Raw genomic sequence first — 72,089 nt, 5'->3', positions numbered from 1 at the left:
ATAATTACACATTTGTAAAAGTATGCAATTTTGGGCGGTACCTCCCAATCCGTCCCCGGAGGAATATTAGAAATTAAAATATGCACATATATTGCAAATTAATGTATTTACATAAATGGTTATCTAAATGTATTTACATATAAAGGAAATAAATATATGTAAATATTTCCAATAAAAATATTTACATGTGTTTAATATAAAAATGTAGTTAAAATTTTAAATATTAAAAAGGGGCCAAAATCAAATATTTAAATATATCATATATTTTATTTTAAGACATTAAAATATATGAAAATCTATTTATTATTAATATATTTCAATTTATGTGACTTCTGTTTGGGGAGAATTTATATTCTAAGTTTTGTCTGCAAATGTCAATAACGCTGGAATTGGTCTCCTGCAGATGGCTAAAAGTCGGTTCTTTCGTTTGTTTTTAATTTGCCCTTCTTTGATTGAATTATGGGAATTTAATGATTTTAGAACCAAGTGAATGAAGACAAGCAGCATCCGTTTAAAAAAACGAATAATTTCGCAAATAAAGACGGAATTTCACAGACTATGAATTTCATGCAAAAAAATGTGTAAAGAATTTCATAAAGGAAACATTAATATGCACGTGAGAAATCACACAGACAAAGAACATCTATTCTATTTAATTAGTTATAATTAATAATAACTAAACAATATTGCTTACTCCTAACATTTCAAGATCGGCTAGATATTGGCATGCCTTTGAATGAGCAACTTTTACTTTCACTTTACCGCGACGCATTGCCTGTTATCTCACTGGAGTTCCGCCTTTAGAGGGCGCTCGTGTAACCGAAGCAATGACACACATCCGAGTCCAGGAGAAGAAAAGAAGTGAGCGAGGGAAGGGAAAGGGAACATAAACATGTGAAGTGGAACACAGCCGTTCATTCTGCTCTAAATCTGATGTGTTTTTCAGACTGTGAGTACATTTATTTTTATTATTTATTGGGAGGAATCTAAATCCAAACGATTAAACGAGTCAGTTCATTTAGTGAATCACACTGACTGATGTTGTACATTACGTTCGTGAAACGTAAGCTCGTTAATGGCTGGTTTTTCACATTACAATTTGTGAAGATTATGAGTTGTTGATTATAAGTTGTGTTTTCATTTTATGTGTTTTCATTAAAACAGTTTTTAATAATAAATCATATCTAATGTAACATTCCCCTTGTTGATAAAATGACAAAACTGCATGCCCTCTTTAAAACCACAACCTCCCTTACCATCAACATTAGATTAACAATATATAACAATTATATATATATATATATATATATATATATATATATATATATATATATATATATATATATATATATTGTTTTCCTGTATATTTCTACTGCTGTACATATAATATAAGAAAGAAAAATGTTAATAATGCTTTATTTATATTTTTGTTTCTTATATTATTGTTATATTTCATTTCTATTGTGCAATTCCTATGTATGTCTGCACTATCATGTATGTCTGCATCATGTCTGTACTTTCTTCTGCACTGGAAGCTCGTATCACCAAGACAAATTTCTTGTGTGTGTGTAAACAACATACTTGGCAAATAAAGCTCATTCTGAGCTTTCTTCTATCCTTTTGACGATTCTTCTATCCTTTTGACGATTGCATCTCAAATCTATGTGAGGTCTAAATGAGATTGACATTAAAGACAAAATGCTTGTCCATTAAAGATCGGACAGTACGCACTTTATTTGGGACCAATTAATTATTGATGTATATATTTTCTACCAGGTGTTCAAAATACGTAGTTTTGTGTTTTATATTGTGGAGGCTCGCGGAATGGAGGGATTTAAAGAGACTGAATATTTGGATGAGTCGTTTGAGAATCATGCAAAAATTAGGTGATGATCTGCAATGTATATTATGAGAAAATTAAAGTGTTTTTTGACTTTTTATGCATGAAAACCTGTTTTAGAACAAAATTAGGAACCTTTAAAATAGCATAATAAGGGCACTTTAAAATTCTCTACATATGATAATTAACGAACTATAAATGACAGTAGTGCTGGGCGGTATGACGGTATATATCGTTACCGCGGTAGAAAATGTCAATTTTTTTTTACTATTATAAATATTTTTATTTTATTTTATTTTTTTATTGTATTTACATGTTCAAAATAAAGATATCAAATCAAATCAAAATCAAACATTATTTAAAGGGTTACTTCACCTCTGGGAAGATGAATGTGTATTTAAAATAGGTCATTTAAGTAGAAGAAATGTGAAGAAATTTTTGAATTTGGAGCTTTCTAGACTGAGAAAAGCCAGAAAATATATTTTTGGCTTATGTGGATGAAAGACAACAACTCCCAGAATGCACTTGCTTCGCTGCCTTAGGAGGCCACGCCTACCGGTAAGAGTTGAAAACAACAAGGCTAACTTAGGCTATGTGATGAGTTTGCCAGGGATTTGCCAGGGATCTCTAGAGATCGCCCAAAATGTCCGGGATTCGGCTTTTGCGTTCTACAGTCGCCATTCATTCATTATGTTTACTGTGGCGAGCAGGACGAGGCTGACGGCCGCGGGAGAACGGCGCGAGGCCGGTGGCGTCATTACTGAGACGCACCGGTCTCCCATCTCTCACGGAGGAGCGGGAATTTTCTTAGCAATGGTAAAACGCACATCAACCGATCACTTGTTGTTTAGCGTTCATGTAAACACTACATTCAGATTCACCAATCGGAATTAATTCAGTTAGATTAAAACAAAAGGTGTGCATGTAAACAATGAATGGCGACCGCAGAACGCAAAAGCTGAATCCCGGACATTTTGAACGTTCTCGCCCGCCGGACAAGTCCGGAAAAAGGAAGATGGTAACCCCTACTTACTCAGCTTTCTCCAACTATTCAGCTTTGTCCACAGACCACAGAACAATAGCCTGCTAGCTTAGCTTCCAAAGAAAGACGGCTGACACTGTGTACATTCTGTGACTGTGAGTGAGATCCCTCTATGGGCGGGCTGAAAACATGCGGAACTGCTCCTCCTACTGGCTGTAGTCTTTAGCCTCTGGCCAGAAAATCCTCCGATGACGCAAAATGACGATTTTTGCGTCATCGGAGGATTTTTTTCCAGACAAAAAATACATAATTCTCTTGTCTCAGGGGGATATGAGGGTGGAAAGCATGGTAATTCGAAAATACTACAGGTTTTCTACTAATACAAAGCTTAATGCTAAATCCTGAAGTAACCCTTTAAGGTTATTTCTATTCGTTACGATATTGATATATGAACATCGCATTTTACTGATGCAAAAGACGCGCGCGTGCACATGCACTGAGAGGGAGCGCGGTGTGTCTGTGTTCACCGAGCTATGTAAAATAATGGCGCAGTTACAAGGTGTGTATAATTTACACTACTTAGTCAACACTAACAGTAGCTGCTGTTCGGTTTTCATACTGCTGTTCTCCTAAACACTTATGAACTTGATGAACTTGACACTTCTGAACCTCTCTTGATTAAAGCTTTAGGTGACAGGTTGCCAGATATCACAAAAAGAGCAAAACAAGTCCTTTAAAAGCAGATATGGCAAAAAATGTACCGGGAAAACATTTAAACATAACTAGCATCTACTAATATCCTACCAAATTAAAGGGAAGTAGGCTAACTAATTTATTATAAATAGAATAGTTCAATATAAAATATTCAGATATTACAAACTGACTGATGAAGTAAAGCTTAAAATGATTCACCAACACTTTATTTAAAGTTGAATTGCACCTATGAGTTGTATTTAATATCAATCAGTTGGGGGCAGTTCATCTAAAAGTTGATGAGAGTGTTTTGTTTTCTATATTAAGCTATTAAAAATAGTTTACCAAAGAAATAATTTACCAAAGAAAAAGAAAAGAAAATTCAAACAAAGTGAAGTACTTTTCATCTCTAAAGTATTTGGGTTTATTTATTATACAAAGTCGATTTTTAGAGAATAACTATAGATATAAATAACTATATCGTGAAATATATAGTTACCGTGAAATAAAATTAGTCATACCATAAAACAGAATTTTGGTCATACCGCCCACCCCTAAATGACAGCAATTGTCCAATCAGAACTCAATATTGCTGCAGTTCAAAATGGCCAGGAAAATGGTTCAAGTGCATCTTTTGACATTCTTTAAAAAGAAGAGAACAGAAGATATGATATTTTTTTATTAGTGTTTAAGGACATTCCCCTGACATAACATTAGAAAGAATAACGAACAGCTAAAGTGCATTGATTCAGTAAGGGATCGTTGTTAAAGTTGTTTTGAATTATTGAAAGTGAATGCAATCACTGAGGTGATAATGCACATTTTAGCTAAATGTGCGTTTATTTTTTTAATTAATTTAAATCTGCACAGAAACCGTTCAAGCCACAGCTAACAAAGACTGTACTGCTAATAGCTTGACATAAGCAGCCTGCCGCTAATAGCTCGAAAGCTGCACTTTTGACTGACTTTCTGGCTGCTTCTATCCAGTTATTTAGAATAAAAGTTTACATACTGTATCCAGTGTAATGTGACAGTGAGGGATTAGAAATTATTCTGAGAGAGAGATAGATAGAGAGAGAGAGAGAGGGGCATGCAGGCAGAAATGCTTCAATGCATTACAGGTTCATCAAAACGCATAACGGAATATAGCTTTTGGTCAAACTACACCACTACTTGCTGGAAAACTTTAGCTACAGGAAAAGCTACACTGTCAAACTACTGAAAAATTTAGTTACGTTAGTAGTGTTGCTACTTGCAGTTAGCTACTCCCCAACACTGGATAATGATTAGACTATAAACACTTAAGTGCCCTCTGAAGGCAACATTTAGTTAGTGTGGCATGCAGGAATTGTGTGTGTGTGTGTGTGTGTGTGTGTGTGTGTCTTTCTCCTCGAGATTTCTTGTCGAGTGAAAAGCTGTCTCGTGATATCACCATGACAGAGTGTGAGGGTAAAATTAGCATTGAATATTCCACCACTACATTCACATTACATGCCTCCACTGTCGTTTTGCTGTTTTTATTAAACCATTGTAAACGTCTACTCTGCTCATCCGAGTTGCAGTCGCACATTGCAGCAGGAATCACATTTCACTGATCGCGTGACAATGGCGGAGGATTCATTGCGCAACAGAGGCTAAGCGTCTGATAAATGCCTTATCTTGTAGAATGCACGCTCATCACCGCCGCTCTCTTTACACGGAGTACACACTATCGCGAATTTGAAAGTGAAATTAAAACACGTGCTGCCTGATGCGCGCAAATTAGGCTGCATTCAATAGCCTGTCTCCCAATATCAAACCTATCTCTGGACTGTGTAGTTGTGGCTCTGGTCTCTGTTTTGGTCTCTGTTTGCACTTTGAATACTGAGAGAGTACTTTGATTATGGTTGAACTTGCACTTATTGTTTGCACTTTAATAAGACTAAAGGCCATTGCACACTGAGTCCGATGCGTATTTATTAAACCTTTGCGGAAAAAAACGCAAAAAATACTAAATGGATTCGTCAAGCAGTGAGGATGAATTTGTTGCTCTCTTTCTTCTTAAAAAGAGAAAGAAAAAAAGAAAGAGGAAATATTGGGTCCATCCAATCCTGAGATTGCGCTGAGAGGAAGGAGAGTTTCACCTCCTTATCAAGGAGTTGCGAAATTATCCCAAACGATTCAAAATTTACCTCAGAATGTCAGTGGAACAGTTTGATGCTTTGCTAGCGATACTGGAGCCACATATTAAAAAGAAGACCACCAATTTCCGTGAACCAATCGATCCTGAACAGAGACTGACAGTATGTCTATGGACGGACACACACACACACACACACACACTGGCGGAAGCGCTGGGCAGACAGAACAGCTGTATACAGGTTATATTTTATTCAGTGTCTTTGTAATCCGCATTTTGTTTTTCATACAGTACTTGACGAATAGTGTATCAACTTGTCAGACGTCATTCTGGATTTTGTCGTTCGCTTGTACGGTGGCTCTGAATTTTCAAAAAACCTCTCAAAACACTGGCTGTGGATGCGAAAAACGCAGAAAATCGAACCCAATCCGAATTTTTTTTTTACGGACGAAAGTTTCGTAGACAGTGTGCAAGCGTGATTGACATAACGTGAGGTCGAATTTTTTTTTTTTACGTGCGAAAATTTCGGATGCGAATTTCGGACTCAGTGTGCAATGGCCTTAAGACTAGGCCTTTTTTTTTTTTTTTTTTTTTTTTTTTGTTAATTATACTATTTTTATTTCTATGTTGAATTTGTGGAAAGGAGTTGAATTAGGAGGTCCCTTCGTCATGAGGGTTGACAGGAGGTTTTGGTGGTTAACTGTCAAAAGCAGAATACAGATCCAGCTAAATGAGTAATGAAGATTTGGAATATAATACTACATACAAATTATTTAATGAATACTAGACTTCACAAATCTAGATTTTTATTCTACTTTTTAATCCGACAAAAATTGCACCCCCTCCCCTCCCCTGAAATAGTTTTTCAATTCTACCTCTGAATGTAAGAGCCACATAAAAATTAGCTACATTAGTTAAATGGTTTCTAAATGACTAGCCTATATGAGCAAACATTTGAGCCTGAATAATTGAGAGTGATTGTAAGTGTGATTATTATCTGCTAAATGAGCAACAGCGACCATAGTTTACACCTTCAGTCAGTGAAGCCGCTCCCACAGCCGTTCATGAAAGTTTAAATGCTGAGGAATATTTCCATCTTCCCACAGGAGAAGAAGCAGCAAGCAGGAGAAATTACTCTTGGAGAAACTACTGACATATTATTGTAACGATGGAGGAAGAACCCTGCAGAATAAAAGATGAAGATACAGAGGAACAAACAGGTTGGTGTTTTCCTTCATTCTCTTTAATGATTGATGAAGAACATTAAGATGAAAACTGGTATTCAATACATCTAATTCTAGATACTAGTAGACTCAGTAGTAAACTGGATTTGTGCTAAATAAGAATGAACTTTATTTCTTTGTGTTTCTCATTTGTCCTTTTTAAATTTTATTTAATATGTTGATTTTAGACATGGAAGTGAATGAAGACAAACACCATCATTTCATAAATGAAGATGGAAAACTGAAATATCAAAATGAAGACAAATATTATCTGTTTCAAGAACCTCATTTCAAAAATGAAGATGGAAATGCTGTCGTTTTAAAGACTGAAAAGAATGTCACACAAAAACAAGATGGAAAATCTGGAGTCAAAGGATCCTTCACCTGCTCAGAGTGTGGAATGTTCTACATGCATAAATCAGACCTTAAGAGACACATGAGAATTCACACTGGAGAAAATCTGTTCACATGCACTCAGTGTGGAAAGAGTTTCAGTCGCAAAGGAAACCTTAATGAGCACATGAGAATTCACTCTGGAGAAAATCTGGTCACATGCACTCAGTGTGGAAAGAGTTTCAGTCGCAAAGGAAACCTTAATGAGCACATGAGAATTCACTCTGGAGAAAAACCATTCACATGCACTCAGTGTGGAAAGAGTTTCACATCCAAAAGCTTTCTCAACAATCATCTGCGCTCTCACTCTGGAGTGAGATCATTCAGCTGTAATCAGTGTGATAAAACATTCGTTTTGGCATCAAGCTTAAAAACACACCTTAAAATTCATACTGGTGTAAAGCCTAACTTTTGTTCTTTTTGTGGAAAATGTTTTACACGACTTCACAATTTAAAAGAACATGAGCGTATTCATACTGGTGTGAGACCTCATGTTTGCTCTGACTGTGGGAAAAGCTTCACTACATCAGGCGCAATAAAACAACACCAGAGAATTCATACTGGAGAGAAATCGTACAAGTGCTCACACTGTGGAAAGAGTTTCAGTCGGTCAGAATCCTTGAAAATTCATGAGAGAGTTCATACTGGAGAGAAACCGTATGAGTGCTCACACTGTGGAAAGAGTTTCGCTCAGTCAGGAAACCTGAAAGATCATGAGAGAGTTCATACTGGAGAGAAGCCATACCAGTGCTCTTCATGTAGGAAGAGTTTCACCAATTTATCTAATATGCAGACTCATATGAAAAAGCATTGCCTGAAGTTGTCTAATGAGCAAATGTTTATGATCCGATCCATTACTTACAAATAATACACTTACAAGTAAATAATTTGACATTCAGATTAATCAAAAGCTGGATAATTTGCTAAAATTAGTAGTTAAGTTTGATTGTTTGACAAGGGGAACCTTTGGGGAAGGTCAAAATAATAGTTTAGAAAACTAGTGTGTTGCCATAAAATAATTTGGGAAGGGATATGATTTTGGAAGGGATGTGTTTTGTTTCTTTGTGGAGCTCAGTTATTTTCATTAATTAAGCATACGAGGCATTTGTGTACAAGTGGCAACAATAGTCTATTAAATCATAATCCATATTTCAAACAACTTGTTTTAGCTGTTTGGATGTGATGCATTAAGATATTGAAGACTTTTTTTGGATTGAAATCACTCTGCACAATGTGAATATTAGGGCTGTCAATGTTAACGCATTAACATATGCGATTAATAAGAAATTCTTATCGCGCTAAACTAATTTAAACGCAAATAAATGACTGAAACACACAAAGGTGCGTCATTAACGTAATTTGCGTCACGCAGTTGATGATATTGGTGGTCGGGAGTTTAATCACTCTTAGCATCTATAATGGCGCAAGCACCAGTAACTCTGATAGGCGGAAATTTCTCTTTTAAAAGAAAATTGGATGGCCCTCTGGATAAACGCAAAGTTGTGTGCATACACTGTGACGAAGAACTGGCCTACCATCGAAGCTCATCGAGTTTAAAATATAATTTAAAAGCAAAACACATCACAGGTTCTACTAGCAAACTAATGAGTCGTGTGCAACAACCCACACTGGATCAGTGTATACGGCGTGTGAGTAGACAAACGTCAGACAGGCTTACTACTTCCATAGCAAAGTGGATTGCCAAGGACTGCCGTCCAGTCAACATCGTTGCTGACCAGGGCCTGAAAGAAGTGATCAGGATTGCCACTTCCGACCCATTGTTCGAGCTACCGTCAAGATCAACAATCATGCCCAGGATTCACGAACTGTACATTAACGTAAAGAAATGCAAAGTAGAGCTGCTATCATAAACAAAGAGTGTTGCTTTGACTGGGGACCACTGGACATAGGTAAGCCAACATAATTACTTGGCTACAACTGCGCATCTCATCGATAAAGACTAGCACATGCATTCATTTGCATTAACTGTGCTTAAAAGCGAAGAGAGGCATTTTGCTGAGGCCTGCGCCAAACAGTTTATACAAGTAGCGAAGGAGTGGGAGACAGAGCAAAATCACTACTGCTGGTACAGACAGCGCAAGAAACATGATCGCTGCATCTAGATTGCTTTCTTTCAAACATATGCCTTGTATAGCACACATTATACAGAGGGCAAACGTCATGGCTCTTTGTGAAGGCAGCTTTGATGGCGTTTTAGTGAAATGTCATAAATTAGTCAGACATTTCAAACATAGCCCGTCTAATATGATAGACCTGAAAGCTCTACAAAATGCTCATGGCCTGGGCGAAGAGTCTCTAGTGCAAGATGTTCTCACAAGGTGGCATTCCACCCTCGAGATGGTCAGCCGGATACTACTCAACAAAGACCCCCTGATGGCAAGTTACACTGGCTCATCAAAACCACAAGCTATCCCTTCTAACATCTGCAGAGTTTTTATCATAATAAACCTATAACCCTTTGACTGCTATCAAAACAAGTCCTGTATATTTAAAATAGCTCATGTCAAAGTGTATGAGAGAAACCAAATAAGTAGCCTATAGCAGGAGAGAGAATAACACTTTACAAAAGGGCTGCACGATTATGGCCAAAATGATAATCATGATTATTTTGATCAATATTGAGATCACGATTAATTATCACGATTATTTGTTGATTTTAACCAAAACAAATTTTATTGTCACATAGGCTAATTATAACTGCTTTCACATCCATATTGTGCTACATTCCTGCTAATGTACAAATATGTGCATCAAAAAAATAAATAAAAAATAGATCCTCTTATTCACCAAAATTCAGTGCATCTCCTTAAAGAATAAATAAAAATAAATAAAACAATAAAGAAAATGTAGCAAAACTTCAACAGGGCACTATTTTCCATTTTATATTGTGTAAATATATTTTAGGAAGCAAAATTTGAATATCGTGCAAAAGTTAATTTATTTCAGTAATTCAACTTAAAAGGTGAAACTAATATATAGGCTCATTTTATGCAAAGTGAGATATTTCAAGCCTTTATTTGTTATAATTTTGATGATTATGGCTTACAGCTTATGAAAACCCCAAATTCAAAATCTCAGAAAATTAGAATATTACATGAAACCAATAAAAAAAAAAGGATTTTAAATACAGAAATGTCAATCATGCATATGTACTCAGTACTTGGTTTGGGGCCCTCTTGCATGAATTACTGCCTCAATGCTGAGTGGCATGGATGCTATCAGCCTGTGGCACTGCTGAGGTGTTATGGAAGACCAGGATGCTTCAATAGTTGCCTTCAGCTCTTCTGCATTGTTCTGTCTCATGTCTCTCATCTTTCTCTTGGCAATGCCCCATAGATTCTCTATGGGGTTATGGTCAGGCGAGTTTGCTGGCCAATCAAGCACAGTAATCCCATGGTCATTGAACCAGGTTTTGGTTCTTTTGGCAGTGTGGGGCAGATGCCAAGTCCTGCTGGAAAATGAAGTCAGTATCTCCATAAAGCTTGTCTGCTGAAGGAAGTATGCAGTGCTCTAAAATGTCCTGGTAGACGGCTGTGTTGACTCTGGACTTAATAAAGCACAGTGGACCAAAGTCCTCTTTTCTGATGAGAGCAAATTTTCATTCTCATTTGGAAACCAAGGTCCCAGAGTCTGGAGGAAGAATGGAGAGGCACACAATCCAAGATGCTTTAAGTCCAGTGTGAAGTTTCCACAGTCTGTGTTGGTTTGGGGAGCCATGTCATCTGCTGGTGTTGGTCCACTGTGCTTTAAGTCCAGAGTCAACACAGCCATCTACCAGGACATTTTAGAGCACTGCATGGCACTTCCATAACACCTCAGCAGTGGCACAGGCTGATAGCATCCATGCCACGCCACAATGAGGCAGTAATTCATGCAAAAGGGGCCCAAACCAAATACTGAGTACATATGCATGATTATACTTTTCAGAGGGCTGACATTTCTGTATGTAAAATCCTTTTTTTTTTTTTTATTGGTTTCATGTAATATTCTAATTTTCTGAGATTTTGAATTTGGGGTTTTCATAAGCTGTAAACCATAATCATCAAAATTATAACAAATAAAGGCTTGAAATATCTCACTTTGCATGTAATGAGTCTATATAATATTAGTTTCACCTTTTAAGATTAATTACTGAAATAAATGAGCTTTTGCACGATATTCAAATTTTCCGAGTTTCACCTGTATAAACTTGCGTTGTAAAATATACAATCAATAAAAAACAAATATTCCATAACAGAATGTAACCAAATGAGAACATTTCAAGACAGAACTATGCAGAAAAAAATAGTTTACAGGTTTTTGGAAAGAAACACTAGCCTCAGCCTGTCAACATTTTCTGGCTTGAGGGATGAGCGAAGGCAGGTCACCACATTCCCCCCTGTGCTGAACACCCTCTCAGAGGGAGAACTTGTAGCCGGGAGGCATGAGTAGTACTTCGCCAGTTTTGAGAGACGTGGGAAGAGTCTCTGATGTTCCCTCCACCAGTCAAGCGGGTCCTACCTCACTGTCTAGGTTACCTGATTGTAGGTACGACTGTAGCTCAGAAGATATAGCTTGTTGTTCTTGGAGAGGACTGAGTCTTTGTGTGGCTCCCTCAGCAGGTTTGAAGAAACTCCCCAAGGTCTTTTTCTTTTTTGTAGTGGGTGCATCCTCAGCAGTCTCACCATGGGGATTAGTTGGGCCCATCTCCTTGAAGAGTGTAGTAAATAAGATATGAATAATGAATAGCCCTAATAATTTAAACCTATTCAACACTCATTTCCAGAGAGTACATTACAACACTGGATTTCATATAATTTTAATCCACTTAAGATCATTAATTTATCATACATTCTGTGTATCTAACATCAATATAATTACTTACAGCCATGGCTGCAGGTGCAGTCCTCACCATTTCACAAGTCAGTCTGGCATGAATTGGTGCAACATTGTCCTCACTGACGTAGCTGTGGATCAAGCATAGAAGCCATATCAAGTAGTTCTTGTGTCAGAGGGTCATTGTATTTTTCATCCAGATAGCTCAGGATTTTTGTCTTGATGGTGCAGGTTAGGTCTGTCTCATCATCTTTCACTTTCAAGATGGAGGATCTGAAAAGGTGGAGGACTGGCTTCACAAAGGAAACGCTGACATACTTCTCAATGGAAAGCGGCTGAGGGATTTGTTGATGGACCTCGAGGGACTTTTTGTCCTGCCAGGTGGGGATGAGGTGTCAGGCTTTTCTGTCATCGGACAAGACCTGAGAAATCGCCCTCTGCTGCTCCAGGACTCGTGCAATCATTGCCCGCCTTGATCCCCACCTTGTGGGACACTCGGTCTTCATTGTATGCTCTGGAAGCTTCAGTTCTCTTTGTGCCTTTGTTAGCTGCTTTTTACGTCGCCAGCTGTAAGAGAAACTGCTTACCAGCTTTTTGCAGAGACCCACTGCTCGGTCAATCCGAGGATCTCTCATTGCATACTCTAAGAAAAAACATGAACAAATCATATGTAAAATTAAACCACAGATTTGATAAACAAACAATATTATTCAACAGACAACATGAGTACAACTGTTTGGTTCTGGTTTCTCAACACTATCAGAAATAATTTAAGTTATATTAGGCTACTATTGTTATTATCAGTAACATATTCACACACATTGGCACAATAAGTACTGATCAACTACAATTAATTATCACAAATAGCATAATAGTTCAATTAATTATATATATATATATATATATATATATTTTTTTTTTTTTATTAATATACAATTCTTTTAATTCATTTTTTTAATATAACTTTTACTCACCTATTGCTAGATGGAGTCTGTGGCCAAAGCACTGGAGCCTAGTCCAATTATTTAGAGAAGCTGCCTTCACCACATTAGCTCTGTTGTAATGCAGACAAGCCTCTCCTCCTGCAAGCTCCAAGAGGCCATCACCTCCCTCAGGCCCTGGGCAATTGACTCTCCCGTGTGATCTTGTGGGAAAAAAAGACGTTTGCATCGACTCTGCATCTGCATCGACTCTGCATTGCAAAATCCTCATCGGTATAATGAACTGTCAAACTCATGTACGGATCCATTGTCCTGCTTGACCACAGATCTGTTGTAGTTGCAAAGTACTTTACATTGGCAAGATCACTCTCTATTTCCCCTCTGCGTTTTCTGTACAACGCGGGTAGTGCCACCTTGGAAAAATAATTGCGCGAGGGGATCACGTATCGTTTATCCAGAGTGTTGATCAAGAATTTGAAGCCTTCGTTTGTCATCGTGTTTATTGGGCACATGTCATTGGGCACATGTCTTTGGCCAAATGAAATGTTACTGCATTCGTTATTTCACTGTGTCTTTCGGAGGTGGATGGGTATGGTGATAAAGAGCTAAAGAGGCTCGCTTCGAAGGATGCCTGAGTTGATGTTGTGGGATGATTAGTCTTTGCAACGCATTTCTTGGCCCTCATACGTTCATCGAATTGAACTTTATGGTGTTAAGATAGTTTATAGCCTCATGACCGACTGCTATCTGTTGTGAAATTTTCCTCACATTACTCTGTCCTCTGTGACTGTCTACATCTAAAAACTAAGCTGCGCGGTGCAGGGAACATCTCTGATTGGCTCATGGAGGCATGTGATCAGACAGTGGTTTATGGAGCGCTAGATTGGCTTTGCAAACAAAAAAAACTTTGATACGGAGCGTTCTATGAACGGAATGACGCTCGATATCGTGAATTTGATCGTGGGAAGCCAAAATTGTGATCGTGATTACAATTCGATTAATTGTGCAGCCCTACTTTACAATAAGGCTATATTCATTAATGTTATTGTGGGTAATGTTAACTAAGTAACTACAGTAATCAAATACTAGCAAACTACTGTTTAGTGTTTATTAATCTTTGTTTATAGTTTGAAAAAATAACTAATACTAGTAACATTAAAAAAAATATTAGTAAAGGCTGACATTAAAATGAACTAAGAATACCTAATGATAGGTCATTGTTAGCAAATGCAATCTATTAATTGGATGTGTGTTTATTATTCAGATTTGTCTTGGAACTTCTTCGGGGTGAAAAATATGTTTCCTGTTCTGTTGTGTTACCTGCACTTTGCCACTTGGCCCTGAAAATGGCTGTCACAGAAGACGACCCTGCTTATGTTGTGCGCTTTAAGGATGCATTCAAAGAGGATTTGACAAAGCGCAAAGAAAACACAAACATTGCTTGGCTCAAAATCGCAACTGTTCTTGATCCCAGATTCAAAAACCTGAAATGCATTCCTAAAGCAGAAAGAGCTGAAGTTTGGGAAACATTAGACAAGATGCTAAAAGAGGAGGAACTGGCTCCACATTCCTCAGATGCGGGATCAGAGCAAAAAAAGAAGAAAATTGGTCTCCTCTTGATGGGCTCTGATACGGAGTCAAATGATGAAACATCACTGGAATCCAGCTCTCTTGCTAGATACAGAGCAGAGCCTAGCATAGCCTTGAACGATGCCCTCTACAGTGGTGGTCTGCACACAGCAGAAGTCATGACAAGCTGGCAACCATTGCACGGAAACATCTACCAACTCCTGCTTCAACTGTACCATGTGAGAGACTATTTTCACTTGCATGGCACATAGTGCACAAGAAGAGGACTGCTCTGGCACCTGAGAATGTTAAAAAACTTGTATGCCTTTGCAGCTGGTTAAATGCTGACTAGAAAAATAAGCACCACTTTGGGACCAAATGGAATAATGAGAGGAAAAGAAAAAAGAGGGAAACTGGTGAGAGATTTTCTGGAATATGGGTTAAACAGAGAGAAAGTGAGATATTTGAGAGAAAGCCATGCACACAGATAAGAACAGAAAAAAATAACTGGCTAGATGCATTAAAAACATCTATATCCATGAAATAAACACAATAAAACTTTACCAAAGGCACAACAAAAATAACAACCGCCACATTCTCATTTCTTCAAAACAGAGAGACATAATATTGCAAATGTTCAAAAGTAGGAATATAATTTGCTCAAAGGTTTCTCTGTCATTGCTCAGGAATAGTTATGTATTAACTTTGCCCTAGATGCTTCTGAAAGTAAGACATACAAATTGTTGTCCTACAGAGATATGAATATGAATTTTGCTCTTCAGATAATTTGACTTTAGAATAATTTGATGAGATTTGTCTTTTTCTGTCAAGTTAATTTCTGTCTAGAATCAACTGAGATCTGTAAAATCTCAGTGTGTTTTCTATCCAAATGCATGTTCAAGTCATTTGATTTTGAATTTGATTATAAATGTTCATATTAAAGTGACTTTTGATTTGGTGGCTTGCAATATTAAAAGTCTTCCGAAAACTTCTGAAATTGAAATTGAATCGAGATTGAAACTGTTCTGATAGTTCTCTTTGCTGGATATAGCAATTTTGTGAAATTGTGACAAAAATAAACATGTTGTATGCCTTAGTAGGTGGTTAAATGCTGACTAGAAAAATAAGCTTTTGTTTGTTCTGTTTTAGTTTGGTAAGCAGGAAATTGAAATTGAATTGAGATTGAAACTGTTCTGATGGTTCTCTTTGCTAGATATAGCAATTTTGTGAAATGATGACAAAAATAAACATGTTAAACAAAATAAATAGTGTATGTTTAATTTCACGATAAGTGTGTGATTAATCACAGTTAATCACACAAAAATGTAATCTATTGACAGCCCTATTTTATATATATATATACATACACACACACTATATTGCCAAAAGTTGTGGGACGCCTGCCTTTACATGCACATGAACTTTAATGACATCCCATTCTTAATCTGTAGGGTTTGATATGGACTTGGCCCACCTTTTGCAGCTAAAACAGCTTCAACTCTTCTGGGAGTGTGTTTTTGTGAATAGTTGACCAGTTCCTTTCACTGAAACTAAGGGGCCAAGCCCAACCCCTGAAAAACAAATCCACACCATAATTTGTTTGGGTTCAAATTGGGTTCCCCCCTCCACCAAACTTTACACTTGGCACAATGCAGTCAGGCAAGTACCGTTCTCCTGGCAACCGCCAAACCCAGAGTCGTCCATCAGATTGCCAGACAGAGAAGTGTGATTCGTCACTCCAGAGAACACGTCTCCACTGCTCTAGAGTCCAGTGGCAGCATGCTTTACACTACTGCATCCAACGCTTTGCAATTTACTTGATGTAAGGCAGCTGCTCGGACATTGGAAACCCATTCCATGAAGCTCTCTACGCACTGTTCTTGAGCTAATCTGAAGGCCACACAAAGTTTGAAGGTCTGTAGGTACGAGCTCTCTAAAGCCGGGGACACACTTAAGGACTGTAAGGCCGATTATAAATGTAATTTGAATGACAATTGCATATCGCCCAACACTTAACATTTTATTCGACATTGCTAATGATTCAGTAGTACTTAACAACTCATTCTTTTGACTAAAAAGGCGCTGGATGTTTTACTATATATATTTAAATAGGCTTTCCTAGGATAGGATTCTTCTCATAATAAGGACAGACACATAAATGAGAGAAGAGGAAAAGTGAATGTGTCTGTGGCAATTCAGCAGTTGTTTTACAGCTGCTACATCACAGTTATGAAATAAGGTTTAATATTATTTAAGTTCTTACACTGTGGTTATACCTTGTATTTTGACAAACAGCTTGGTTAAAAAAATTAAATGGAACTCATGTTTTAAGTTGATTTTGTGTCATCTCCATCCTCTGAATAACTTGAGCTTTTCTATATATAGTTATGGCAATAGATTGGCAGCACCAGAGATGTTCCTCTAGATGGCACCATTTGGTTTAGTTTCAACCATGTGAACTTGTTGAATCTATCGTGATTCATAAACTTACAAAATTTACAAATATTTATACAATGAGTGAGTACATTATGAATTCATCTTCCAAACCATGTTTTTTGTCTTATCTTGAATCACTACGGTACGCCGCCTATAAGTGTTTATATTCAGACTATTATAGACAGAGCTGGATGACAACCGCCACGGAGTAACCGATTACCTACGTGATTCGTCATAGTAATAAAAAGAGAGAAGTAGCCCTGGCTACATTGTTCTTTCGCAAGACGCATTAAGTTTTGTTTAAGCGTCAAAAATTATATAAGGCATTTCTCAATATCAAGTATGCAAAGTTCAGACTTGCGTCCTTGGTAGTTCAGACTTGGTAGTCTGGTAAGGCCTCGATCAGACAGAGCACGTTTTTCAGGTTTGAAAACGTGAGGCGCAACGCACTGCCTTTTTTTGCTTGCCTTTTTTTAATTTAGAAAAGAGCAGTGCAGTGTGCTGCATTTTTTTTTTTTTAGCAGTGCAGTGCTCTTTGTTTTTTTTATGCTGCTAGGCAACTACTGAATCAGCTGTCCTGTCAGTCTAATCAAGGATTATAGCGAGAGCGCTATAGAATCTTTGGTTTGCTGTTAAGTAAACTGTTAAAGCTGCCGTCGGCAACATTTTTTTTGATCATATCAGTGAAATCGACACTATAATCCGACAGAACAACATAAATAAGGTGGTTTTAGAAAAAAACCCGAGCTTCTAACTCCACCTGGAGCGTGTTATTTGTTTTGCAAAAATCCACCGCTCCCGGTTCATCGGGTCCAATCAGCGCATGGGGGTGTGAGATCTGACTGTCAATCACAGGTCGTGCACACGCCGCCACAGATCCCCCCTCCCTCGCTCAAGTTACAATATCACATGCACACGCCTGAAGTTCGCCTGAAGATTGTACGAAGCGTGATGGCGGAGAGAAAATCTACTAACAAGCTTCTAATTCCTTGGTTATTGCTATCTATGGATAGATTAGCCAGGGCAGCCTACCTCCAAGTCCATGGTGTTGATCGATGCTGAAGGGACAGACGCGTTCACAGAAAATCTGGTGCACACGCACTGACGAGCACGACCTCGATGGGAGGGTGCTCGCTGGTAGTGGGGGAGGGGCATGAGAGTTGTAAACATTCAAAATTTTGGGTAAGTCGACCCAATCTGCCAGACTTGCCGACTGCAGCTTTAAATTTACAGAAACTAATATCCAAGCAGAGGGTGCTTGCTCTGACAATGATCGAGGGTGAGAGGTGGACAAACACATCAACTGTAAACAGGGTTGCCAACTCTCACGCATCTGGCGTGACACTCATGCTTTCAGCATCAATCTCACGCTCTCATGCACACGCAAGAAATGTCACGCCAAAATCCATGTTTCTCCCCTCTCAATCCGTTAATTTTCTGTTGATGACTATACTAGACCACAGCATATTAATGACACGTTTCCGTTCTATTAGTTTTTTTCTTCTTCTTTTTTTCCCATAAATCAGGGTTTGTACTAAGTAAACAAGGACTGACGTTTTTAAAATTAGAGTTAGGGTTGGCAAAAAAATTCTCCGTGCGCGCACACTGAACTCCAGCCAAAGTCCCAAAGTTGGCAACCCTGCACTTAACAGTTCGGCCAGAAGCTAGAATTTTACTTAAATGGTTACGTAACATTATTATAAATATTAATATTTTTCTTACACAAACACTTAGCTTCAGAAGGCCTTTATTAACCCCCCGTGTGCCGTGTGGAGTTTGTTTATGATTGATAGATGCACTTTTATATGACAGAAACAGCAATTCACTGCCATTATAAAGGTTGGAAGAGCCAGGACATTTTAATACAACTCCGATTGTATTCGTCTGAAAGAAGAATGTCATATACACCTAGGATGACTTGAGGGTGAGTAAATTATGGGCTAATTTTCATTTTTGGGTGAACTATCCCTTTAAGAGTTTTAAATAAACTGTAAGGCCCTCAGTTAAAGCTGCCGTCGGCAACATTTTTTTGATCAAATTCAGTGAAATTGACACTATAATCCGACAGAACAACATAACTAAGTTGGTTTTAGAAAAAAACCCGAGCTTCTAACTCCACCTGGAGCGTGTTATTTGTTTTGCAAAAATCCACCGCTCCCGTCTCATCGGGTCCAATCAGCGCAGGGGGGTGTGAGATCTGACTGTCAATCACAGTTCGTGCACACGCCACAGATCCCCCCTCCCTCGCGCAGACGCGCACATTACAATATCACATGCACACGACACGCCTGAAGTTCGCCTGAAGATTGTACGAAGCGTGATGGCGGAGAGAAAATCTACTAACAAGCTTCCAATTCCTCGGTTATTGCTATCTATGGATAGATTAGCCAGGGCAGCCTACCTCCGAGTCCATGGTGTTGATCGATGCTGAAGAGACGGACACATTCACAGAAAATCAGGTACACACGCACTGACGATGGGCGGGTGCTCGTTGGTAGTGGCGGAGGGGGAAGTCCACTCAATCTGCCAGACTTGCCGACTGCAGCTTTAAAATGGGGTTTACTAAACCAGGTTTACTATTTGTAGTAAAAATAGTAGTTGCCAGTATCATCTTGGGGCACAAATGTCAAATTAGTGGCACATTCCGGAGTAGACAGCAACACTGGATAGCGTTTATGCCTAAATAATTGCTCTGATCATCCAGTTTTACAGCAGGAGGTCGATTTCTCCTCTCCATGTACCCATAGTTAAATGACTGCAATCTGCCATCTAACTCTTTTGCTGTCAAAAAAACTCTTGTACATGACTGTGCAACTGTGCAACTCCAAACATCATGCATTATGCCTACAGAAAGGTTGTCAGAAACACTGCAGTGTTTAACAAACATGTGCGTTTCACACCACAAACATGAGTTAGTGTTGGGTCTGATTGTATAGCTTCACAGAGTTGCAAGTGTGTCTCTTTAGTGCACAAAGTTACATTCGGCTCATCTTCACAGAACACAGTTTGCTAATTTTTCTTTCATTTAGACAAAACCTACAGCTATTCCGAGCTCTAAAACATTCAACAAATCCAAAAAGGCAATGCAAACCAAGATTGTCTCTGTTACTTGGACAGTGCTGCCATGCACACAACCACCAAGACCTTCTACTCTAAAAGTCTTAAGGACATGTTATTGATAATAGGTTCCAATATTGCATCAAATCCATATGTTTTGATGTCCTGCGCATGGAAAAGTGCACATAAATGTATGTTTGCTAAAGATGAATTAAATTGTGGTGGGGAATTTCTCAAAGTAAAATATATACCACCCAATTTGTGAATTCCCTTCTTTGACCCCAGTGGATTGGCAGTCTCAAAATCATCATAAAACAGTTTATTTGAAGTGTATTTTATTCAGTGGAAAACAGGGGATGCCTCTTTATGTACTGGCTGTCTTCAATATCAGAGTAAATGCCATCTTTATTTGGTATGCCCGACTTGAACCTGTACGAGGTGTTAGGATGCATTAAAATGCTCTTAAAGGTTTGCAGAATTGGAACATACGCACATTTGTCAGTCACTGCAACTTGCTCATATATTCCAGTAGTCTGGTTTTTCCTGTTGTCAAATCTGACCCCAAATACTTTCACCACAGACTGAACAATTCCCCTTTTTTAAAAACAATTTTTTAAAGTAAAATATGAGTTTAGTTTAATGGAATTAAGGTGAAAGGGTTTTCAATTTCCTGAAATGACTGCTCTATTGTACTTTTAATGTCCGTGTCCTGTGAAGATAAGCAATTTAGAGCAGTCTCTTTTACTTGATCCTGGATGTCTTGAACAACTTTCGTAGACATAACAAAAGCATTAACAGCATTCTGACCAACACCTGCAGCTTGCAATTGTACTATTGCTGATTTCTTTGCTAGAAACTGGCAAAGAACCGTCATTTGAACATGTAGCCACATCAATACTACTTGGTAGCTCAACAACTGCATTCTAAACTGCACTGTCTTCAACATGTAGAAGAACTTCTTTTCTTCTTTCATGAACTATTCAAATGTTTGTGGAATCCTTAAAATGTACCAAATTCTACACAGCAACCTGCTTGAACACATTTAAAATGAAGTGATATGCCAGGTAACAGTCCATGGATTAATTTAAGATGTCGAACAAGCACATTTGTGTTCTCAAGCCAGCAAGAACAAACAAAGCAGATGTTTTTTGGGGTTTTTTTTTACTGACAATCAGCTCTGATGCATGAATCTAGCTCTGAGCTCAGCAAGTCTTGGACTCTCTGAGCTTGCAACGTCAATCTGAAAAACAGTTGTCTGTACAACATGTACACATGGTACTTGTTGTGTAGCACTTTGCTGTAAGATGTGCCTAACACTTTGGACTTCGAACTGTTCAAAGGAACCCAGACAATTATGTGTTAAATCCACACTCATATTGTGGAAATTAACACTTTTTCTGTGTTTATATTGTTCCACACTAAATCGAGTTAGACTTACAATTTAAGTAGTGTTATCGTTTTACACTTGATACAGTTTAAAAAAAGCACTGTTAGTGTACATCATTAACTACACTAGATGTGTCAATAACTTAACGCCAAGGGAGTTATTTTCAACACTATTATAGTGTCCTTACAAACCCTGATTGGGGTAATTAAATGGAATCTGTATTCTGTTTGACTAAAAATACATGTGTCCATTCAGTTAAATAAGTCAACGCGTTGTATCAGTTAGAACTTTTATTTTCAACAACACATAGATGTAACAATTAAACCAACGTAAATGAAGGTACAATATATTCACCATCATCTGACCCATATAAACACTGCAGATCACTGAAGGCCTATAGAACTTCAAACTGTTGGCCGTTCACCCAACTTACATAATCTCTGTACTCTGAACATCATCTCATACATGGAATGCATGATGATGTTTGGGAAAATATTCTGTGAAAAATTTGTCAACAATAAAATACACATTGCTGTCAATAAAAAGTATTTTCCCAATCTTACTGAAAACATAAATGTAGTCCTCAACAATACAATCAGGTCTAGTCTATATTATGTCCCATCTGTTTTGACCCTGTTCATGGAATGCATCCATGTCTGTATGGGATTCTGTAGCATTCCTGCCAACTTTTCACCATTGTCATCATCATTCCAACAGAATGTTTTCATTGGTCCACACTCAACTTGACTCAAATGGTGTGGTTTCCCAAAGATAGCCAATTGACATCTGATAACTTTTTGCCACAGAGATTTGGTGATGTTTTTGAAATTCTGAAAGGTGTATTCTTAAAAACTTTATGCTTAGCCTCGAACCTCATGCTCCACATGTGCACTAATGGTCAAATTTTGCGAATACAGGCTGGATAATGCACCATAAAATAGTATTTGGGCAGCAAGTTTTTGTGTGGATACAACTCTTTAAATCAGGGTTCACCAATCTCGGTCCTTGAGGGCCGCAGTCCTGCAGAGTTTAGCTCCAACCAGCTCCAACACACCTGTTTGAAAGTTTCTAGTATGCCTAGTGAGACCTTGCTTAGCTGGTTCAGGTGTGTTTAATTGGGGTTGGAACTAAACTCTGCAGGACAGCGACCCTCCAGGACCGAGATTGGTGAACCCTGCTTCAAATAATTCATGGTGCTCAATTATTAAATACTTAAGGAGGACAGTCATGTCTTCAGAAATACGGGAAAAACACCAGGTTTAGAAATTGAAGTAAGAGCAGGAGCAAATGCCAATTTTTATCACCTAAGGGTACAATATCACCAAACAGTAATGGAATGTTTTTGATAAGACAGAGTGCCTGGATAGAGTTGAGCCCTATGCCATTTCCACTGTGCTCTAGATTCACCTTTGTAGGATGATTTTTTCTCTGCAAATATCCATAATCATATGAATATATTCTGGAGAGCAATTCACTCTGTGAAAAAAATTGTGACAGATACTCAAACAGTAGTTTCATTTCAAATTGCACAACTCTTTCCAGGAGGTAATGCATCACATCTAAAGAGTAGTTGTGGGATACATGAAAATACTGCAGACTATTGAGTGTTGAGTTTCTTTTGAGGCCATGTGTTGACTTGAGTCGAGGGTCAGATTTCAACTCACTGCAGTGCTGTTCAAAAATTGTATGATCACACAAAATAACCCTAAAATCATCCTCATTGTAAACAAACTGGACATCAGCTTTTTCAGTCAAACATAGACGACAGGAGTAGTAGCCACTAAACGATTCTGTGAACCCAAGGATTGAGTGCACCGCCAAGTTGTCTCCAATTACTTGACATTGTGCTATAAACTCTGCTTGTGGATATAGGTAGTTCAATACCATCTATCTCTAGATTCTTTATGTCACAAATCAATGATTCCAAGATGGGGTCAAATCCATATTTTTTCACATCTTGCACATGAAATAGAGCTATCAAATGGATATTCATCAGTCTTGAATACAATTCTGGTGGTAGATTTCTCAGCACAAAATAAAGAGCACCAGGCTTTTGTACCCCACGTTTAGGGCCAAGAGGGCTTGGGGTTTAAAATTCATCGTAGTATACCTGAATTTGTAAAGCACTGGGATGTTTTGAGAATAATGGATGATTTTGGAATTACTTCCATCACAGAAGTCCTCAAAATGTGATTTGTGCCTTCCTGTAAATTCTGTCAGCAGTGTACAAACATCTACATTTCGACACATACATTGTAATGTTTCCAAAATTGGGACATACACATGTATCTTTGTCAGGTTTGCACAAACAAAGCAGACAAGATGGTAAGTTTGATTTTTTAATAGCAGAATGGATCGGATACAGCGTGAAAGGTGAGTAAACAGGAAATAGATATGTATGATTGTATGAGGCTTAACTGAATGATAACCAAGTCTCTCTCTCTCTCTTGCAGATGCAGATGCAGATGATGACGATCCTCAGAAGATGGATGGAAGACAGGCTGAAGAGGATTGGGAACGGTAGGTATGCAGGTAGGTGATGTAGAGAGTCTGTGTGTCATGGTATGACAAGATCAGACAATAACTGAATGGTGAATGCAGGTAGATATAGGTGAGTGATGATGAGATCCAGGTGACGGTGATTAGTAATCCGGTGATAATGAACGGGTGAATGACTGAGTAGGCGGAGAGAGGGAACGAGTGGGAGGAGCTGGTGATGTAATCCTGACAATCTTTTACTGGGACCTGATCATAACATCTGTTTTTTTTTTTTTTCTCCTAATGTCGTATCTCATGCCAAGCACAATTTCAACAGGCTCAACTACGCCCCATTTGTCAAGAAAATAATAAGTTATTTTAGTTTTGGTGTTAAACATGGAAAAGGGACTCAAAATGCCCTAAACTATCTTCGACTGCTGATCTGAGAGGGTTATTTAGAGGAATGATGGATTACATCTTGGCGTGCTTGGTTATGCAGTTCCATGGTGAGTTCCTCAAGCTTCCTCAATGCTCTTTGATAGCAATCTTTCATTTGAAAGTCACGTTTCTAGTATCTGTAAAACCGCATTTTTCCATCTTAAAAACATATCTAAATTACGTCATATGCTCTCAATGACAAATGCGGAATAATTAGTTAATGCGTTCGTGACACCAAGGCTAGATTATTGTAATGCTATTATGGGTGGTTGCCCTGCACACATAATAAACAAACTACAGCTGTTCCAAAACGCAGCAGCTCGAGTTCTTACCAGAACCAGGAAGTATGACCATATTAGCCCGGTTCTGTCAGCACTGCATTGGCTCCCTATTAAACATTGTAAGTAATCAGCAATATTTTAAAATGTATACAAAGCACTAAATTGTTTAGCTCCCCAATACTTGAGCGAGCTCTTAACGCATTCCCATAAATATTGATGTACTTGTTACATCATAAGAAGAATGCCGTCTACGCTAATATTAGTCTCTGTTTATCCCCAGGTTTACCACAGTCCCTGGATCCAAGCCCTATCCAGATCTGATAAAGGACCTGCGCCTGGACACGACGACAACGCAGTCCTGAAGTGTCAACTAGTCTCTCCCCGTAAAGGCCTCTTCCTCTTTACCTCTGTATAGATAAAATGTTGTCAAAATAATTCCAGTTCACATGGCTACATGGAAGTGATAAGTAATGCTGTAATATACAGAGGCCAGACAATAATTTGTTGAGGTCAATTTGTAAAGAAAGACTACACGCCTGCGCACATATATTCAAACGCACATACCTATAAACTTAACACGTATGCCATCAGCGTTTTCACAGGTTTGCGTTTTTGAAGTTTGCGCAGAGATAACTTTTTTTTAAAAACATTTTTCAAGGCTGGGACCTTGGAATCTATTTCAAGGTTTGCGTTCTAGAGCCATCAGGCACTGTTGTTGTGCAAATGAGCAGGTCGGAGCGCGTTAAGGGTTTTCTTCATTTAAGGAAGGAAAAAATAATTAGAGCTCACAAGAACAAGACACCAGAGCAAACATGAAATTGACATCCTCACAAATAATGCCAACCATTTTCAGATCATTGTCCACCTGCATTGAGAAGACACTGAATTTCTGCTTTTGAAGTAAGTGACTTGGCCTTGTTGGTAATCTTTTGGTAGAATGCCATCTACCACCTCTCAAGAAACTTGTTGGATGTTTCGGCATTGAACAGCAGAGCAAAGTCCTGATTTATCTAATGACAAAGCATATTAGAAGATTGCAAAGTGGTTACTTAGTCTATCAAACAACATGCACACGCTATCCAATTTGGAGGCAAAGGATGAAAAAAGTCCTAAGAAATCATGAATGTGTAAATGAGTCAAACAGAGTATTTATTTGAACTCTTTTAAAACGAATTACTACATCTGAAAGGTATGTATTAGAGAGAGTGAAATCTATGGATTTGTCAAAGAGTAGGTACTTAAATTACCAGCAGGCATATCTAAAACAGACTTAAAACAATCTTTGAAAAGGACTTTTTTTTTAAATATATTTACCAATCCTTTTATATCCAAAAAGCTTGGAAAGATATCAAGGACATCAGCTGATCTTTCAGGATTATGTACCAGTTCTTGTCTATGCTTAAAAGTTTCCTTCATCTTTGGCATAACTTCATCAGCTGTGTGGACAAGGAAGGAAATTGCCTCCCTGCATGAATCTCCTTCAAGTTGTTGCCCATCATCTATCCTTCTTCGCCGACTTGGTCCTCTTCTTTCAGGCATCTCCAAGCGAACACGTTTTGGGTTCTTCCTCGATAAAGTTTTAAGGCGCCAGGAGATGGACCCTATTCCCTTTTCCGGATCGTGGAAATGTTCCTGTCAGAAAGACAAGAAAACACATTTTTGTAAAATCCAAACAGTCATTACATTATGTTACATTTAATAGATAAACTTACATAGCCCTTTGTTGAAAATGGGTCTCTCTGGCTAGGAAAAAGAGAAATAATGCCCAAGGCACAAGTTTCCCGCTGTTTGAGGGTGGGGATCCTCCTACAACGTAAAAAAAAATATGGTTATGCTAAACTTTACCTTGTTATCTACACAAATTGACAGAGCTTTACCCATGAATCTCTGTCATGTGACAACAATATAAACAAGCTGACGTCTGGTGCTGTGCTTTAAAGTTTTGGTTGTCTGATATTTTTAAAGCACATACTCACCACCAGATTTTTTTCCAGGGCATCTTGGACTATCTGATTCAACATGACCACAATACAGATGAAATCTTGACAACTACTAAAATGGTAAAATATCATTATAAAAGGACAAATTAACCATTATGGAAAAAAATGCATATATACCCGTTTTGCCTTTTCAACGTCTACGCTAAAACTGTTGCTGGCCCTTGCTGCTTGAGCTTGTACTGCTCTCTCGGTCTCTTCATGGTATGTTGAAGATAGTGAAAGAGTATCAGTGCATGTGCTGGGGGCTGAGGATCTTGTGGGTGAAAACTCTTGAGAAAAAAAATATATACATTTTTTTTAATAAAGGCATTAAATCAAACAGGGCTTTGTCTAAATTAGTTATGAAGGCAAGAATTTTCAATTAAAAATCTAATTAAAACAACAATAAAAATATTAAAACTAAAGATGCACCCTTGTCAGTTCTCATTCTGCTAGATCTAGCTGAAGTAGACACTGTGAACCACCTGATCCTTTTGTCCACCTTTTCATCACTGGATGTCTCAGGAACTCCAATTCCTTGTTTTAGATATTAACCCAAACAAATCTGTGACAATATTCAATAATCGGCTAAAGTCATTTTCATGAGCACATCCTGTTAACGTTGAAAAAAAAAAAAGCTCCCTGTTTTAGCCTGTACTCTTTTAGACAATGTTTGCATTATTAGCACTTCTCATGTTATTGCCTCCTCTCATGATGAATCAACTGTTGTATTCCTAATTTAATGGAGCCCTTGAAAAATGTCTGAAGTGTTATTATATACTTACCCTCAGACATACCAGCAGAAATATTGGTAACACTTTACAATACGGGTGCACTAATCTGCATTAATTCATGCTTAACTAATGCACAGATAATCATGTGTTAATGTATGACTCATGAAGAACTAAACCATTAATTAATGATTACTGCATCAGCAACTAATAAAGATTCTAAATGATTAACACATGATTATCTGTGCATTAGTTTAAACATGAATTAATGCTTATTAGTGCACTCGTATTGTAAAGTGTTACCGAAATATTTTCTTCCGGACATCTTAAATGTGGACTGCCTTCAATTCATGGAAGATGTCCTCTTCCACATTTGTGTCTGTGTCAAAGACATAATAGTATGATTATGACTATGATGTATGATTATGATCCAGGCAGACCTAATCTATGCAGCCTAACGTACTCGGTTACTAACGTAACCTCGGTTCTCTCTAGAAGAGGGAACGAGTACTGCGTAAGATATCTTACGCTAGGGGAAAATCCTTTTTCCGCGAGATATTGAAGCCAAAAATTATCCTTAATTTTGTAATAATGCAAAACGCGTTGCGGCAGCATACCGACATAGGCGAGGCAGCTCGCGCACCTATTGGCTGTTCTGCGGCAACTGCAGCAGCCTATCGAGCGAGGCCTGGCGTGACGCCAGACCCAATGAGGGTGCTTCGCGCCCGCTGCGTCACATCCCGCCGAAACGGGCGTGGTCTAGGCCTATAAATACCGCTCGCAGGCAGCTATTATCTGGTTTTTCATCATCGAAGCAACCAGAGCGTGCGCATGCACGGCAAGATACGCAGTACTCGTTCCCTCTTCTAGAGAGAACCGAGGTTACGTTAGTAACCGAGTACGTTCTCTTACGAGAGGTCTCTCGTACTGCGTAAGATATCTTACGCTAGGGGACCCAATGCAAAACGCCGTGCATGCTGAGATCTGACACCAAAGACCCAAGGGCGAAAGCCCGGGGTTCATGTAGTGCACAATCACCCAGGGAACTCACAGGGAGTCCGGGAAGAGGGAGGGGCAAAGCCGCACTCTTCCATATATGGCAGCGTCGCTTAGACGCGAATGTCATCATACAGACAGGGCGGGGTACGGCCTGAACTGATGGAGAAATGTGGGTCTTACACAGTTTGCCCAGGCACATCTTGTGCTACTGCTTTTTACTGTCAATCATCGAGCTGTGCTCAGTAGACGCAGCATTCTGAGCTGATAGCATCAGGTCAGATAACACTGGTTAACTAGACCGACAGCAGCCTGGCCTGCAGGGCGGGAACCTCTAGGTTGTAAAACCTTATAAACGTAGACGCGGAGGCCCAGCCTGCCGCCGTACAAATATCTTGCAAGGCAATCCCACTCGACCAGGCCCACGAAGAGGCCATGCCTCTCGTGGAGTGCGCTCTGACACCCAACGGGCACTGCATGCCCTTGGAGGCGTATGCTAGCGCTATAGCATCAACTATCCATCTGGATAGGCTCTGTTTCGACGCGGCTAGTCCCTTAGAACGTCCACTGAACGAAACAAAGAGCTGCTCTGTCTGTCTGAAAACAGACGAGCGAGACACATAAGCTCGTAATGCCCTGACCGGGCAAAGGAGGCCCGCGTCTCTTTCCTCATCAGGGACCGGTAGGGCTGACAGGGAGATGACCTGCGCCCTAAACGGTGTGTTGAGGGATTTTGGAACATAACCGTGCTTAGGTTTGAGTATAACTTTTGAGTCATTAGGCCCAAATTCCATGCACGTCGCGCTCACAGAGAGCGCATGTAAATCCCCTATGCGCTTCACTGAAGCGAGAGCCAGCAGAAACACAGTCTTGAAAGACAGATGTTTCAGATCAATCATCTGTAAGGGCTCGAATGGTCCACCTTTCATGGCTTCCAGTACCGTAGAAAGGTCCCATACGGGGACTGAGGGAGGTCTGGGAGGATTCAGTCTCTTAGCCCCTCTAAGGAAGCGGATGACTAAATCGTTCCTTCCTATTGACTGACCAAGCGTTGTTATTGAGAACGCTGCTATAGCCGCCACATAAACTTTGAGCGTGGAAGGGGTCCTGCCCTTATCCAACAGCTCTTGTAGGAAGGAAAGCACCTCCGTCACTCCACAGTCTGTGGGTGACACGCCACGGGCTGTGCACCAGCCCGAAAACACTGACCATTTCGAGGAGTAGAGCCATCTCGTAGACGGAGCTCTAGCCTGCGTGATCGTGTTTAATACTCCCTTAGGGAGTTCGACATGTACCCGTTGATGGCCCAGACATGAAGGGACCACAATTCCGGGTGAGGATGCCAGATCGAGCCGTGGGCCTGAGAGAGGAGGTCTCTCCTCACTGGCACTGGCCACGGGGCAGTGCTCGCTAGCTGCATCACAACTGGGAACCAAGGTTGGTTTTCCCAGAACGGTGCTACAAGCAGTACTGAGCATCCTTCTTCCCTGATCCGCTCTATCACCTGAGGCAGGAGAGAGACGGGGGGAAAAGCATAGGCGGGGCCATACATGAGCCAGCGCGTCCCTGCTCTTGGAGAAAAATTCCGGACAGTGAGCGTTTTCTTGAGACGCGAACAGGTCTACTTCCGCTCTGCCGAATTTCTTCCACAGCAGTTGGACTGTCTGTGGGTGTAGAGACCATTCGCCTGCCGGAACATTGTTCCTGGACAGTCTGTCTGGTCCTATGTTTAGGAGCCCTGGCACGTGCGCTGCTCTCAGCGAGCGCAGGTTGCGCTGAGCCCATACCAGGAGGCGTTCTGTTAGCCTGTACAGGTTCCTGGACCTGAGGCCGCCCTGGCGATTTATGTAGGACACCACAGACATGTTGTCCGAGCGGACCAGGACGTGGTGTCCTTTTATTTGGGGACAAAAACGCGTCAGCGCGTTGTCCACTGCCAGCATTTCGAGGCAGTTTATGTGCAGGAGCTTCTCCCGTTCTGACCACTGGCCGAAGAACGGTCTGCCCCTCGAGCAGCGCTCCCCATCCCGAGGTGGATGCGTCCGTGGACACCACTCTCACCCTCGGGGAAGTCCCCAGGCTTACACCTGATTGGTACCAGTCGCCCACTTTCCAAGGTTTCAGAGCTGTGACGCACTTCTGATTGACCTTGAGGCGAAGCAGACCGGATGCCCACGCTTGGCGTGGGACTCGCGCTTTCAGCCAAAACTGCAGCGGGCGCATGCGGAGCAGGCCCAACTGGAGCACTGATGATGCTGAGGCCATGAGACCCAGCATCTTCTGAAATTTCTTGAGCGGGACAGACGCGCTATCATGGACAGCGAGTCCAACTCTGTGCCCAGGAAAGATATTGTCTGACTGGGGGACAGAGAGCTCTTCGCCCAATTGACACTGAGACCCAAATTCTCGAGGTGATCGAGTAAAATGGTCGTGTGCTCTATGAGCACTGAGCGAGATTGCGCTAGGATCAGCCAATCGTCCAAATAGTTCAGTACTCGCACACCCTTCATTCTGAGGGGTGCGAGCGCCGCATCCATGCACTTCGTAAATGTACGGGGTGCCAGGGATAAACCGAACGGCAGGACTGTGTACTGATATGCCTGGCCCTCGAAGGCGAATCTCAAATATCGCCTGTGACGTGACGCTATCTGTATTTGAAAATACGCGTCTTTCAGATCTATTGACACGAACCAATCTCCTTGGCGAATCTGCGCGAGGATTTTTCTGGTCGTGAGCATCCTGAACTGTCGCTTCACAAGCACTCTGTTCATTTGCCTTAGATCTAGTATGGGTCTGAGACCCCCGTCTTTTTTCGGTACCAGGAAGTATCTGTTGTATAGCCCTCCTTCGCTCTGAACTTGAGAGAGAGGCTCTATGGCCCCTTTGTTCAATAGTTTCGCCACTTCGGCTCGAAGTAAATGTGCTACTTCTGCTTTTACCGTGGTCTCGACGCGCGCCGTATAGCGGCGAGGGCGTCGGCGAAACTGTAGCGAATAGCCTCTTTTTATAATGTCCAACACCCACTTCAAAACCCCAGGCAGCTTTGCCCATGCGTCTGCATGAATAGCTAGGGGTTGAATACGAAGCGCGCTCCGTTCGCTCAGCGATGGAGAGGCTTCGGTGTGCTGTAACACAAGCGTCGCGCTCGTGACATTTGAGGCATGGGGCGCGCTGATAACAGCGGGCAGATTGCCCACACTCGACTCCTCTGCGGTGGTCAACCGCGAGGGGGAGGGCTGGGCGAGTCCCGTAGGAACTGTCATGTCTATGTGTGGATGTGGGCGCGGGACAGCGGGCACATTTATCACACCGAAAGCATTGTTCGCTTGAGTGAAGCGAATGCACGTTGGTTTCGTTTTTACAGAAACCGTGAGACATGCATAACGTGGTGTTTGTGGGCACTGAGTAGTGGGCACATCTACCATGTTTGCAGCGCAATCGATCTGAGTCGATTTTATGTGCGCGGGACCTGTGTGACAGGCTGTGCTTGTGTGTAGAGATGGACACTGGGCAGTGGGCATTCTTACTACACATGAGACACCATCGGCCGTGGCCGGGACACCAGAAAATACACTCTCTTGGGGATTTATCTGGGTAGCCGTGAAAACGGCATTTGTGTGCAGGCAAGTGGGCGACAGAACCGGCTTGTTGGCTGCGGAAAACACTGGAACAGTCACATTTGCTGGAACTGGACGAGCGAATAACTTTGGTGGGAGTCCGGCCGCAGCGGGACTCGAACACCGTCGTTTTCCTAGGCGTGCTAGGACGACTTCGGGGCCTCGGGCTTTACCACAATCCTAGGCCGCTGGCCACGCATGGCGGGGCGGCGGCGGCTGGATGAGCGGGAGCGCGGTCTCGCGCTTCGGGCCTGGCGGCGCTGCGAAGTGGTGGCAGCGGACGGTGGCTGGGGCTGTGAGCTCTGTGCAGACGGTTTCGCACGGCTTGCTGCAGAGCTGGAGCGCTTCGGGAGGAAGTGCTTCATAGCCTGTGACGCTTTCTGTACCTCTGTGAATCTCTCCGCGAAATCCTTGACGGAGGATCCAAAGAGGCCAGCGGGAGAAAGCGCGGCGTCGAGGAACGCGGTGCGCTCGGACTCGGCCATTTCTGAGAGCGTCAGCCACAGGTGTCTCTCGGTCACGGTGAGAGAGGCCATATTCCGTCCAATGGCCTGTGCTGCGGACTTAGTGGCACGGAGAGCGAGGTCCGTGGCGCTTCTCAGGTCCGGCACGCAGATCGCATCAGGTCCTTTCTCATCCAGCTTTCGGAGGAGATCGGCCTGGAAGATCTGCAACGTGGCCATGGTGTGCAACGCTGACGCAGCTTGCCCGGCGGCGGCGAAAGCGCGGCGGAGCAGGCTTGACGTCGTGCGGCAAGCTTTAGAGGGTAGGGCCAGCTTAGCGCGCCGTCCAGCGGAGGGCGGGCATAAGTGGGCCGCTATCGCCTCTTCGACCGGCGGCAGCGAAAGGTATCCCCTGTTCTTGGCATCGTCAACTGCAGAGAATGCCAAAGAAACAGCGGGACGCACTCTAGCTGAATAGGGGGCATTCCAGGACTTAGCGACTTCTTCGTGTAGCTCAGGAAGAAAAGGCGCTGGTTTGGACGCAGGCGAAGTGCGCTCCCCAGGCAGGAAAAAGCCATCCAGCCGGTTGTGAGCGGGCTGCTCGGGCGAAGACCACTCAAGGCCGAGGCTCGCCGCGGCCTGTGCGAGTATCCGCATGAGCTCCGTCTCGATGGACGCTCTCTTGCCTGACGATGTGCGGGCAGGGGGCGCGAGATCCTTTAGAGCTCGCCCAATCCTCACTGCCTGACGCCAGGATAGAGCAGGAATCATCCTCTCCCAGCAGGGCTTCCTCGTCAGCGATGTCGACGGAAGCGGCAGCAGACAGCGGCCGCTGTCCGTCAGGAAGAGAAGCTGACGAAGCCGGTGAAGCAGGCGGGCGAACCGGCGAGCTTTGGCGGCTGGGGGAAGGTTCCGGGAACCTTTTCTTCTTCAGTCACTGCTGTTTTCCCTTCATCTGCTAAAACTGGAATATTCTGAGTTCTATAAATTCCAATCATCATTTTTTAGGACACTCAATACTTCTCCCAACTGAGTTTCCTTTCCTATTGTGGAGCAAAATGATTGCCAATGTTTCCTTTTAGCTTGCTTAATCATTGTCCTTGCCTGTGAACTGTTTTCTCTGATATTATTAGTAAAGTTGTAGGTATTAATGTCTTCCTTAGCTCCCTGAATGACTTCTATCTTTAACTGCTTTAGTACATACTTCATTCCACCAAGGAACAATTTTCTTCCTACATTTACCCTCCGATTTAGGAATGGATTCTTCAACTTCAGAAGTCTATTTCAACTTCAGTACTATAATTCACCATTCCATCAATGCATAACTGGTTAAATCCATCCCAGTCAGCTTTATCAAACCTCCACTTCATTTGCTTTATTTTATTTTGTTGATAAATTCACCTTTATTCCCCTCCATGTGTCCATATACCTCTACAATGACATATTTACTATGATTATCTAAAATTATTTCTCTAAAAGCTACCTTTAACAATTTTAACAAAGATTTCACATCCCCACCATTTGATCCAATTCTATCCTTTCTAAACAACTTGTACCCAGGAATGATGCAATGTAATTGCGGATGAAGCCAAGTCTCCTGAATACATATAGGGCCCTATTTTAACGATCTGAAACGCAAGTGTCAAAGCGCAAAGCGCAAGTAACTTTGTGGGCGGGTCTCGGCGCTGTTGCTATTATACCGGCGGGATAAATGACTCTTGCGCCAGGCGCAAATCTAAAATGGGTTGGTCTGAAGTAGCTTCATTATTCATAGGTGTGGTTTGGGCGTAATGTGAAATAAACCAATCAGAGCGACATCTCACATTCCCTTTAAGAGCAGACGTGCTTTTTCCTTGGCGTATCGCTATTATAACGGCGGATTTGCCAGGCGCGCGCCAGGAGCGGTTCACAGCCGAGGAGAGCAACGCTCTCGTCACGGCCGTAAAAGAGAGAGAAGTGACATTGGGGATGGAGAAACACACCCAAATTAGCTTCGGTTAAACAGGTATATAATAATGTGGGTAAATGTGTAAGCTAGATGTATGCTTTTATAATAAATTGTCTATCTATCTATCTATCTATCTATCTATCTATCTATCGTTTGTAATAATATGATTTGCAAAAATGAAAACTGCTGCTTCTGTGTAGATTAGAGAATCAAAGTGTATGCGCGTTGTGCACGCTATACATTATGGTCAAGCATGCACCCTTAAAATAGCATAATGAACAACGCGCAACGCGCCTCTGACTTTAGACTAGGTTTTTTCTGGCCAGTGGCGCAATTGTTTTATGGAACAGTAAAATAGCACCAGGGATTGTTTGCGCCGGAACACGCCTCCTTTTTTGCGCTGAACCGCCCAGAGGGCGCAAGTTCATTCCCTAGCTTAGCAACGTGGTTCTGTGGAGGGAAAAGCGCGCTTTGCGCGGGTGCAAAATAGGAATGAAACATGTGTCGGTGTACAAAGTCAATTGCGCTGGGTGCAAGATAGGGCCCATAATGTCTGGTAACACTGTTAACTGATGTACAAATCTTTTAAATTCTTGGCCATTCGCAATTAAACTTCAGGCATTCCATTGTAGTATTTTAATTTCATAGTTTTACTTCTTTGACTTCCCAAAGGATCACATATCACTGCAGTTCTACCAGAAAGACTCAGAAGGCAGATGAATGTTTGCATGGATTTTATTCCATAAAGTATTAACAGATAGTAGTGAGCTACAATGATTCAGGTTTAGTTGTATAGAAAAGTTATTTGGTGTAAACCCCATTCTTAGTTCAAATCCTGGGGATGCAGATTTGGCTGATCCTGCCTGAAGATGTAGGTAGGGGTGGAGCCTACCCCCAATGGATGGACAGGGCCAACCTGATGGTGGTGGGGAGGATGGAGGGGAACGTCAGCGTCATCAACTGCAAACCTGAAACAAAGAATTCAGTTCTATAGGACGGACAACAACGTTTGAAATGGGGGATATGTAGAGACTGAGACAGATCAGACACGTGGGGTTTGGCATATGTATTAATTCTCTCTTTTGAACTCTATTGTATTAATTTTTCAGAGTTGCATACTATGGTTAACTAAAACACGTGTAGCATGTTTGTTATCTACGAAATCCAATCTTAGTTCCCCATTTGTTAATTTACATCACATTTTGCCAACTATGTGACGCATTAATATTATAAGAATCTTGAAGGTTCTTCTCTTAAACACCCAATCAACTTATTCAAATGCCCTGCTAGAACACAAAGGATTGTAAAATTTCCCTCCAAAGGGAAAACTTCTTATTGGCTCACTCAAATCCTGAGGGTGTGACATCTTCACACTTTAAAAATCACTGATCACAAGATCGCGCCTGTTTCGGTTTTCTGAGAAATCCTGATGTGAAGATGATGCTGAGCTAGAAGTCTTTGAAGGACCCCTAAGTTTGTGCCAGGCTGCGGCCTGATTCAGTTTAAATGATTGTGAAATAATGATTGTTAAAACACAACCAACACCATCAGATCACCTTTTCTCATTGTTCATCTGGCTGTTATAACTCAGGTACAGCAGCCAAACAAAATCTAAAGTAAATGATTTAAGGGTCAAGAACCCAACTAAAACAAACACTGATCACCATAATGGTGACTTAAAATTACGGTTTTCTCCTTCAGTGTTTCTGCTTGTTAACATCAGGTGTCTTCAATGTTGGCAATAAAAAAAAAATTGTTTAAAAAAATAGTTGTAAATTTTACTCATTTTAAATGGTTAACTTTTAAGGAATTAATTTGATTAATTATTACTCAATTCTAATTTGTTAAATTTAATTAATAATATTGCTTGTAATCTGTTGCCACAATTTTATTGATTAGATATAGCGTATTCATTTTTACAGTGTATATTTGCAGTGTAAACTACTAAACTAGTAGTTTACTGAGAGTACACTTCAGTGTGTACTTTCATAAACTAAAAAATGTACTACTTGTATTAAAATAGCAAACTACTAGTATACTTATATGTTTACTTGTAGTACAGATGCATTACAAATGAGAAACCTAGTTGTTTACTACTCTTACACTAATAGTACACTTAAACGTATACTTTTATATACTAAAAGTAGGCCAATTTAGTCCTAAGCAGTATTGAAATAGTACACTTACAAGTTCACTACAAGAACACATTGATATTAGTATACTTGCTACATAAAGTATACTTAAAATTATACTTGAACATTACTTAAGTATACTTCATAAAATTAACTTGAAGTATACTTCTTTTTCGTAAGGGGAGGTCAGGAAAACACAGTCTATTGCAAGACTCAGAGTCCATGTTGAGCGACTCATTCGAAGGGTGAAGGAGCACAAGATATTCAGTACAGTAATCCCTCTTTCACTCAGAGGAAGCATCAATCAACTTTACACAGTAGCCGCTCTCTTCAAGTCAATGAAGATGACTTGACTTGGTTAACTACCAAAACAGGCCCTTAGTTAAAGCCTGGGCAAGCAATTGCTAATGCTGAAGAAGCAGAATTAGACAGGCAGAAATGTAACAGAGTATCTGTAAATGTTTTTTATTACAGTATAATCACCTGAAATAATAATTTTGGTTTTAACCTTAGAATGAGTCCTTCTTATCATTCACTGTACATAATTTGAAATGAAATTGTCAACAAAAATAGAATTGTGAAACAAATATTTTAATCAGATGACATGACAAAATAAATTTACATGTTTGTAAAATCATGCATCAATTCATTTCCTCAGCACTGTGCCTCTTCAGTTACTTGTGTATAGAGAGGTATTTTGGCAGATATGTTAAAAAGAAAAACAAATCACACCTCTGTTTCAGGGAGCTTAACCCCCTGAGGTCGGCGGTATCGCCGGCGATACCAGCTCGCTTTTTTTTTATCAGTGTAAAAGAAACTCATAAATACTCTGTTGACTTTGATTTTCCATAGGAGTTTCATACATCAATCGATTCTGTTAAATGTGTATTATTTTTGTGTATACTCACAATAAAAACAAAGTGTTGTGCTTTTTGCCAAATAAAGAAAAATAAACGTGATGCGAGTTCTGCCTTCTCTCTGTCAGTGTAGTCCATTCTGAAACGCGTCCGAAAATGAACAATAACTCAGCTAATACTCAGTCAAACAGGCATACAGACACACAGGCATGAAGCTTGAATTCTCTTCTTTTAACACAGAAGTGACACTGTAAATGCGCTGACAAACATGTCATCATGGGCACAGACAACAAAGTCACACCATTCCATACCTGTCATAAGCAACTGCCCCTGCACTTGCCAATAATAAGCATGGCTTTTCCTTTAATTTATATGTTCTATGGTCAACTCTGAGGTACCTGCATTCAATGTAGCTTAGTGCATTTGGGCATTTCATCTCAACCAAGCCGAATGATGGTCTCTCAAGCGGGTCAAGCCTCCCAGCCAAGGTGCATCTGGATGAATCACCAGTCCACATTTCCTTAATTCTGAAAAAACTGAGACTCTAATTATTGGACAAAAAATTCCCTCACGTAATAATCTAGAATACTGTCTAACACTTGATGGCTGCTCTGTCAAACCTTCGTCGTCGGTTAGGAACCTGGGTGTGCTTTTTGATACCAATCTTTCATTTGAAAGTCACGTGTCTAGCATCTGTAAGACCGCATTCTTTCATCTTAAAAATATATATAAATTACGTCATATGCTCTCAATGAAAAATGCAGAACAATTGGTCCATGCGTCATCAAGGCTAGATTATTGTAATGCTATTATGGGTGGTTGCACTGCACGCTTAATAAACAAACTACAGCTGGTCCAAAACGCAGCAGCTCCAGTTCTTACTAGAACCAGGAAGTATGACCATATTAGCCCAGTTCTGTCAACACTGCATTGGCTCCCTATTAAACATCGTATAAATTTTAAAATATCACTGATCACTTACAAAGCACTAAATGGTTTAGCTCCACAGTACTTGAGCGAGCTCTTAACACATTATAGTCCTTCACGTCTATTGCGATCTCAAAATTCCGGCCAGTTGATAATACCTAGAATATCAAAATCGACTGCTGGCGATCCTTTTCCCCTATTTAGCACCAAAACTTTGGAACAATCTTCCAAACATTGTCCGGGAAGCAGACACACTCTGTCAGTTCAAATCTAGACTAAAAAAACATGTCTTTGACCTAGTGTAACCAGAGCGGTATTTTCGATATGATTAAACCCAGATTGTACTGACTACGCCACCTTGGGAATTGCACCCAAGGAAATATGAAAGGAACACAGGTTCGGTGGTGCAGAGAAAAGACAGAGTCGTGTCACCCAATAAACAAATGAATAATTTTATTTAAAAGGAAGAATATTTCACTGGCATCATTTAATCATGGTATAAATACTGACAAGTTTATTATAACAATATTATTAAAATTATTATTATTATCACAATATTAAAAGAACATTCCTCCAGACCGCTCGATTCAAACACTGAATCACATCAAATCAAACATAACAAAAGCAAAATACTGTACCGTTCCCACCCAAAAAAAAAAAAGAAAAAAAAAGAAAGAAAGAATTAATAACAAAAAGAATAGAAACTACAAGACTAAAGCTTACCTTAGGGGTGGCAAACTAGCTGTAATAAATTGTGCTCTCAACCACTTATGTGTGCACGGCAAACAAAATAGGAAGAGGTGCTCAAACCCTGGTGCTCCAAACTCACAGCAAATGTGTCTCACCCAGGTGACTAGCCTCCCCCTCGGCGCACTCAGCCTTGACTCGAACCAAAAGAGACAAAAAGAGAAATTATACAATCAGACAAGGATTTACTCCAATCAAGAGATACAAAACATTCACTAAATCATACATACCACACGAGAATCACACGTCACGATGTCAGGATGCACTCGCGAATGTTCCGCTAAAACACACAATAACCCCCATTAAACTCGACTAACACCATAGAAACCACACCACATCGCGATAGCCGACATACTTTAAAGCTTTCAATGAGCGCTTGACGCAACTCCCAGGGAACGCCGCCGAGACGGCTACGGCAATCACTTCAAAGATAAAAACGCATACTCTAAACACTTTTAAAACCACATGAAGCCGTGCATAACCTCCGTCACTTACCTCGACTATGGTAACACCAGTACCCGGAAGAGGGGCGGGTATGACAAAGCCTACATTCCAGGGCTTCCTGTCTACACACTTAAATACACCGGCCCTAATTACCTCATCCACCCATCCCATATAAGGGTAACGAACGCAAAAAGGGAAAGGAAAATCCCCTACTACTACACTAGCATACACATAACACATTATAGACTTTTATAATTCAATGTTCTCTTACGAGAGGTCTCTCGTACTGCGTAAGATATCTTACGCTAGGGGAAAATCCTTTTTCCGCGAGATATTGAAGCCAAAAATGATCCTTAATTTTGTAATAATGCAAAACGCGTTGCGGCAGCATACAGACATAGGCGAGGCAGCTCGCGCGCCTATTGGCTGTTCTGCGGCAACTGCAGCAGCCTATCGAGCGAGGCCTGGCGTGATGCCAGACCCAATGAGGGTGCTTCGCGCCCGCTGCGTCACATCCCGCCGAAACGGGCGTGGTCTAGGCCTATAAATACCGCTCGCAGGCAGCTATTATCTGATTTTTCATCCTTCAAGCGAAGCACACGCATCGCACCGCTGTCTGCCGCCGCTGTCCGTCAGGAAAAGAAGCTGACGAAGCCGGTGAAGCAGGCGGGCGAACCGGCGAGCTTTGGCGGCTGGGGGAAGGTTCCGGGACCCGCTGGGCACGGCGCTTTTTACGGCGCGACACCGCGGCGGGCGAGGGAGCAGTCTCAGTGAAGAAAACCAGGCGAGTCCTCAGAGTCGCCATGGGCATCAGCTCGCAGTGAGGGCAGCCGCCGTCAGCGAGCGCGAGAGCTGCATGGTCCTCACCCAGGCAGGAAACGCAGATAACATGGCGGTCCCCGTCGCTGAGTGTGGCTCTGCACGAGCCGCAGGAAGGCATCTTGAAAAAGACGCCGCTCTTTTAGAATGTGTGTCGCGGCGGCGACACACACACACACAGAGTACAGAGAGTAAAGGATATAAGCGCCGGAAAGCGCAGCAGGAAGGCCAGGAAGGCGGCACGGCCATCGACTTCAGTGACTCGTCCCGCTGAAGGTGCTCTCTCTCAGATGGCGCGGCTTCTTCTCCAGCTCCAGCGATGCGTGTGCTTCGCTTGAAGGATGAAAAATCAGATAATAGCTGCCTGCGAGCGGTATTTATAGGCCTAGACCACGCCCGTTTCGGCGGGATGTGACGCAGCGGGCGCGAAGCACCCTCATTGGGTCTGGCATCACGCCAGGCCTCGCTCGATAGGCTGCTGCAGTTGCCGCAGAACAGCCAATAGGAACAGCCGCAACGCGTTTTGCATTATTACAAAATTAAGGATAATTTTTGGCTTCAATATCTGGCGGAAAAAGGATTTTCCCCTAGCGTAAGATATCTTACGCAGTACGAGAGACCTCTCGTAAGAGAACATTGAATTATAAAAGTCTATAATGTGTTATGTGTATGCTAGTGTAGTAGTAGGGGATTTTCCTTTCCCTTTTTGCGTTCGTTACCCTTATATGGGATGGGTGGATAAGGTAATTAGGGCCGGTGTATTTAAGTGTGTAGACAGGAAGCCCTAGAATGTAGGCTTTGTCATACCCGCCCCTCTTCCGGGTACCGGTGTTACCATAGTCGAGGTAAGTGACGGAGGTTATGCACGGCTTCATGTGGTTTTAAAAGTGTTTAGAGTATGTGTTTTTATCTTTGAAGTGATTGCCGTAGCCGTCTCGGCGGCGTTCCCTGGGAGTTGCGTCAAGCGCTCATTGAAAGCTTTAAAGTATGTCGGCTATCGCGATGTGGTGTGGTTTCTATGGTGTTAGTCGAGTTTAATGGGGGTTATTGTGTGTTTTAGCGGAACATTCGCGAGTGCATCCTGACATCGTGACGTGTGATTCTCGTGTGGTATGTATGATTTAGTGAATGTTTTGTATCTCTTGATTGGAGTAAATCCTTGTCTGATTGTATAATTTCTCTTTTTGTCTCTTTTGGTTCAAGTCAAGGCTGAGTGCGCCGAGGGGGAGGCTAGTCACCTGGGTGAGACACATTTGCTGTGAGTTTGGAGCACCAGGGTTTGAGCACCTCTTCCTATTTTGTTTGCCGTGCACACATAAGTGGTTGAGAGCACAATTTATTACAGCTAGTTTGCCACCCCTAAGGTAAGCTTTAGTCTTGTAGTTTCTATTCTTTTTGTTATTAATTCTTTTTTTTTTCTTTTTTTTTCTTTTTTTTTTTTGGTGGGAACGGTACAGTATTTTGCTTTTGTTATGTTTGATTTGCTGTGATTCAGTGTTTGAATCGAGCGGTCTGGAGGAATGTTCTTTTAATATTGTGGTAATAATAATAATTTTAATAATATTGTTATAATAAACTTGTCAGTATTTATACCATGATTAAATGATGCCAGTGAAATATTCTTCCTTTTAAATAAAATTATTCATTTGTTTATTGGATGACACGACTCTGTCTTTTCTCTGCACCACCAAACCTGTGTTCATTTCATATTTCCTTGGGTGCAATTCCCAAGGTGGCGTAGTCAGTACAATCTGGGTTTAATCATATCGAAAATACCGCTCTGGGGTGCGTTTCCCGAAAGCATCGTTAGCCAACTATGGTCGCAAGTTCCCTCGTTACCAATAGAGTTCAATGGACATTGCGATGAACTTGCGACCATAGTTGGCCAACGATGCTTTCGGGAAACGCACCCCTGGTTACACTAGGTCAAAGACATGTGTTTTTAGTCTAGATTTGAACTGACAGAGTGTGTCTGCTTCCCGGACAATGTTAGGAAGATTGTTCCAAAGTTTTGGTGCTAAATAGGGGAAAAGGATCGCCAGCAGTCGATTTTGATATTCTAGGTATTATCAACTGGCCGGAATTTTGAGATCGCAATAGACGTGAAGGACTATAATGTGTTAAGAGCTCGCTCAAGTACTGTGGAGCTAAACCATTTAGTGCTTTGTAAGTGATCATTGATATTTTAAAATGTATACAATGTTTAATAGGGAGCCAATGCAGTGTTGACAGAACTGGGCTAATATGGTCATACTTCCTGGTTCTAGTAAGAACTGGAGCTGCTGCGTTTTGGACCAGCTGTAGTTTGTTTATTAAGCGTGCAGTGCAACCACCCATAATAGCATTACAATAATCTAGCCTTGATGACGCATGGACCAATTGTTCTGCATTTTTCATTGAGAGCATATGACGTAATTTATATATATTTTTAAGATGAAAGAATGCGGTCTTACAGATGCTAGACATGTGACTTTCAAATGAAAGATTGGTATCAAAAAGCACACCCAGGTTCCTAACCGACGACGAAGGTTTGACAGAGCAGCCATCAAGTGTTAGACAGTATTCTAGATTATTACGTGAGGGAATTTTTTGTCCAATAATTAGAGTCTCAGTTTTTTTCAGAATTAAGGAAATGTGGACTGGTGATTCATCCAGATGCACCTTGGCTGGGAGGCTTGACTCGCTTGAGAGACCATCATTCGGCTTGGTTGAGATGAAATGCCCAAATGCACTAAGCTACATTGAATGCAGGTACCTCAGAGTTGACCATAGAACATATAAATTAAAGGAAAAGCCATGCTTATTATTGGCAAGTGCAGGGGCAGTTGCTTATGACAGGTATGGAATGGTGTGACTTTGTTGTCTGTGCCCATGATGACATGTTTGTCAGCGCATTTACAGTGTCACTTCTGTGTTAAGCTCCCTGAAACAGAGGTGTGATTTGTTTTTCTTTTTTACATATCTGCCAAAATACCTCTCTATACACAAGTAACTGAAGAGGCACAGTGCTGAGGAAATTAATTGATGCATGATTTTACAAACATGTAAATTTATTTTGTCATGTCATCTGATTAAAATATTTGTTTCACAATTCTATTTTTGTTGACAATTTCATTTCAAATTATGTACAGTGAATGATAAGAAGGACTCATTCTAAGGTTAAAACCAAAATTATTATTTCAGGTGATTATACTGTAATAAAAAACATTTACAGATACTCTGTTACATTTCTGCCTGTCTAATTCTGCTTCTTCAGCATTAGCAATTGCTTGCCCAGGCTTTAACTAAGGGCCTGTTTTGGTAGTTAACCAAGTCAAGTCATCTTCATTGACTTGAAGAGAGCGGCTACTGTGTAAAGTTGATTGATGCTTCCTCTGAGTGAAAGAGGGATTACTGTACTGAATATCTTGTGCTCCTTCACCCTTCGAATGAGTCGCTCAACATGGACTCTGAGTCTTGCAATATACTGTGTTTTCCTGACCTCCCCTTACGAAAAAGAAGTATACTTCAAGTTAATTTTATGAAGTATACTTAAGTAATGTTCAAGTATATTTTTAAGTATACTTTATGTAGCAAGTATACTAATATCAATGTGTACTTGTAGTGAACTTGTAAGTGTACTATTTCAATACTGCTTAGGACTAAATTGGCATACTTTTAGTATATAAAAGTATACGTTTAAGTGTACTATTAGTGTAAGAGTAGTAAACTAAGTACACAACTAGGTTTCTCATTATTAATGCATCTGTACTACAAGTAAACATAAGTATACTAGTAGTTTGCTATTTTAATACAAGTAGTACATTTTTTAGTTTATGAAAGTACACACTGAAGTGTACTCTCAGTAAACTACTAGTTTAGTAGTTTACACTGCAAATATACACTGTAAAAATGAAAAAAAATGTATTGCCAACATTGAAGACACCTGATGTTAACAAGCAGAATCACTGAAGGAGAAAACCGTAATTTTAAGTCACCATCATGGTGATCAGTGTTTGTTTTAGTTGGGTTCTTGACCCTTAAATCATTTACTTTAGATTTTGTTTGGCTGCTGTACCTGAGTTATAACAGCCAGATGAACAATGAGAAAAGGTGATCTGATGGTGTTGGTTGTGTTTTAACAATCATTATTTCACAATCATTTAACCTGAATCAGGCCGCAGCCTGGCACAAACTTAGGGGTCCTTCAAAGACTTCTAGCTCAGCATCATCTTCACATCAGGATTTCTCAGAAAACCGAAACAGGCGCGATCTTGTGATCAGTGATTTTTAAAGTGTGAAGATGTCACACCCTCAGGATTTGAGTGAGCCAATAAGAAGTTTTCCCTTTGGAGGGAAATTTTACAATCCTTTGTGTTCTAGCAGGGCATTTGAATAAGTTGATTGGGTGTTTAAGAGAAGAACCTTCAAGATTCTTATAATATTAATGCGTCACATAGTTGGCAAAATGTGATGTAAATTAACAAATGGGGAACTAAGATTGGATTTCGTAGATAACAAACATGCTACACGTGTTTTAGTTAACCATAGTATGCAACTCTGAAAAATTAATACAATAGAGTTCAAAAGAGAGAATTAATACATATGCCAAACCCCACGTGTCTGATCTGTCTCAGTCTCTACATATCCCCCATTTCAAACGTTGTTGTCCGTCCTATAGAACTGAATTCTTTGTTTCAGGTTTGCAGTTGATGACGCTGACGTTCCCCTCCATCCTCCCCACCACCATCAGGTTGGCCCTGTCCATCCATTGGGGGTAGGCTCCACCCCTACCTACATCTTCAGGCAGGATCAGCCAAATCTGCATCCCCAGGATTTGAACTAAGAATGGGGTTTACGCCAAATAACTTTTCTATACAACTAAACATGAATCATTGTAGCTCACTACTATCTGTTAATACTTTATGGAATAAAATCCATGCAAACATTCATCTGCCTTCTGAGTCTTTCTGGTAGAACTGCAGTGATATGTGATCCTTTGGGAAGTCAAAGAAGTAAAACTATGAAATTAAAATACTACAATGGAATGCCTGAAGTTTAATTGCGAATGGCCAAGAATTTAAAAGATTTGTACATCAGTTAACAGTGTTACCAGACATTATGGGCCCTATCTTGCACCCAGCGCAATTGACTTTGTACACCGACGCATGTTTCATTCCTATTTTGCACCCGCGCAAAGCGCGCTTTTCCCTCCACAGAAGCACGTTGCTAAGCTAGGGAATGAACTTGCGCTCCCTGGGCGGTTCAGCGCAAAAAAGGAGGCGTGTTCCGGCGCAAACAATCCCTGGTGCTATTTTACTGTTCCATAAAACAATTGCGCCACTGGCCAGAAAAAACCTAGTCTAAAGTCAGTGGCGCGTTGCGCGTTGTTCATTATGCTATTTTAAGGGTGCATGCTTGACCATAATGTATAGCGTGCACAACGCGCATACACTTTGATTCTCTAATCTACACAGAAGCAGCAGTTTTCATTTTTGCAAATCATATTATTACAAACGATAGATAGATAGATAGATAGATAGATAGATAGATAGACAATTTATTATAAAAGCATACATCTAGCTTACACATTTACCCACATTATTATATACCTGTTTAACCGAAGCTAATTTGGGTGTGTTTCTCCATCCCCAATGTCACTTCTCTCTCTTTTACGGCCGTGACGAGAGCGTTGCTCTCCTCGGCTGTGAACCGCTCCTGGCGTGCGCCTGGCAAATCCGCCGTTATAATAGCGATACGCCAAGGAAAAAGCGCGTCTGCTCTTAAAGGGAATGTGAGAAGTCGCTCTGATTGGTTTATTTCACGTTACGCCCAAACCACACCTATGAATAATGAAGCTACTTCAGACCAACCCATTTTAGATTTGCGCCTGGCGCAAGAGTCATTTATCCCGCCGGTATAATAGCAACAGCGCCGAGACCCGCCCACAAAGTTACTTGCGCTTTGACACTTGCGTTTCAGATCGTTAAAATAGGGCCCTATATGTATTCAGGAGACTTGGCTTCATCCGCAATTACATTGCATCATTCCTGGGTACAAGTTGTTTAGAAAGGATAGAATTGGATCAAATGGTGGGGGATGTGAAATCTTTGCTAAAATTGTTAAAGGTAGCTTTTAGAGAAATAATTTTAGATAATCATAGTAAATATGTCATTGTAGAGGTATATGGACACATGGAGGGGAATAAAGGTGAATTTATCAACAAAATAAAATAAAGCAAATGAAGTGGAGGTTTGATAAAGCTGACTGGGATGGATTTAACCAGTTATGCATTGATGGAATGGTGAATTATAGTACTGAAGTTGAAATAGACTTCTGAAGTTGAAGAATCCATTCCTAAATCGGAGGGTAAATGTAGGAAGAAAATTGTTCCTTGGTGGAATGAAGTATGTACTAAAGCAGTTAAAGATAGAAGTCATTCAGGGAGCTAAGGAAGACATTAATACCTACAACTTTACTAATAATATCAGAGAAAACAGTTCACAGGCAAGTACAATGATTAAGCAAGCTAAAAGGAAACATTGGCAATCATTTTGCTCCACAATAGGAAAGGAAACTCAGTTGGGAGAAGTATTGAGTGTCCTAAAAAATGATGATTGGAATTTATAGAACTCAGAATATTCCAGTTTTAGCAGATGAAGGGAGAACAGCAGTGACTGAAGAAGAAAACGCTGAACTGTAAGCCTACATATTTCAAAAATCACAGATAATCTAGAAGAAAATTATAAGAAGGAAGGAGGGAAGAAATTTTAAAGCAACATCAAGATATTTCTATAAAAAACAAAAACAAATAATCAAATAGATTTAGATGCCACCTGTAGGAAACTCAGAATCGAAGACCAGGAGACTTCAGCAGGATTCTTTATTGAGAACACGAGCTGTCGTAGCTGCAGTCATCAAGTCTAACTAACGTAACTTTACATGGTATCTTATAGGCATTCAGTGGGCAGTCCTTAAAGGTGCTGACAGTCCTTAAAAGTCTTGACCTTACACACTGCCTTAGAGATGACCACTAAATCTAATCATCTAAAGACAATAGAGGCAATAGGCCTATTTCACAAAATGGCGGCCGTGATCGGAAGTAGGGTAGCGATACTTCCGGTCGTGCCACCGCCCGCTCATACGGTCTATGCGCCCGCTACGATCGCCATTCATTTTTTAAAATGGACTGTGAACAGCGCGTTTTCTCTCAGTCATTCATGTATTTGCCAAAAGTACATATATCAGATGTTGTCCGTTTTGTTGACAGTTTTCAGGGAGATGTGAAAAGATCAAAATTGGACAAAGGGTACAAATTCTTTTTTGAGCAATTTATTTTTGATTACCAAGGTATGTTATATTTACGATAGCCAATTTAACATACCTTGGTAATCAAAAATAAATTGCTCAAAAAAGAATTTGTACCCTTTGTCCAATTTTGATAGCCAATTTACAATTTATCTTTTGTTGATTTAATTGATAATTTCAAAGCGGTGTAATAAAACAAAATCAGTTTTAACCATGTGTGTATGTGTGTATTTGGACACTTCAGTCTCAAATATTATTGCAGGGACAGTGGTAATTAGGGCCAGATGTTATAGGTCATTAAGAAAGCGTGAGGAACCACATCAGCTTGAGGTATCGTTAAATACATACTGGATTTAGCTAATGATGAATGGTATATTTTCTGATAACCAGATAAATTCTAATGTATTACTTGTCTCAGTATCAGTATCAATAGCAACAGCAGCTATAGACAGTTAAAAAAACGTTCCATTCATTAAAATTGCATTACACTTGATGACTAATCTCACACTTACTATATCTTTACCCACAAAATCAATAAATAAATTGAAATGATGTCTGATTGTATGTGTGATTTCTAGTAGCTTTAAAAAAAAAAAAAAATTCAATGTTATTTAGTCCAGGAGAGTGCAGAATTCATAATGAATTACACTAGATTATGGCTCATTTTCATGTTACCACCATGAATGAAACTAAGAATTGTACATCTTTCCAGTGAATTTAATTTAACTTTGCTGTTTTATCTAAACATGAAAATAATGAAATTAAGGCAAATAAATAATAATAAATAAGGTTGTTTCTTTTTTGAATTGAAACAAAAAGGTGCGCAACAAGTCTGACTGCTTTTGGTCTCCGCCATTGTTCTCCGACTGCTACTGCTAATAGAATTATAATGTATACTGTAAAACAGGAAGACATTTTTATAAAATACAAAACAGCGTAAGACAAAGTTAAATGATTTAAAACTTAAATAGAAGATTGGATCATTTTAACAAGGCTGAGGATGGGCCATACTAAATTTAATTCTACACTTCACATAATAGGAAAGCATGCGTTTTGGATTATGTGACCTATGCCAAGTAAAGGAAACAGTTGGACGTGTTGTGAACAGGAAAGGAATTAACTACGAAGAGAACTACAGAACATAGGATGCAAATAATTTAGCAACATATTAAACACAAAACCAGGATCTGGTCAAATTATAAAGACAGTTTTAAAATTTATTAAGAATAGTGGACCTAAGAATAGAATCTAGATCTCATCATGACTGAAATCACTTTACACTCCAGCACAGGAGGTGGCGGTATTACCAAAAAGCTGGTATGCGACCCGCCAATAAATCCTTAGAAGAAGAAGAAGCTGACACGAACAGCCAAATCTGCTGTTCTTCAGACTGTGAGTACATTAATTTCATCATTTAATAGGAGAAATCTAAACCCTAAAGCAGGGGTGGCCAAACTTTTTGGCCCAAGGGCCACACTGGGTTTTAAAATTTGACAGAGGGCCGGGCCAGTAGCAGATTATGAAACACGATCTCATGAAAGTGTGTATCTATACCACGAATTTTATTTCTCGTGCCATTTATACGCCAAAAATGTTTGAGGTTAATTTTTAATTAGTCATATGTTAGATAATTACAGGGGCGATTCTAGGATTTTCATTTTAGGGGTGCTCAGCCCCCAATGAGGGTATGATTTAAAAAAAAAAATATTTAGTTTATGGTCTAATGCGCATTATTAACTAGTTTCATTCATTCATCCATTAACATGGATATGGCAGGGTTTTATAATCACTGAGGTACCGAATGCGAGGTATTTATGGGGGTCCGGGGGCATGCTCTCCCGAGAAAATTTTGATTTCTCTGATCTACATATGTGCATTTTAAGATGTTTTGAAGGCCAAAAAAATTGAATAACAACCGCTTTAAAACCATGTGCGGGCAGCTGTTTATTTTCCACACCTCATCAGCATCACACTCTTTTTCTCTTTGTTTTTATCTTGCTCTGTCTTTTCCCCTCCTAAAGCTGAGCTTTGACTGATATAGACTTTTCATTTTTGTCTGTCAGTGAAGAAAGTAAACATAGGGTCAACTGATAGGTTGATTCATGAATCATTTTCTCAGACAAAGCTACCAGGAAAGCTAGATAACTAAGTTTATTAAATTCATTCACAATATGTACACATTCATTATTGATCTAGGCCTAATACATGGCCGTAGACAGGGCTTTATAATCAAAGAGGTCATAAATTTGAGGTTGTTATGGGGTTAAACATTTTTATTTCTCTGATATGTGCATTTCAAGACGTTTGAAGGCCAAAAAAGGATAAGAAATAGATTTAAAACCTGCTCTCTCCTCATCTCCATCACTTTTTCTCTCAGTCTCCTGATCTTGCCCTGTCTCTTCCCCTCCTAAAGCTGAACTTTTTTAATTTACTGAAGGCTACAAATTGTATTATATTAATTCTCAACATGTATACATGCATTATTAATCTTGTGCCTATGAAAACGGCTTTGTTAATGTTTCTTGTCCCCTCACAATGACATAATTACACGTTATAGGCCTATTTTCAGCTCAAAATGGCGAAATTAGACAAAAGTTTATTAGTTTTCTAATTATTTTTGTCATTCGTTTAACATTTATGACCTAAAAAACTGTCAAATATAAAATGTTTAGTTTAGCTACTTACATCTTCTTAACTCGCACTTGACCGTAAACTGAAGCGTCAGTCGTGCTGCTAAAATTCGCGCTCCGCTCAGCAGCTTCTGTGAACATAAAGCCCGCCTACTTTGATTTGATTGGTCATCTCAAATATTCTGACATTGACGAGAAGTGAAAGACCAATGAGGCTCAGATGAACAAACACACACACACACGCGCGCCTCTGTTTCTGACCTGCGCTCTGCTTGTCGCTGCTGCGGATTGAAGATGAAGAACATTATTTAACCTTGTCAAAGACAAAAAAAATTAAAAAAAATTTTTTTTGAATAACAACATTTCTTACTCCAAGTTTTAGGGGTGCTGAAGCACCCCTAAAAAGGGGCTAGCCTCGCCCATGGATAATTATAGCCTATACTTTTTAAATATTGTTTATCCTTATTATTATTTAATGGTCCTAACAGTAAATTAGAAAGTGTACACTTAGAAGAGTAAAAATGACAGAAGGTTACGTTAATTCAACTTTATTAAAACTGCATATGGCAATCAATTTGCACTTCAAAAAGTCATACATTTGTGGAAAAAAACGGAATAAACGAATATACAAATTTATTATAAGAATAATAAAAAAAAACATAAAAAGCAAAGGCAGATCAGAACATTTCATGAAAAAAAAAACGGGTTCTGTACATGGCAGACAGGGGAGCGTAGCCGAAAACCGGGCGATAAAGGTCGGTAAACGGAATCACTCAGTCAGGATACATCCACAAATCCAGAGGAGCAAAGAAACTAAATAGCAGACAAATCAAAGGAAAAACTAAACAGGTGTGCAAGCGGTTACCAAACATTTTTTTTTCTCTGTGAGTTTCCAAAAAAGGAAAAAACATTAACGTGCAGCAAGTCTATGCGCTTAAGTCGCTGTCAGGCGGGAAGGAAGTCGACCGGAATTTTCCATGTTAATCAAAGTTTAACCAGCCGCGACACGCGACGATTCTATTTGAAACGTATCCTATTTTACTGCGACGTCGCGCTGGAACAACAATCTCAAAGTGTGGCAATGATAATATCAGGTACTATTTTTGTGCTTTATTTAATGTTAAAAGCGTGTATAATGTGACTGAATATCATTTAGTGCTCCCAGCTTTGTAGCTGTAAAAACAACAATGGATAAGTCCCATCAGATCTTGAAATTAAACAAATGGAAACAAAAACGTTCAAAATGTGAAGAAAACCCGTGTATTATTTGACAAAGATTGTTTTAGTAACTCAATAGCCTAATCCAAATGAGCACTGTTAATATTCCAAAAGGCACAAGCTCTTCCTTAACTGTTTTCAGTCTGTGTTCTTAGTTTTTATGGCACATAAATGGCAGTTTTATTTATTTTTTTGTCCGGACCAATGAATGTGAAAATTATCAATTTACTAATCCTAAGGCACTCTTCTTGATAATCTTTCAAGGCACACACTAGCGTGCCGTGGCATACTGGTTGAGAAACACTGCCCTAGGCTATAGGTCCCTGGACTTTACTTTGAGAAGTAGCTCACCTACTTTTAGGTTTGTTCTGAGGTTGCTACACATAATTTGTGTATACTCTGTGCTGTGTCTTCTGATCAGATATTAAAGTTAATACAAACAAATTTGTACTTATTCCCTCACCCAATAAGAATCGATAAGAGAATCGCTAAGGAATCGGATCGATAAGCAATATCGATAATGGAATCGGAATCGTTAAATTCTTATCAATTCCCATCCCTACGCACAACTCTCTCATTCGTCATGAATTCAAACTTTTCCATGGCTGCGCCTGCAATATAACATTTAATTGCTAACCTATTATTTATTTTGTAAACAAAGCTTTGTGTGTCATAATATTAATGTAAAACAGCATTCACATACAAACTTTTTTTTTTTGCAAACCACCGCCGGTACTCCTCAGCCACCGCGGTGGCGCTTTACAACCGCGGTGGTGCGGTTGTCAAGTTTACCGGCACAGCCCTACTCCATTACCTTGTAGCTTATGTTATGGCCCCGTAGAAGCAGTTTTTGTAAAAGTAGGCTAACGATTGCGTCATTACCACGCGACTCTCTGTCGCACAGTAGAGAGATTACCGTATGGACGGGAGGAGACGCTCGCGGGCAATCGGGGGGACGTGGAGGCAAAATGACAATATAATTAATCAGAAAACCTAGCAAAAGTTGCTCCTGCTCCAAGCTCATGGACAGCTCCTACTCACACTCTCCGTCTCTGCAAGATTCGGAAGGGAATGATTCAGATTTCTCTTGGCACAGCTACTAGAAGACAGACGGGTTGCTCACGTGGTCCGTGTAAAGCTTTGCTCGGTTTGAGTCTGCGCATCAGGAAAGGAAGTGCTAAGAAATCGCTAAAAATGGGCTTCACTTGTCTCAATTGAGTTCCAATGGGGTCGCTGTGTCCATTTCTTTTACTGTCTATGGTCGCTGTCTGTTTGGTTTCCATGGTGACACGTCATTGCTTGTTACGTGACACACCGCAGCCACAACAGCGCTGAATGAATTATGATCTGCTTTCATGTCATATTTTCCTTTTTTACAGCTATGACATGCAATATCTGATATTCCGATTGTCAAATATATGCAACGCAATATATATATATTACGCAAAGTATTGCAAGAAAAAGGCTAAATGAATGCGATCTTAAGACAATTTTTTAAATACTCGACGGGCCGGATTAAACAGCTTAACGGGCCCACGGGCCGTAGTTTGCCCACCCCTGCCCTAAAGCGTCAGTTCTTTTAGTGAACCAACTGATGTTGTACATTATGCTCTGGTTAATGGTTTTTCACATGTGAAGATGATGAGTTTTTTTTTTTTTTTTTTTTTTTTCATTTTATGTAATGAACAAATGAAACCTGTTAAACATAGTTTAAATGCATGCAAATCAATGAGAAACATAAAAATCAGCTAGAGGAGTTGAAATATTTCTAAACACTTGTTTGAGCAAAACACTTAAAGCTGGATAATTAAGAGTGATTGTTATGGAGAAAGAATTGTTTCATTATACCAAATAAATAGATTGAGATTCACAAATAAATGTAAAGAGATTCACTCAAATTAATCAAATTCACAAATAATTAAAGATCCACAAATAAATGTATAGAGTTTAACTAAAATTAATTAATACAAAATATTTACAAATGTGTACAAATGTCACAAACACAACTCTGCATGACATTCATTTATGAATTGTCTCCTGTGTATTTGTAGATCCCTAGCAACCCTCTACTACACACACCTTGGCAATAGAATTGCCATGGGCTACTTGCACAACTACTTCCACGTTCTACTTATTACATATCGGGAGTTTCCGGTTAGAGCGTTCAGCGCACATACATACATGAGAATGCAGATTATCACTACGTTTTATGGATGCCAATTGATTAAAACAATGTATAATGATCTCTGTATTAATTATCTTGAGCCTGCTGAAATGTTCCTATAAATATATTTTCTTAACTGTTCATTCTGAATAATAAATAGGCTAAATACATTTATCCACTAACCTGCAGCAGTCCTATATAGCCCCTTTCACACAGCGCTTTGAACCCGGGAAATTGCCGGCAAATTGCCAGAGCGCCTTCTAGGGCTGTGACGGTGGCAGTTTTTTACCACCGCGGTGGTAATGGACCCAAATACCGTTGCGGTGTTTGGGGGGTTGTTTTGAAATAAATAAATAAAAACAAAGAAACAACACAATAAAGCCTCTAAAGCATTGCAATAAATATCAGTAAATACTGGTAACTTACATAATATAATAAATCTATTCTATTTAAGAAAAATCTTAATCTATTTAAGAAAAAAAAAACTTTTGTTTAATATTTCCACACAAAGACGCGTGATACAGCCTACCGCTCTGCGCTTTGAGAGGGATGTGGGACACGAGCAGGAAAGAGACCATCAATCTCTTTTCTGATATCTTCATGTTTTCTACTTGTAAAAGGTATGAAGAGCGAATTTTATCTTCCACATGGGCAAGACATTTAAGCTATGTTTGCGCGCTGCCAGAGAAAGCCAAACTAAAATCACCCGCGCGTGTGAAACGCGCTTTACAAATGAACTTGACGCGCCTATACCAATATGTCTAATAACAAGCACAAACTGTGTTAAAAAGAATTTGACGTACATGTAAAAAATGTAGGCTATATCTGTCCTACAGCGTTTTTTCTACTTTACCACAGTAAAGAATACGAAAATAATCGACCTAAAAGCGAACAAAGGAAGAAACGTTTATAATCCCCTTTGGAAATGGGTGAGACGCGAGTGAAGGTATGGGAAAAGAAAAAAGAGATTCCATGCAGGGATGAGTCACGATTTTTGAATATTCGATTATGTTCTAATGTCTGTTGTGCGATCATTCTCTAAAATAAAATCTCCATGTTCTGGTGCTGATGCGGTTGACGCGTTCATGTGGGTGACGCTGCCAATAACGCACACAACAGCTGTCACAAACCGGCAAAAGTAATGATTATGAACGTGTCAAATATAGCAAGGAGACATTTGAATTGTTTATTAATAAAGTGGGTTTTTTTGTGTCAGTGTTGGGCTGCAAAGATGAAGTTGACGATGCTCACTCGTCATCTTCGCAGTGAACGCGCCTATAGAGATAATTGCACACTATACGGAATACATAAACATATGCTAGTCGGTTTATTTTCGTTTTTAATTGTTTTGTTTAAAAGTAGACAATTCAACTTTCTATATGGAATAACTAATGGAATATTTTTAAATTCGCTGATTATCGGGTGAAGATCGCAAACCAGAATTCAAAGCCGACAAAGTTTAAATTTATGGACTTACGCACAACTCTCTCATTCGTCATGAATTCAAACTTTTCCATGGCTGCGCCTGCAATATAACATTTAATTGCTAACCTATTATTTATTTTGTAAACAAAGCTTTGTGTGTCATATTATTAATTTAAAACAGCATTCACATACAAACTTTTTTTTTTTGCAAACCACCGCCGGTACTCCTCAGCCACCGCGGTGGCGCTTTACAACCGCGGTGGTGCGGTTGTCAAGTTTACCGGCACAGCCCTAGCGCCTTCTGTGTGAACGCAAACTCGACCCGGGATTTATGCCGGGATCGATGCCGTGTTGGGGACCTAGTAACATTGTCGTGTTCAGTCCCGGAACGCACACTGTGTGAACAAAAGCTGTAATAATGCCGTGTCGTAGTGATGACGCTGAAGCCGGGATCGTTCGCCAGCTGTGAAACGGTACATAAAGCGCAAGTTTATGATCGAATCAGAGAAAAAAATGCACAACCGTGGTTTCTCGAGAGAGAGAGAGATCGCAGCTCATAAGCAAACTTAAGACGCTGCTGAGATTACAAGTCACATCGATGTCACGTGTCTTTACAGGATTTTTACGGGTTGTGTGTGAATGCACTCTCTGATTCCGGAAAATCACTGGCAGTGTGAATGAACCAAAATCAAACGAACCCGGGTCAAATCCCGTCTCACTTTATCCGTGTATTTTCCGGAATCTCTGTGTGAAAAGGGCTTATGTCTTCTTATTAACAGTGTTTTTCTCTTAGCCTATACTTATACCTGTTTAGTTTACATTTTTTAATGAATTTGACTAATAAAAAGGATTGCTTGTGTGCATTGGTGCTTTATTACAGTCTTTTTGAATGAATGAATGCTCGCGAGGTGCCTGTAACGATGTTAAATAGGCTAGGCTATTTATTTAATCTTCAACAGTAACGCACACAGCGTAGAGGAGAAACAGTCAGCTTCTTTGAATATTAATTAAGCAGTTTGGGCATGAACATGTAAATAGTAAAAAGATTGACATTGAAAAATGACACAGAATGTTTAAAATATTTAAAACAAATAAAGAAATGTTGGTGGTTCGTACTGATGTTATTCATCTGTTCTCACACACTTCAGCGTCGCGGTCACTAGTGTAGACGAACACTGACACCCTGTGATGAAATAATGCGTATTTTTAACAGCCGCAGCTTTCTCAGATTGGCTTGATTTGGATTAAAACTTCATGTTCCGATGAGTTTGGAAAATTATGCACACAGTAAACATTAGAAAATCCCTTCTTCTGTCAATAAAAATGTCCAAATTTTTAAATCTTATCGCAGACACTCATTTTAGGCGGTGTTTGTACAACTCATTGACCACAGTACATTGAAAGTAAACATAACCGGAAATAAGTGATATGTATTGTTTACAAACGGAAGTGCGTCACGGAGTTCAGTGCAAGTGGTCCATTGGCTAGTACATTTTTTAGTTTACTCGCCTGACTACAGTATACACACACACACACACACACACACACACATATATATATATATATATATGTGCCACCAGTCCTAAATCGGAGCCTTCACAGGCTACCGTTTAAGATTTTAATGCAGAAGCGCATTTTTCAGTGCGTCCGTCCCCAAGATTGGTTTGCAGCGATCGACCTGAAGGATGCGTACTTTCATGTCTCAATTCTCACTTGACTCAGGCCGTTTCTGTGCTTTGCGTTCGAGGGTTGAGCATATCAGTACAAGGCCCTGCCCTTCTCCCCGTGTCTTCACGAAAGTCACAGAGGCGGCCCTTGTTCCCCTGAGAGAACATGGCGTTCGCATTCTAAACTATCTCGACAACTGGCTTATTCTAGCACAGTCTCGGGGATCAGTTGTGCGAACACAGGGACATGGTGCTTTCCTACATTGACCTCCAAAACGATTTTTTGTCCCGCCAAAGCCTTATTTGATCTGTAATTGGGTTTTGTGAGTGAAGCAGGCTACTGATGGAGTGTCGGAGAGAACGATCACAGCGCCCCACCCCCGCGCGCGCACTCTCAGTCTTCAGTTCTGTCTTTGCTCTCTCCCTCGCATCAAAATCAACTGATCCTAAAGGTCGGAAGAACGAATCCATGTTTCACGTGGTGCATTCGGAGGATATTTTTTGCTGAATTAGCGCTGGGTGTGAATTGCAGTCAAAAAAAGTTGCCTTATCTTCTCTTACAACTTGTGACAAGCATTCATGCAGCTGACATAACTTTAAATAAACGCAAGAGAAAAAAAAAAAGAAAAAAAAAGAGTGTTTTGTGTGTGTGTGTGTTGACAAATCTTTCGTGATGTCCTAACATCCAGGATTCCCACACAACACGTCCGCTAAAGTCCGATTCGCGACCTAATGACTCCTTTGAGCCGAGGGACGGGACACTGCAGTTCACAAAGTTTCATAATTTGCATGTGCTTTAATGCCGTCGGTTAAACATTTAATTCGCGTGCTGATGTGCTGTTCTAACGCGTGCGTTTCTCAGCGCGTGCATGTGAAGCTCACATGCACTAAAAGCCTGTCTACCAGCGCCTGGATCTTTCGAGTCTTATTGTGCTTATACTGTTAAATACACACAAGGTTTACATAAAGTCGGTTATGTCTAAAGTGAAAGCAAACTTGAGAAAAGTGAGTAAATCTGCTTGTCAAATGCGTGTATATTAGACGCGTCGCGCGCAGCTCTTAAAGAGACAGTAGCAATAGTAAACACGCTGCCGCTTGTCCTTAAAGGGATAGTTCACCCAAAAATAAAAATTATCTCATCATTTACGCACTCTAATGTTGTTCCAAACCTGTATTAATTTCCTTCTAATATTTTTCTAATATTAATATTTTGAAGAATATGGCTAAACAGTTGCTGGTCCCCATTGACTTAGGACCATAGGAGAAAAATATACTATGGTTGTCACTGGGGTACATCAACTGTTTTGTTACCCACATTCTTCCAAATAACTTCTATTTTCAACAGAAGAAAGAAACTTATTCGAGTTTAAAACAACTTGAGAGAGTAAATTATGACAATTTGAATTTTTAGGAGAACTATTCCTTTAATGTTAATAAAACAACAAAATGCAAAGAGAAAATCACTCACTACTATTGACTGATAACTTTAATAGTAGCTTTAATAAGTATCAATGTATAATTTATACATTGAAGTCTGTTTTGTTTTATTTTCATATTTGTTCATTTAATTACTTTCTTCAATGCTCCTGTTAAATACACATACTGTAGCTGAAAACATAAAGCACTGTTTATTTAATTTGTATATTAAGTTGTGTATGTGTAATGTGTATCTTTGATCTTAATATTTAATAACAAAGAAAATAATGACAAATATTTTTTTATCTTTGCCTCTGTCTGCCATTTTTTGTTTGTTTTTTTGTTACCCAAGGCTTTGTTTTTAAAATATGGACATTAGTTTGGCTGTAAGGCTCAGTCACAAAATAGTAAAACCAACATAAAAAAGAATCGTGATAAAATCATGAATCGTGATTTTCCTGAAAAAAAAAAATCGTGATATGATATTTTTGGCATATCGCCCACCCTGATGGCCCCCCAAAAAAATAAAATAAAAAGAATGAACAACCAAATATTAACAACGAGGAACAAAAGAAACAAACATCAAGGTATAGATATAAAATAAGTTGTAATCACTTTCTTTTACTATCTAGCCTGACAGTGATCATTTTTTTCATGAATAAATAGGATAAGAAAAAAATCACAAACTGTTTCTTTCTATTTATTTTAAATTTAACATTTATTGGGTACTACGGTACTCTTTGCTGTGTGTGGATGACCATGTCGGTCAGCCACCACCGAAGACCAATTTTGACCCAGGAAAAACCCTGCAAATGCAGCACTTAGATCAAGTAACTAATAGAGAGATTCAACCATGATCGGATGATAAGAGCAAATCATTTGTAACTCTAATGAGAGCAGTCTCAGTACTATGATACGTTCTAAATCCTGACATATGTCTGTTTTTAAACAGGCTGGAGAAAATTTGTTGCAAAGAACACTTTTCAGGTATAAATACTTTCAGTCTGTATTAAATTTGGATGTATATTTTTAGGGATCATCAAAGACTAATTTCTGTCACAGTGCATATTTTTTGTTTAAAATGTTGTTGAATCATCTGGCTCAACTAACTGGTCAGTCTCCGGCTGATCCTTAGATCTCACTCTGCGTGTGTGTGTGTGTGTGTGTGTGTGTCAGTTACACCCTTGATGGTTTGGAGTTTAACCCTTTCATTGCTGTGTGCTTTTGCCTGCATTAAAGGATAAGAAATGTCTTAGGCCTTGTCTTTTCGTATGTTTGAATGACAAAATAAAGGCAAGAACCAGTTTATCTGTAGTGTACTGAAAACAATACATAAAACATACATAAAATATATAAAACACTTAAGATAAATACTTATGGACTTACAAAATTTGAGCTGCAAATGATAACTTCTCACTCATTTGGAAGTGACCTATAACATCCTATGACATTATATTCATAGAAATGATCTCATGGATGTGGCTGTTGTGGTTTATGGTCATAGTGGCAACAGTCGCTGCAGTAAATGTGGCATATTCAAATTATTTCAATGTAGTGCACAGGTTTTCCTAAAGCCACCGGGTTGGTGGTGGCGCCGGGGCTTGGGCCCGTCGTTTATGGTCATAGTGGCAACAGCCGCTGCAGTAAATGTGGCATATTCAAATTATTTCAACGTAGTGCACAGGTTTTCCTAAAGCCACCAGGGTGGTGGTGGCGCCGGGGCTTGGGCCCATCACTGCTGCTTGCAGCTATATTTTGTGGAATTGTCTGCACGTCTTGATGCTAGAAATGTTTCAAAATTCACAAATGCGTGCGGGGATCTACAAATGCACAAGAAGCGATTCACAAATCAATGCCAGCCAGAGGTGTGTTTGTGACATAAAACACATTTGTAATTTTTTTATTTTATTTTCAATTCTCATTTTATTCATTTATGAATTTTATTAATTTTGTTAAACTCTTTACCTTTATTTGTGAATTTCATTAATTTGGAATAATTCAACTATTCTATCCCCATAGATTGTAAATGTGATGAGCATCTGCTAAATGAGCAACAGCGACCCCAATTCACACCTTCAGTCAGTGAAGCCACTCCCACTGCCATTCGTGAGAGTTTAAATGCTGTGGAATATTCCCATCTTCCCACAGGAGAAGCAAGCTTGAGAAATTACTCCAGGAGAAACTACTGACATACTACTGAAAAGATGGAGTTTGAGGAAGAACGCTGCAGAGTAAAAGATGAAGATACAGAGGAACAAATTGGTTGGTGTTTTCCATCATTCTCTTCAAAGACTACTGAGGAATAGGGGTGTAACGGTTCAAATTACTCACGGTTTGGTTTTTATTATGGTTTTAGGTTGTGTTCACACTTGACATGTTTGGTTCAATAAAAAAAAACCTAGCGCAATAGCACTGTTAGTGTGGTTCACTTGAATAAGTGTGAACGCTGCCATCTGAACCCTGGTGTGCACCAAACAAGTGGACCAAGAGCGCTGAAAAGATGGGTCATGGTCCGCTTCCAAACAAACTCTGCTGCGGTTTGAATTATACATAAACGCAACACGGACCAAAGACATGTAAACAAACCAAAAACAGGAAGATGAGACCATAAAAAGGACAAAACTCTCATGCATATAATTTTTTTCCTCGTCATAGTTGTGATGTTGCCCATCACAGTTCGGTACCGGCATCAGAACCACATCTCCTCACAGCAGATCTTTGTTTGTGTGTTTGAGGGATTCTTTCCGCTGTTTTGACTCCTTTACACATTTTATAAGCTCTTCACGAGTTCTCAGCTGGTCAAAATGCCATCATATGTAGGCTACACACAAACAACGAGTGCATTTATTCCAGCACACTGCATTGGTTTGGATGTTTCGTTAGTGTTAGTTGTTTTTTTGTTTTGTTTTTACAGAGAACCGTTACACCCCTACTGAGGAACATTAAGATGAAAAATGACATAACAATATATCTAAAACTAGATACTAGCATTAAACTAGATGTCTGCTAAATTGTGATTGAACCATATTCTTTTCATTTCTCATTTATCCTTCTTTATTGAATTTGCTGATTTTAGATCCGATGGAAGACAAACAGAATGAAAATGAAGTCATTTCAAATACTGAAAAAACTGGAGTCAAAGGATCTTTCACCTGCTCTGAGTGTGGAAAGAGGTTCAGACATAAATCAAACCTTAGGAGACACACAAGAGAACACACTGGAGAAAGACCGTTCTCCTGCATTCAATGTGGAAAGAGTTTCACTCAGAAAGTAAACTTAAATGATCACATGAGATCACACACTGGAGAAAAACCATTCACATGCACTCAGTGTGGAAAGAGTTTCATATATAAAGGAAGCTTAAATGATCACATGAGAATTCACACTGGAGAAAAACCGTTCACATGCACTCAGTGTGGAAAGAGTTTCATACATAAAGGAAACTTTAGTGTGCACATGAGAATTCACACTGGAGAAAAACCATTCACATGCACTCAGTGTGGAAAGTGTTTCACTCAGAAAAGAGTGCTCAAAGATCATCTGCTCTCTCACTCTGGAGTGAAGTCGTTCGGCTGTGATCAGTGTGATAAAACATTTCTTTTGGCATCAAACTTAAGAGCACACCTTAAAATTCATGCAGATGTGAAGCCCCACATCTGTTCTTTTTGTGGAAAGGGTTTTTCACTACTTAATGCTTTTAAAGTGCATGAGAGTATTCATACTGGTGTGAGACCTCATCTATGTTCTGACTGTGGGAAGACCTTTATTTCATCCGGCACCTTAAAGAGACATCAAAGAGTTCATACTGGAGAGAAACCGTACAAGTGCTCACACTGTGAAAAGAGTTTTGTTCGGTCAGAACACTGGAAAAATCATGAGAGAGTTCATACTGGAGAGAAGCCGCACCAGTGCTCTTCGTGCGGGAAAAGTTTCATCCAAATATCTCATCTACAGGTTCATAAGAAAAAGCATTGCCCAAAGGTGTCTAAGTGAGCAAACTTTCATGTTCAGATCTAGGTGGGCGATATACCGGCAGACGCAATAGACTGGTAGAACGGGTTCCCAACAACATTGCTGCAGCCTCCCAAACGGCACGTTTTCCATGTCTCCATTGTCTTACATCATTTTCAGGTCTTGTAGTCTCTACTATTAAGCTGATGTCTTGAATCAGGTGTGTTTCTTTGGGTAGGCATTAGAGATGTGACGGTGATAATATTCTCCCACCGGTTAATTGACTTGTGACAACACCGGTATTACCGGTTTCATCGTGGGGGTGGGGGGTGTTAGAGTGATGTAATTTTTTTTTTTTTTTACATGGCGTCAATTCATCATTCGTACTGAGTTTGATTGACATGCGATCTGACCAATCAAATTCCACCATTTTTGTGCGATAAAGCAGTCAGAAGAGTTATTGATAAACTTCGGTGGATTTGAACTTGGCTTTAACTGAGGCAATCTGTCACGACACATTAAAGAGCCAAAAAACGGTAGGCCTATTTTATTTTTGTTTGACTGACCAAATTTGAAAGTTGAGACTTTGTTTCATATTAAATATTACCTGCTCGGTCCTGTCTTTCATCGCGTTGTCCGTGTCCTCTATTTTTCACTGCTTGAGATTATGTTGAGAACAATAACGCCCTATTTGAGTGTATAGGGCGCAATTTCGGATTCAACCACAGTGTTTGAATGGTGGGTTCGTTATTATTCTTGAAAAACGCATGTTATTATTTCAGCACTTTGCGAATTCAGCACTTCGCGTTCTCGCGCATTCATGTTAAGTGCATTTTTAGGAAACGCGCGTTGAATTGCGGCGTGTGACGAGCATAACCTTGCACATAGAGAACGCTCTTAAGATCCAAGATACATCGTTATCGGGAAACCCGGCCCTGGTCTCCGCACTAGCCTAACTGAAAACTATGAAAGCCGTGTGGCCAACCGGTAAAAAAAAAAAAAAAAAAAAAAAAAATACAGTAAAACTATTCCCTCTGATTTTGTTTCATTAATAAAGTTTGACTAATCGCAGCAGTCTCACATTCGTTTAGAGCTCGTGTGAATTGCACGTATAAAATTAAGTTAACAAACAACCTCGTTCAATCAGGAAACGCCACATGAATTTCACTGCGCTCTATTAAGAGTTTTTATTTTGCGTGAAGAAGCCGTTCGCCGGAGATGTGTTAAAAGATTCATTCATGCACACGAGAGTGTATTCATGATTATTAGGCTACCGGTATACTAATCCTCCTGGCGCCGGGTCTGAGTGAGTAATTTACTCTCTTACCTTTGTTCTTTGATTAACATTAATGACACTCCATCTGACACGCGTCCCATTTTCTCACAAATCTCTACATTCATTTATGATATTATTTAAATCATTTGATCTTATGAGAACACTCGACAAAACGGACATTTTGGCATAATTTGTGTGTGTTATGTTTTGTTCAAAGGCCGAAGAGAGAACTCGATACTGACGCGCGTCTTTTCCGCGCGCGCGTGCGTGTGTGTGTAATAGGCAGGACTTACAGCGCGGTCTCTTGTTTTGTCGCGCTTGAATGGTTGAGCGTGATCATACAACGCTAGTCAACTGGTGACAGAAAATACGGATACTGCATATTGCTTTAAAAAAAAAAATTGTTGCGGTGCGGTGCAAGTGATGAAACCGGTGTTGCGACTGAACACTGTGTAACACCGGTAACACCGACTTATCGCGCCAAGCCTAGTAGGCATGCAAAATGTGCAGTGTTGGGGGCCTCCAGGAACGTGGTTGGGAACCACTGTGGTAGAAACTGGTAGAGATTTTGGACTATTTTCTCGACATATATGACTCTTAAGATGAAAACAAAGATTTTTGGAAAAATAATTTCTCTCTGTATACAATGCACAGAACATGCAAAATCCTTCAAAAACTTCTAAAACTAAAGTAATCAGTGTTAATCCAAACAACTCCAGTTGATGAATCAATGTCTTTATAACTCTTTCCCCACCAGCATTTTTTTTTTTAAAGTTGTCACCGCCAGCCCATTTTATTCTATCTTCATGCATTCTTTTTTTATCAACACTTGAATGTGGGTAAGTTTCATAAAAAAGCAACATTTTAAACAAAAAGCAGAGAAAATCACATATTTGTCAAAGACTTCGTCTGAATCGAATTGATCGAACGATGATCAAAACATAGATGGAGTAGATCGAGCCCATCAACACCCCTAATGCTTGCACAGTCTAGCTCGTCCTGGGTCGACATTTCATTTATCAACATTAGGCAGTTTTCATTTATATGCCGTTTAATGTTGGTGGTCGTTATTTTATACAGTGAGGAAAATAAGTATTTGAACACCCTGCTATTTTGTAAGTTCTCCCACTTAGAAATCATGGAGGGGTCTGAAATTGTCATCGTAGGTGCATGTCCACTGTGAGAGACATAATCTAAAAAAAAAAATCCAGAAATCACAATGTATGATTTTTTAACTATTTATTTGTATGATACAGCTGCAAATAAGTATTTGAACACCTGAGAAAATCAATGTTAATATTTGGTACAGTAGCCTTTGTTTGCAATTACAGAGGTCAAACGTTTCCTGTAGTTTTTCACCAGGTTTGCACACACTGCAGGAGGGATTTTGGCCCACTCCTCCACACAGATCTTCTCTAGATCAGTCAGGTTTCTGGGCTGTCGCTGAGAAACACGGAGTTTGAGCTCCCTCCAAAGATTCTCTATTGGGTTTAGGTCTGGAGACTGGCTAGGCGACGCCAGAACCTTGATATGCTTCTTACAGAGCCACTCCTTGGTTATCCTGGCTGTGTGCTTCGGGTCATTGTCATGTTGGAAGACCCAGCCTCGACCCATCTTCAATGCTCTAACTGAGGGAAGGAGGTTGTTCCCCAAAATCTCGCAATACATGGCCCCGGTCATCCTCTCCTTAATACAGTGCAGTCGCCCTGTCCCATGTGCAGAAAAACACCCCCAAAGCATGATGCTACCACCCCCATGCTTCACAGTAGGGATGGTGTTCTTGGGATGGTACTCATCATTCTTCCTTCAAACACGTTTAGTGGAATTATGACCAAAAAGTTCTATTTTGGTCTCATCTGACCACATGACTTTCTCCCATGACTCCTCTGGATCATCCAAATGGTCATTGGCAAACTTAAGACGGGCCTTGACATGTGCTGGTTTAAGCAGGGGAACCTTCCGTGCCATGCATGATTTCAAACCATGACGTCTTAGTGTGTTACCAACAGTAACCTTGGAAACGGTGGTCCCAGCTCTTTTCAGGTCATTGACCAGCTCCTCCCGTGTAGTTCTGGGCTGATTTCTCACCTTTCTTAGGATCATTGAGACCCCACGAGGTGAGATCTTGCATGGAGCCCCAGTCCGAGGGAGATTGACAGTCATGTTTAGCTTCTTCCATTTTCTAATGATTGCTCCAACAGTGGACCTTTTTTCACCAAGCTGCTTGGCAATTTCCCCGTAGCCCTTTCCAGCCTTGTGGAGGTGTACAATTTTGTCTCTAGTGTCTTTGGACAGCTCTTTGGTCTTGACAATGTTAGTAGTTGGATTCTTACTGATTGTATGGGGTGGACAGGTGTCTTTATGCAGCTAACGACCTCAAACAGGTGCATCTAATTTAGGATAATAAATGGAGTGGAGGTGGACATTTTAAAGGCAGACTAACAGGTCTTTGAGGGTCAGAATTCTAACTGATAGACATGTGTTCAAATACTTATTTGCAGCTGTATCATACAAATAAATAGTTAAAAAATCATACATTGTGATTTCTGGATTTTTTTTTTTAGATTATGTCTCTTACAGTGGACATGCACCTACGATGAATTTCAGACCCCTCCATGATTTCCAAGTGGGAGAACTTGCAAAATAGCAGGGTGTTCAAATACTTATTTTCCTCACTGTATATGCACATGATTACATATGATATCGCTTGTTTCTGCATCTTCTTTGCATGTGTTTTGATAAGGAGATTTGGTACTCTTTCAGAAGATGTCATAGCGCCCCCTACCATTTAACAGTGTAAACACGGAAAGCTGTAAAATTCCATCAATTGGGGGGGAAGAGTTAAGTGAAACAATAGGCGTGTGTAAGAGAAATACTAATTAACATTACCTTTGTTTTCACTTTTTGTGTTAATTGTTTTAAGCAGTCTTGTACTTTTGCATTACATGGACTACAAATTTCTGTTTGTGTTCATCTGAAGAAAGAAAGTCATATATATCTGGGACGGTGTGAGGGGGAGAGTTTCCCTTTAAAGGGCACAGAAATATATTCCCAACAGAATACAATAACTGAATTGCTGTGTGTGTTGTGATGAGTGACAGAATTAAAACATACAATACTGAATTTTAAAGCACTTCGCACAGGTTTCAAGCTCACACTAAAAGTGTGCACTGTTGTAGAAAAATTAACAGTTTACTTTTTCTTTCTTTATTTCCTTAGACATTGTGTGGGTTTTCTTTCAATTCAATCATGTGTTTTCTCTCCTGGAATATATGTATGCTCGTGGCGGGAACAAAAACACACAGTAAAACAAATGGTCAGATAAGCCTTTGAACTTTTAGTATGGGTAATTTGTATTCAGGAAAGACAGAGGGATTATTTAGCCACAAACAAAGACCTTTTGACCTCACACCTGTTAGGACAGTAAAAGTCCAGGGGGGGATTTAGAAGGACCACTGTATCTCTTAATTCCAGTTACTGTAGATCTGGGGGGGGGGATTACAGAAGAGGAAGACTTTGAAGAAGGAAAAGTATAAGAAAGCCGTCTTTTTCTGTGTGAGTAGGTTCTTGCTTCTATCACTGGGTAGCTGCTGTGATTTGTGTGACCAAGCCTCTTAAAGAGAATAAAACTTCTTCTCTTTAATACAATTTGACTCTGAATGTTTCTTATGCCTTGATGCTGTTTGTTAGTTATTGTTTTTTCCACAACAATTGGTGTCAGAAGTGGGATCTCATGGCGGTTTCTTCTGGTCCTGAAAACAGCGGATTTGACGAAGTGATCATCTCAGAGCACCAGGCTCTGGTCTTACCTCGAAAATTGAGAGAGAAGAGCCAAAACTGCTTTCAGGGCCAGAGAGGAACTCGGCTGAGATCAGAAAGAACCCGGTGGCAGTAAAAGCATCTCGGGTAAGAGACAGTAAAATTATTTTAATTTGTGTGGTGTAATTTGATATGACTGTGAGTGAACCATAGTGGCTGGAACTATCTCTTTGGTACGGGCAGAGAAGGTTTTCAAGGGGGAAATTGTAACCTGAGGAAGTCAAGTCAATTTTATGCCGAAAACTAGCTCGTAAGTGGACGGAAGGGCCACACCAGATTAATTAGGTGAACCAGAATTAATCGAGCGCTGGAAAGCGCTCACGGAAAGATTTTGAGTAAGCTGTAATTACAGAGCATATTTGCTACCCTTGCCGATTTGAGGTGACAAAATCGGATCTGTTGAAGACGTTTGACAGATTATTAGACGCGTGTCGAAGGGAAAATCCAGGAGAGATAGAAATCAGCCAATATGGGGTCATCTAACAGTAGGCCTAAACCAGATAATTTTTACACACCAGTTTTCGGTCAAATGAAAAAAAAAAAATAATAATTACGGCCAGAAACACATGCAAGAAATTGGGAAACGGATAATTTTGTTAGTCGTGTTCAGCATGTGTGTAAAACTGTGAACAGACAGTAGTTTGTTGAACTGAAGAAGAAGATAGAAGAAAACGAAAATAAATGCATAAAGAATTAGCATTTAGGGAAAGATAGTAGGAAGATAGAATGTTTTTCTTGATAGAATTTACAAACAGTGAATTGTTGGATTGCAGATAAAAGAGAACAGATGCAGAAGGAACTGGCATGTAGGGAAAGATAGAATTCATGGAACTATTTATGAACGCCTGTTAAGGCAAATTAAGTTGAAATGGTATGAAAAGTTTGATCAAGCAGAATGGGGAAAATTCTATATTTTAGAGATAAAATAATGATTGAAATGACGATGTGAATAGATTTTATTTTATTAATGTTGAAAACAAGGGTATTTAAGAATAGATTGTTTCTGTGAAACAGTAGAGATAAGTGGGACTGAGGAATAATTATAATATTAAGTTGAATCTGCAGACTAACCATTTGAACCATATATTCCACCCCATACCCGCTACAATTGAGAATCACTTTAAGCATGCAGACGCAGTTTAGACAATTTGATGTATTCCACTTAATACACAATAAAACAATATACAATAAGATTTGTTAACAACGTACCTCCTGGTGTTCTTCTAAAATGAGGGCGAGCCACAAATCCGTGATTACAGTTTACAAACCCGTGGGAACGCATTGTGAAAGTGTGGGCACGGTTTATGAATTCATGGGTACAGATTGCAAAAACTGAAGGCATGGTTTACAAATCTGAGAGCGCGGATTAGAAACTCGTGGGTACGGTTTATTAATCCGTGGGCACGATTTGTTAAACCGAGGGAACAGTTTGAGAATTCATGAGTACGGTTTATAAACTGAAACAGATTGTTGGTTTTTTCTCACACAGGTGACTTCCCGGGCTCCGTAGGTTCTTGTTTCTTACTGACGTTTTAGTTTGCTTTCAGCAACTACCGACAAGAGACAGCAGTCTGTCAGAAATCGCGCCACAGAAAAAAACTGCATGTCATGTGACTTAACCAAAGCACATCATTGGCTAAACTAAGGTCTTCTCATTCCAACAAAAAAACATAAGAATATTTTCTTAAAGAGACAGTGGAAAAGAAATGAACACAAAGAGTATGTTGCCATATCGCCTTTTTTCACTTTCATTGCCATTGGCTTTTGGCTTGCTTAGTTGGGGACATTAAATTTAGCCTAACATTTAATTTAATTTTCAACAATATTGATCTGCCTGCATTGACACCATTATATGAGAACTGAACTGAGCTGGACGATGACATAACGGTTTTCTCCAGAGAGGCTATGTTTATAAATGAACTAAATTAATAACTTTTTTACAACAAAAATGAAACATCATAGAACTTACTTAAGCTGGACTGTGACACTATTTTCTTCTGGAAACAAACTTTGTTGCATTATTTTCCTGTTATCTCTGTAAAGTTGCTTTGAAACAATCTGTATTGTAAAAAGCGCTATATAAATACATGTGACGTGACTTGACTTGACTTGACTATGCTGTGTTGTTGTGCAGATGAGCGGGCCAGAGAATGAAGGACTTTCTCCCTTAACTCGGGTGTTGGGGGGGGAGTATTTTGGGTTCAGGGTTTTTGTCATCACCCTATCATTAGAAAAAGACAATAGAAAAAACTAACTAAACTACACAGCATTAACATTATAGTAACTTATCTTATTCTATTTCCTCATCAGTCATCTCATCACACACACAATCACTCATTTATGCAGTGTGATAATTTATCTAAACCATGGGGCCTCCACTGTTGAGAAAGGCAACATCCCTTTAACAATAAATGCTGTCACTGCTCTATGGCAGTCATTGACTCTCCGGCGAGGTAATGAAGACTTCTGCGTTAAAGTGAAAGGTGTAACCTCTGCTGCTCTCACGGTAACAGAATGGCAGGTTTACAGTGGGACAGGATGACCTGTCAATGAAGGTGAGTGTAAATAACATGACTCAACAGCTGACAACAACAATAATAATTATATTTAAAATATATATTATGCAATAGTAAACCCCTATATTATTTAAAGGAACAATGGTGTTTTTCAACCTGGGCCCTATTTTTCCTGGCTTTACTTTGCAAATATTCTGCTCACTTAAATTACCCTTCAATTATAGGCCTGCATTTTGAAACAAGCATTTATTTTAGGCATGTTTACCTCAATAACTGTAAAGAAATTGTAAGTAATTTATAGAAGTGTTATTGTTACCTGAAAGGTCCCATTCCATGGATTATTTTTATTATTTTATCATGTTTCCAGGGGTGCCCTTATAATGTTAGTATGTTTTTTAGATCAAAAGAAATAAAAGGCATATTTCCTAGCCTGATTTCATTCCCTGGTTTGAACACTCTGTTTGAAGGGGCGTGTCTGCTGTGAGACTTCAGTGTAAACGCCCACTGCTGTGATTGGCTGACATGCTTGCATATGAAATATCTGGCATTACATGTGGAACTATCTGGAAAACTTTTACTATTACAGCTATTATACGTTTTTACTATTACAACTATCGGGATTAACGAATCGTGAGAAGTTTTTTAAGTATTTAGATCTATTTCAATCACATAAAAAATTGCAGTGAGCGTTGAGCAGATGACAGTCTGTTGATCGCGTGAAAAAAGATCTTATCATTGCAACGCAGTTTCTGCACTCACTAATGATTTCACCAATGCAAACATGAGGCATATAAATACAGTAAGAGCTTCGTTGTGCAGTGTAACAGCGTCATTTATTTCATAACGAGTTTTGGCAAGTGTCCAGATAAACTCGCGCTGTGTGATTGATTGACAGCTTGGACGATTGGAAAGGGATTGTTCTTTGATCGCTTTCTGTATATTAATCACAGTTTAAGTAAGATTATTTTCATCCTACTAAGAGAAACGATGTTAAGTTGATCGCTACTTCCATATTAAATCACTACTTACCGCTTGCTGGAATATAGTTGAAATTGCCCCCTTCGTCAGTATGAAACGCTGAGAGAAGCCTGCTTGATATTATCCCAGGTTAGAAAAACAGTCCGTGGTGAAATGGACAGAGCAAACTAACAACTTCGAATTAAACTTTTGCGGTATCCGATTATAGATAAACATCAACCGTCTGTTGACATTTCGCCATCAATACGCCTGTGTTCCTGTGGGCGGAGGTTAGTCTAAACACGGTTCTGGTGATGTCACTAATGAAGGAAGTAGAGGGGTGTAGTCCAATCGAGCCGTTTTTTGTAGTCAACTTCTGTTAAATAAAATATCTCGCTTGGCATTGAACTTTGAGCTTTATAATTTTACAGATATTATTTATACTCTAACAACAACATTACACACTAACTAAACTTTGAAACATGGAATCGCATGCAACGGGACCTTGAAGATGTTGGTGTTGAGCCTCACTTAATTATGTTTTATTAACAAAGTTCGGGAGGAGCACGTTCAGATAATTAATCCTAATTAAACACATGTGGAGCACATTCAGATAAGCAAACCTAATTAGACACGAGTGGAGCACCCTCTGTTAATCAAGCCAATCAACGAGGTAAGAGGTGTATATATACAGCAAACTTGTCTCTGTTTATAGTTATATATGTTTATAGTTTATAGTTGATAGTTTAACAACATCCCTCCACTGGCCCATCTCCTCACTTCTAGTCCTAAATTCTTTTACAACAACTGGGGGAGTACTCTGGGTTCGGGCAAAAATTCCAAGCTCAGAGTCCTCCACCTGGACAGCACGCCAAATACACATAATCTTTACTCTGTTTGATTGATGTAAGTGTGAACTCGTGAAATGTTTCGTCATTGTCCATGGATTGAACTTCGGCAGAATCGGCACTGACTGCCACTGCTGGAAGGAGTCTTGCCGTCTTGCAGGAGATCAGGCTACAAAATGTTATTACTAAATGTTATAGTACACTCTTGAGCTTTTAAATAAATCTTGTGTTTGATTAGGTGCTTTCTGAGGTTAGATGTGTTGCCATGGCCAGCCTTGCATTTAGTATTACAAATTTTGCAAATAGCATTGTCTGCATCTTATTTTGAGAAATGCAACCACACTCCGGAACGTTTTCAATTAGCCATCATTGTCTTGCGTGTTGCGTTTAAATAAGTTGCAGGGGTGACATCACGTTTGTTTCTTTCTCTCTTTCTCTCTCGCTCTAGCTCTCGCTCTCTATCTAATCTAATCTAATCTAATCTGTTATTTAAAAAATACCCTCCATGCTGGGAATGTAATTTTATGGTTGCAAAAAATAAAACCTAAAAAGAGCGTTCTGTGTTTTCTGGGCCCACGGCCATTCATGAGAGTTTAAATGCT

General features: G+C 39.8%; 2 protein-coding genes across 5 annotated transcripts; both read left to right on the top strand.

Moving 5' to 3' along the window:
• The first annotated feature begins 829 nt into the window (after nt 1–829).
• Nucleotides 830–15,850, top strand: LOC311097451 (uncharacterized protein). Of its 3 annotated transcripts, none has more exons than XR_014609262.1 (4): nt 830–949; nt 6,741–6,854; nt 7,046–9,647; nt 14,292–15,850. XR_014609262.1 is itself a non-coding variant. In XM_084137123.1 (4 exons), the coding sequence occupies exons 2-4, from the start codon at nt 6,803–6,805 to the stop codon at nt 14,369–14,371; spliced, it is 1,095 nt and encodes a 364-aa protein (XP_083993249.1). In that variant the 5' UTR covers nt 830–949; nt 6,741–6,802; the 3' UTR covers nt 14,372–14,972. The 3 variants fall into 3 exon arrangements, 2 of the variants coding, with proteins under 2 accessions (XP_083993249.1, XP_083993248.1); XM_084137123.1 differs by having other exon boundaries at nt 7,046–8,008; nt 14,292–14,972; XM_084137122.1 differs by lacking the exon at nt 14,292–15,850 and having other exon boundaries at nt 7,046–10,079.
• A 33,069-nt stretch (nt 15,851–48,919) lies between these two features.
• LOC311096920 (uncharacterized protein) lies at nt 48,920–63,060 on the top strand. 2 transcript variants are annotated; one of them, XM_084136349.1, is made up of 3 exons: nt 48,920–48,992; nt 60,140–60,382; nt 61,197–63,060. In XM_084136349.1, exons 2-3 carry the CDS (start codon nt 60,325–60,327, stop codon nt 62,111–62,113), a joined length of 975 nt encoding a protein of 324 aa, XP_083992475.1. In that variant the 5' UTR covers nt 48,920–48,992; nt 60,140–60,324; the 3' UTR covers nt 62,114–63,060. The 2 variants fall into 2 exon arrangements, with proteins under 2 accessions (XP_083992475.1, XP_083992476.1); XM_084136350.1 differs by having other exon boundaries at nt 48,940–48,992; nt 60,269–60,382.
• Nucleotides 63,061–72,089: the final 9,029 nt, after the last annotated feature.

This window comes from Abramis brama (genome assembly GCF_963993115.1).
Source record: "Abramis brama genome assembly, chromosome: 15".
Lineage (NCBI taxonomy): Eukaryota > Metazoa > Chordata > Actinopteri > Cypriniformes > Leuciscidae > Abramis > Abramis brama.
Note: the sequence above shows the minus strand (reverse complement) of the source record. Positions and strands in the feature narration are given on the sequence as shown.

Bases quoted from the DNA above. Each gene is read 5' to 3' on its own strand.
- LOC311097451 (XM_084137122.1), top strand. From the start codon at position 6,803: ATGGAGGAAGAACCCTGCAGAATAAAAGATGAAGATACAGAGGAACAA. The intron at 6,855-7,045 runs GTTGGTGTTTTC...TGTTGATTTTAG, and splicing joins AGATACAGAGGAACAAACAG to ACATGGAAGTGAATGAAGAC.
- LOC311096920 (XM_084136349.1), top strand. From the start codon at position 60,325: ATGGAGTTTGAGGAAGAACGCTGCAGAGTAAAAGATGAAGATACAGAG. The intron at 60,383-61,196 runs GTTGGTGTTTTC...TGCTGATTTTAG, and splicing joins AGATACAGAGGAACAAATTG to ATCCGATGGAAGACAAACAG.